Source organism: Arachis hypogaea, chromosome 11 (assembly GCF_003086295.3).
Source record: "Arachis hypogaea cultivar Tifrunner chromosome 11, arahy.Tifrunner.gnm2.J5K5, whole genome shotgun sequence".
NCBI classification, from domain to species: Eukaryota; Viridiplantae; Streptophyta; class Magnoliopsida; order Fabales; family Fabaceae; genus Arachis; species Arachis hypogaea.
In genome coordinates, this window is record NC_092046.1 from 27672949 (window position 1) to 27745037 (window position 72089).

The 72089-nt window shown below is 33.2% G+C and overlaps 3 protein-coding genes and 1 long non-coding RNA gene across 16 annotated transcripts; all 4 read right to left on the reverse strand.

The window, feature by feature from the left end:
- Window positions 1-27669: 27669 nt before the first annotated feature.
- On the reverse strand, window positions 27670-35315 carry LOC112720581 (protein tesmin/TSO1-like CXC 2). Of its 13 annotated transcripts, none has more exons than XM_072206643.1 (11): window positions 34705-35315; window positions 32685-33049; window positions 30529-30689; window positions 30243-30415; window positions 29827-30023; window positions 29196-29659; window positions 28899-29067; window positions 28712-28807; window positions 28558-28624; window positions 28344-28494; window positions 27670-28241 (listed from the first exon to the last, which is right to left on the reverse strand). In XM_072206643.1, the coding sequence occupies exons 2-11, from the start codon at window positions 32853-32855 to the stop codon at window positions 28025-28027; spliced, it is 1866 nt and encodes a 621-aa protein (XP_072062744.1). In that variant the 5' UTR covers window positions 32856-33049; window positions 34705-35315; the 3' UTR covers window positions 27670-28024. The 13 variants fall into 13 exon arrangements, with proteins under 13 accessions (XP_072062744.1, XP_025627353.1, XP_025627350.1 ...); XM_025771568.3 differs by adding an exon at window positions 31277-31345 and having other exon boundaries at window positions 28344-28624; XM_025771565.3 differs by adding an exon at window positions 31277-31345 and having other exon boundaries at window positions 29827-30415.
- Window positions 35316-38139: 2824 nt separating this feature from the next.
- LOC112720582 (uncharacterized) lies at window positions 38140-40454 on the reverse strand. Its single transcript, XR_003162262.3, has 3 exons — window positions 40286-40454; window positions 39847-40193; window positions 38140-38449 (listed from the first exon to the last, which is right to left on the reverse strand). It is a non-coding gene; the product is annotated as an uncharacterized lncRNA (long non-coding RNA).
- Window positions 40455-57373: 16919 nt separating this feature from the next.
- On the reverse strand, window positions 57374-61255 carry LOC112723833 (EPIDERMAL PATTERNING FACTOR-like protein 2). The gene is made up of 3 exons (XM_025775227.2): window positions 60807-61255; window positions 60674-60708; window positions 57374-57736 (listed from the first exon to the last, which is right to left on the reverse strand). The coding sequence occupies exons 1-3, from the start codon at window positions 60922-60924 to the stop codon at window positions 57482-57484; spliced, it is 408 nt and encodes a 135-aa protein (XP_025631012.1). The 5' UTR covers window positions 60925-61255; the 3' UTR covers window positions 57374-57481.
- Window positions 61256-65010: 3755 nt separating this feature from the next.
- On the reverse strand, window positions 65011-66129 carry LOC112721191 (uncharacterized). Its single transcript, XM_025772264.2, has 4 exons — window positions 65796-66129; window positions 65488-65692; window positions 65324-65385; window positions 65011-65162 (listed from the first exon to the last, which is right to left on the reverse strand). Exons 1-4 carry the CDS (start codon window positions 66127-66129, stop codon window positions 65011-65013), a joined length of 753 nt encoding a protein of 250 aa, XP_025628049.2.
- Between the last annotated feature and the right edge of the window lie 5960 nt (window positions 66130-72089).

Below are 72089 nucleotides of genomic sequence, written 5' to 3' on the forward strand. Positions count from 1 at the left end.
TAGAACGGAAGTGTTTGTCAGGCACGTGTTCATAGGGGAGAATGGTGATGAGCGTCACACATAATCATCACCTTCATCACGTTCTTGGGTGCGAATGGATATCTTAGAAGCGAAATAAGATGAATTGAATAGAAAACAGTAGTACTTTACATTAATCTTTGAGGAACAGCAGAGCTCCACACCTTAATCTCTGGAGTGTAGAAACTCTACCGTTAAAAATACATAAGTGAAAGGTCCAGGCATGGCCGAGATGGCCAGCCCCCTAAAACATGATCAAAGGATCATAAGGTAATCCAAAGATCCAGGATGGTCAAAAAGACGTCTAATACAATAGTGAAAGGTCCTATTTATAATAAACTAGTCACTAGGGTTTACATGAGTAAGTAATTGATGCATAAATCCACTTCCGGAGCCCACTTGGTGCGTGCTTGGGCTGGGCTTGAGTGTTGCACGTGTAGAGGTCCTTTTTGGAGTTGAACGCCAGCTTTTGTGCCAGTTTGGGCGTTCAACTCTGGTTTTGGCTCCTTTTCTGGCGCTGGACGCCAGATTTGGGCAGAAAGCTGGCATTGAACGCCAGTTTACGTCGTCTATTCTTGGCCAAAGTATGGACTATTATATATTGCTGGAAATCCCTGGATGTCTACTTTCCAAAGCAATTGGAAGCGCGCCATTTCGATTTCTGTAGCTCCAGAAAATCCACTTTGAGTGCAGAGAGGTCAGAATCCAACAGCATCAGCAGTCCTTTTTCAACCTCTGAATCTGATTTTTGCTCAAGTCCCTCAATTTCAGCCAGAAAATACCTGAAATCACAGAAAAACACACAAACTCATAGTAAAGTTCAGAAATGTGAATTTAACATAAAAACTAATGAAAACATCCCTAAAAGTAACTAGATCCTACTAAAAACATACTAAAAATAATGTCAAAAAGCGTATAAATTATCCGCTCATCAATAAATCACATCCCTTGAGTACCCCAATGATCATAAGATCTTTGGATGTGGAAAATGATCAATTCCGTCCTAAAGAAGAAAATGAAGATATCCTTGGTCCTGAAGTACCATATCTTAGTGTCATTGGAGCGCTAATGTATCTTGCAAATAATACAAGACCCGATATATCATTTGCTGTGAATTTACTAGCAAGATATAGTTCCTCTCCAACCAGAAGATATTGGAATGGAATCAAACAAATCTTTCGATATCTTCATGGAACGATTGCTATGAGATTGCTTTATCCCTATGGATCCAAGTTACAACTAGTTGGCTATATAAATGCTGGATACTTGTCTGATCCACACAAAGAGAGATCTCAAACAGGATACCTGTTCACATATGGTGGTACAGTTATATCATGGAGGTCCACGAAACAGACGATAGCAGCAACCTCCTCTAATCATGCTGAAATACTAGCAATACATGAAGCTAGTCGCGAGTGTTTTTGGCTCAGAAGTTTGATCCAATATATTCTATCATCATGTTGACTGATTGATCATAAGATAGCTCCAACTGTCCTGTTTGAAGATAATACAGCATGCATTGCTCAACTTAAGGGCGGATACATCAAAGGTAATAGAACAAAGCATATTTCTCCCAAATTCTTCTTCACTCATGATCTTCAAATTCAAGGGACAATAGATGTCCAACAAATCCGCTCAAGTGACAATCTGGCAGATTTATTCACAAAGTCACTCCCAAAATCCTCCTTTAAAAGATTGGTACATGAAATTAGGATGCGCCGATTTCGAGACATTAAATGATGTCAACAAGATGGGGAGACTGCACTCTTTTTTCCTTGGTCAGGTTTTTTTTCCTATTGGGTTTTTCTTGACAATGTTTTTAATGAGGCAGTCCCTATCACAAAGGATATTGTACTCTTTTTCCTTCACTAAGGTTTTTTCCCATTGGATTTTTCTTTAGCAAGGTTTTAACGAGGCAATAATTCTAAATGAGCATCTAAAGAGGAGTATTGTCATAAGATCAAAATAGTCAAAGTGGATGCCCATTAATATGGGCGGCTGATTTTGTTCTTGATACTAAATTACTCAACTTCTCAATGCAAACTAGAATTAATGAAGTTGAGAATGTAAAACTTTCTTCGCCTATAAATAGAGAAGTGACTGAGGAACAATACACACAGCAATAAAAAATATTCTCTTCTCTCTTTATACATTACTAATATTTTCTCTCTCGCTTTCTCTTTACTGCATATAAATTATTGAGTTAATTATATTAATATTAGAGTATTCTATTTACACCTCTTTATTTTATATTATATCTTCCTTATTTATTTATTCCACAACAGATTCATGTTTTTCTACTTTTCAAGATTGAGTCTCGTTCTTCATCTTTAATAGTTAGAAGTATTGAAAAATATTCTAATTCTGTTTTGGATTCTGTTATTATTTTAAAAATTTTAAAATTGGAATTAGTTTGAAACTCATCTCGTAATCTTCAATTGTTTAGAACCAATTTTTGAATACGTGACATTTAATTTAGTCAGGAATAACTTTTTAATATTATGTGATTTTAAATCAAAATCGTGCTTAACCTCTTCTCTTAATTAGTTGACCAAGGAATTGGTGATTAATTAAGTTAAAAAAATAAAATTGCCTAGGAATTGAAATTTAGTTATAAATGATTTGCTCTGAAAAGATTTTTAAATGAGTCAAAGTAGAAAAACACAAGAATTATTTTTTCTAAGAGTTAAACATTTTTAAAACCTTTAACATCTCACCCATTGATTACTTTCCTAAATCCACAATTAAATTACATGGGATATTTCTCAAGGCCAGAGAATGACTCATACTTTTCTGGATGGAGGAATCACCCTAATGTTAGTTGGGAGAATCAATGACCAGGATACTTTAATTTTTTTCATCAATAGAAAGTAAACCTAATGCGATCCCAAAAACCTCTTGAGCTTGTTATAAAGAGATTATCTCAATCCATTGTTGAGTTTGCTCTGGAAAGACTATCACAGTCTACTGCTGAGTTTGTTCAAAAAATCCAAAACTTCATGTAAGAGACAAGAACAAACTTTAAAAACTAAAAAATCTCCATATAAAATTTAGAGGTATAAGTGAAACAAATTGCCAAACAATTGACAGCGAAACCAACAAATTCTTTTCTAAGAGAAAAATGCCAAATCTTATAGAGAAATGCTAGGCAATTGATGTAAGGAATTCATACTCTAGTGAATCAGAGAGATGCATGAGAGTTGATTTGATTAACTCATTGATCCAAGAAGTTCTTAAGAAAATATCCCTTAAAATTTTTTCATAGGGAAGAGCTGAAAGATGAGTTGCCAATAGAGAAGACACCTTCAAATAACACCAATGAGAGAGAGAGGGACTGCTGCAAGTATTGAGAGAACATAAAACTGCTATTGGATGGACAATTAGTGATCTAAAGGGAATAAGCTCTATTATATGCATGCACAAAATTTCACTAGAGAAAGATTCTCAACATGTGGTGCAAGCACAAAGAAGACTTAATCCAACAATAAAAAAAGTTGTTCACAAAGAGATAATAAAGTTGTGGGAGACAATCCAATTAGTAAGTATCTTTTTCTTTTCCTTTCTATTAAAGCCCTTTCTTTTAATTAATTATGGAAAAAAAAAAGAGAAAAAGAGTTGGCGCCTAACTTCAAAAGTTGAAATTTGGCGCCTTTGAAGAGGCAAGGAAATTGGGGCCCAACGCCTGGTGCCCATGCATTAGTGGCGCCCAGGAGTCCAAGTCTGAGATTTATTCCCTTAAAGTGTCTCTAAATTCTTATTCAAGATTACATGCATGGTTATTTTTATTTGTATGATCAAACCCACCATTATTTTGTTTGTCATCCTTTTACTATTTTTCATCTTTCTTGTCTAAGCAAACACATGCATTCTCATACCACTTAAAATATTTAAACTTAGAAATTTGACAAATTTCTAAATTTAGTGTTAGTGGTTAAGAAAAAAATATGGATTTGGAATGCAACAAGTGTTCAGTTAAGAAATTAACTAAATTTAATTTGATGAAGACAAACATTATTTAATTGGGTAAATCACCCAATTAGTTTTGATTGAGTTTGGTTAAGCGTTGCAGGCCAAAGAGTCAGCAGCCCAATCAGAAGGAAACAAAAACAATATTTTTGGTGGATCTCTAACCAACAAAGCCCAATGAAACTAAGCAAAGAAATCAAATGGGCTGAATAGAAAGAAGCTAACCCAAGCCCGAGTTGCTCACCCAAGTTGATCCCTCCAAGATGGTACTTTCCAAAGCCAATGTTCACTTTTTGCAACGGTCAGAATTAGAGAATAGAGAGAGAGAGAGCTCCGTTCCTCATTCATTCACCATAGAAGAAAGAAAGAGAAAGCTTAATCCAAAAGGCAAAGGTCTAATCACCTAAATCAAACTATTTCAAGTTAAGTCAGAAGCTAAAGGTGATTTGTTTCCATTTGTATGTAATTTACTTTCTTCACTCCATCTCCAACTCTTTGCTACTCTAATTTGGGATAAATGGAGAAAGTGGTTTCTGATAATCACTGCTATGAATCAAAGGCCAAAATTATTTCTTGGGGACAAAGTTGTAGCTCAAGGGTTCAGATCTGGGATTACCATTGAACAACTTTTTCTCTACTTACCGGAGGCTTTCAGTCAAGCAAAAAGGCTCAGATTTAGAATTCCTAATTTAGGATTAATTGAAAATAGTGAAAGCGTAAGTTGGTGAAGCACACAGCTCGAGGAGTTGACTTAGAAGAGAGCAACTCAGCAACATAGAAAGAGATACAAAAGAAATTTTTTTCTTCTTTCTGAAAACAGTGAGAGAGAACCAGAGTTTTGAGTTCTTGTTCTGAGAAGCTAATCTGTGAAGAGTTCAACATGTTGGACAGTGTTTTCTAGAGAAAGAAGCATTCAGCCAATGTGAAGAACTTAATCAGTGTTAGCACAATCCAGTTCATCTTATAGCAACAGTGTCTGTTGAAGCATCAATCTCCTTCATGTTTTACAGATTGTAATTTCATTTTTAATGTATAACTTTCTGTAATTCCTTGAGTGGAAAAAGGCTAAAAGTGAGAAATCAAGAAAAATCTTAAGGGTGTCAAGAGACTGAGTGAAACACTTGAGAGAAAAGCCTAGAGTGATTTTAGATTTCTTTAGGTTGATTATTATGTCATGTGTCTTGTACCTGTAAGATATCCCTTTCTAAGTTGGGTTAGCACTTAGAGTGGAGAGTTAGGTATTATCATAACCAAGTCAAGTTAGGATAGAACTTGAGAGGGAAAGGATTGTGTCAATCTTGTGAAATTGGTGCATGTAATACTTTAATTATAGTGAAAATTCCACCACTATTGTGGTGGAGACTGGATGTAGGTTGCATTGCACAAGGTAACTGAACTAGGATACATGCTGGTATCATTCTTCTTCTCTTTCTTTATGTTCTGTTTTCTGATATTTATGAGACAAAACAAAATTGTCTCATAAAGTTTCCGCTGCACAGTTCAAACAGATTCTAAGTGAAAGCTTATAATTAAAGGCTTATTTCATTAATGTAAAAGAAGGTCATAGATTCAACCCCCACTTCTCTAAGCCTTCTACAACCTTCAATTGGTATCGAGAGCTAAGGTCTCAAGAATCAAGCTTCACCGCTTGGAGCAAAGGTCCAATGTCGAACAACTTGGGCACAACCACAGTTGCCTACACTCTAATTGAAGGCCAGTTAAACAATAGGCTTCCCTTCTTCAACGGGAAGAACTATGCCTACTGAAAAGAGAGGATGCGAATCTTCATCCAATCCATTAACTACAACATATGAAAGATTATTGTAAGCGGCCCTAAAATTCCAACAAAAACAAGTGCTGATGGAGTGCTGACTCCAAAAGAAGAAACTGAATGGAATGACAAAGACAAGAAGAAAGTGGAGCTGAATGCTAAAGCCGTCAACCTTCTTCACTATGCTATCATCTTTGAAGAGTATCGAACGGTGTCTAGATGCAAGATAGACAAAGAAATCTAGGAGAAACTCCAGGTTACACATGAAGGCACTAAACAGGTCAAGGAAACGAGGATTGATATGCTGCGAAAAAAGTACGAGATATTCAACATGAAGGATGGAGAAAGTATTGATGAAGTGTTTGAGAGATTCTCAATCATAATCAATAACCTTGATGCTATGGGTACAAACTACTCAGAACAAACTCTAGTAAAAAAAATCCTAGAAGCCTCACAAAGGAATGGGAAACGAAGGCCACTGTCCTAGCCGTAAGCAATAATCTAAGTCCCATAACATATGATGAGCTGAAAAGGAAACTCCTTGCCTATTAAACTACACACACAAACTAAGACTCAAAGAAAAAGGGAATAGCCCTTAAGTCAAGAGTTGAATCAAAAGAAAGTGAGTCCAGTCACAGTTTTTCAGATAATAAACTTGTGTTTTTTGTTAGGAGACTTAGATGACTAATGAAGAACAAAGGCAAGTTCAAGGGCTCAAGCTCAAAGGAATACAAGAAGGATTTGAGCAAAGTAATATGTCACCATTGCAAGGAGGCTGGACATCTCAAATACAACTGTCCGAAACTTAAGAAGGAGGACAAAGGAAATAAAGAAAAGAAGAGAGTGTTCATGGCATCTTGGGAAGATCTTGAAAATGATTCGGATGAGGAAGAGGACTCAGAATACGAAGCTCAAATCTGCTTCATGGCTGGTGAAGATCAACTTGATGAGGTAAATTACTATGACTTGCCCATAGATGATTTACATGTCATAATTGATGATCTCACACTAAATTCTGCAAAAGTGTTGGAAAAATACAATAAATGTAAATCTGAAAAAGAAATATTGAAAGCTGAAAATGATTTTGTGAAAGAGAATGTGAAGGAATCCGAATGTGCTTTGGACGTTATTGAGAAAAACAGATTTCTAAAATCTGAACTTGAGAAACTAAAAGGAAAGCATATTGTGGATCTTTCTTAAGAGCTTATTGCTGAAAATAAAAGATTAAATGAAATGATTAAAAGATTGAACAATGATTTAACAAAAATTGCTCAAAGTTCCAGTAACTTGGACAAATTACTTGCAAATCAAAGACCATTGTTTGAAAAATCTGGGTTAGGATATATGACAAAAGATTATGCATTTTTTGATAATCTTTCAACAAAATTTATAGCCTCTTCTTCAAAAATAAAATCCATCATAAACAAATCTGGTCTGGGACATGTTCCCTCCTATGAAGAGGAATTTGAAAAATATTATTTTGATGAAACTACATCATCTTCAAGGACTGAACCTACATCAAACAAGTTGGGTATGGGCTATATCTCAAAAAATGAAGTTGCTTTCAAAAACCCACATTTTTTCAAGAGAACTTTACAATTAAGAAGCCCATATGAGTTTAAAAATTCTGGTTCTGATGCATTTACAAAAAGGAAAAGCAACAAAAAAATTATTTTGTCAAGAGAAATGCTTATCCTTCAAAAATCAGAAAAACTCAACCTTTTAATCATTTCCAACATCGAAATAAAAATCAATTTCAGCAACATGTTTCAGGAAATCATTGCTTTAATTGTAAGAAAACTGGTCACTCTTACTTACAATGCTTCATTGAAAAAATAAAAGTAGGAAACCAAATTTATAATGTTATTTGTGACCTTAATGCACTTGGGCAACCAAGGTGGATTAACTTCAAAGAATCCATAATTAATTTGGATACCTAAGGTTGATTGAAATCATATGCAGATTTGCCTAGAATCCAAGAAAAAGAAAGATATGTGGTACTTAGATAGTGGGTGTTCTAGGCGCATGACTAGAAGGTCAACTTTCTTCATCAAACTAAACAAGTATGATGGAGGTTTTGTGACCTTTGGAGATGATGGAAAAGGTAAAATTGTTGCTGTTGGAAAAGTAGGTAATGATCACTCTACTTTCATTGATGATGTCTTTTTGGTAATGGTTGAAGGCATAATCTTTTGAGTATAAGTCAATTATGTGATTTGGATTATTTAATGACTTTCAAAAGATTATAATGTTGTGTTGTGAATGAAAAGACCAATGATGTATTGTTCATTGCTAAGCATTGTGATAATGTGTATGGACTTACTCTTGATGAATTAAAGGATCAAAATATTGCTTGTTTTCACTCTAAAGAATCTGAAAAGTGGCTATGGCACAAGAAATTGGGCCATGCTAGCATGTTTCAAATAAACAAGCTTGTCAAGAAAGGATTAGTGAGAGGTCTTCCTTTGATAAAATTTGACAAAGACATCACTTGTGATACTTGTCAAATGGGAAAACAAATAAAGAGTTCATTTAAATCAAAGGAAGACATCTCTACTAAAAAACCACTTGAATTGCTACATATTGATTTATTTGGTCCAACAAGAACTCAAAGCTTAGGTGGTAAACACTATGGTTTAGTAATTGTGGATGACTACTCTAGGTTTGGTTGGGTTTTATTTCTTGCACACAAAAATGAAGTCTTTTCGGATTTTGAAATTTTTAGCAAGAAAGTTCAAAATGAAAAGGATTTAAAAATCACCTCAATAAAAAGTGATCATGAAACTGAATTTGAAAACCAATTATTTGAATCCTTTTATGAGAAATTTGGAATATCACACAACTTCTCTTGTCCAAGGACACCACAACAAAATGGTGTTGTAGAAAGAAGAAACAGAAGTATTCAAGAGATGACAAGAGCCATGCTTTACAAGAGTAATGTTCCAAAATTCCTTTGGGCTGAAGCGGTTAACACAGCTTGCCACATTTTGAATAGAACTATCATAAGAAAATTTTTGAGCAAAACACCTTATGAACTTTGGAAATGTCACCCACCAAATTTAAATTACTTGCACGTCTTTGGTTGCAAATGTTTTGTTCTAAATAATAAGGATAATTTAGGAAAATTTGATCTAAAGGCATATAGTGTTTATTTGCAGGATACTCCACAAATAGTAAAGCATATAGAATTTATCATCAAGATGCTAGAATGGTTGAGGAGTCCATATATGTTATATTTTGTGACACTAACTTGGTTCAAAGTATTTTGGAAGATTGTGATGCAGGCATTCAGATTCAAAAGAATGATGAAAAAGGCCAAAATCATGAGAGTGAAAATTCTGAACAAAATGAATCTGAAACTACAACTGCAGGAAATTCTGCAGGAGACAATTCTATTTTGTCTCATGAATCTGGTGAACATCTTAAAACCACCAGTTCATTGAATCCCTCAATGACCGAATATGCTACTAAGTCCACAAGACCTCGTGAATGGAGATTCCTCAAGAACTATCCTCAGGAATTTGTCAATTGGGATATCTCACATGATGTCAAAACTCGTTCCTCCACTAGAAAAGCAAATGAAGAAACAAACATTGCTTTTCTCTTTCAAATGGAGCCTCAAAACATCAAGGAAGCTCTTGATGACCCATCTTGGGTAAAGGCAATAGAGGAAGAGCTTTATGAGTTTGAAAGGAACCAAATTTTGGACATTAGTTCCAAAGCCAAGTGACAAGAAAGTGACAGGCACCAAGTGGATATTCAAGAACAAGTTGGGTGAAGATGGAAGCATTGCTAGAAATTAAGCAAGATTGGTGGCACAAGGAAATGACCAAGAAGAGGGAATAGATTTTGATGAATCCTTTGTCCCTATTGCCTGAATAGAAGCCATAAAACTTCTTCTAGCTTATGCTACTTATTGTGGTTTCAAATTATAACAAATGGATGTGAAATGTGCATTCTTAAATGGTGTGACAGATAGAGAAGTGTATGTGGCACAGCCACCTGGTTTTGAAAATAAAGAATTTCCTAACCATGTTTTCAAACTTTCTAAAGCTCTATATGGATTAAGACAAGCTACTAGGACTTGGTATGAGAGACTTAGTTCTTTTCTTTTGAAAAATAGTTTTCAAAGAGGCACCACAGACACTACTCTATTTATTAAGAATTCTAATAATTCTTTCATTCTAGTCCAAATATATGTTGATGACATTATTTTTGGATCAGCAAATGAATTCCTTTGTACTGAATTTGGAAACCTCATGACAAGTGAATTTTACATAAGCATGATGGGTAAACTTAATTTTTTCGTTGGCCTTCAAATTAAGCAAATAGAAAACGGTATTTTTATTCATCAAGAGAAGTATGCCAAGGAACTAGTTAAGAAATTTGGTATGAAAAATGCCAAACCCATGGGAACACCCATGCATCCTAATTCAAAATTAGAAAAGGGTGAAACTAAGAAAGATGCAGATGAGACTAGGTATAGAGGAATGATTGGCTCTCTTATGTACTTAACTTCCTCTAGACCTGACATTGTGCAAAGTGTTGAAATATGTTCTAGATTCCAATATAAACCTAAAGCATCACATCTTTCTGCAGTTAAAAGAATTATTAGATATGTTCATGACACATCCAATTTTAGTTTATGGTATCCTAAAATTGATGAGTTTTCTACAGTTGATTATTGTGATGCAGACTTTGCTGGAGATAGAGTGGATAGAAGGAGTACATCGGGCATATGCTATTTTCTTGGGAAGTCCCTAAACGTTTGGTCAAATAAGAAGCAGTCTACAGTGGCTTTATTCACTACAATGGCTGAGTATATTGCTGCTTCTTCTTATTGTTCTCAGCTTATTTGGTTAAAACCTCAACTTTCTGATTATAAATTAAATGCTGAAAATATTCCTTTGTTATGTGATAATATGAGTGCCATCAATATTTTCAAAAACCCAGTTTTGCACTCTAGAACTAAACATATTGAGGTGAGATTTCACTCAATAAGAGAACATGTTCAAAAGGGGAATATTAGCATTCAATTTGTTAAATCAGAAGATCAATTAGCAGATATTTTTACCAAACCTCTAGCTGAAGACAGATTTTGCAAGCATAGGACTAATCTAGGGATTTTGAGTCATGATTCATTGTTTGCGCATTGCTGATGTGTTTGTTGAAGTTTTTATCTCACAGGTTAGGATGAGACAATTCTGGACAAATAAAGAACCATCTTTCTAAACTTCTTTTTATGGGCTCTAAGGCAAGTGCTGAATCATCTGGGCCAACCTTAAAATTCAGATTCTGTGTGGTTCAATATGATTCCTTAAACTAAACCACCTCTGGGCCCAAATGAGTGTTACATTGTCCACATGTCATTTTATTTTGTCTTCTAGTAAAAAGGTTTCATTTTTTAAATCAATAATTTATTTTTAAAATAAAATCAAATCATCTTTTGTGATGTTAAGTCTTTTCAAATGTCTAGTCAAAGTGATGCAGTTGCTTAGGTACAAGAAACCTCATTTTTCTTGGCAGTTACTAAACCTTTCTCATCATAAAGCCTTCCACTAACCCTTCATTTTCTTTCCCACTATCATTAGCGCTTCTCCTCATTCAAAACCAAGGTTCAACCTAATGAGAAAGAAAACCATTCTTCAAAAGCCTCCTCGTGAAAAGGTTCTCAAGATTTCAGCAAATTCGAAACCCTCTATACACTCCCAAGACCAAACCTTTACACCTTCAACTTCTCCTCTTACATCTCCTTCACGCACAGAACCCATGGCTCAAACAAAGAACCCTTCAAGGACGCCTCCTTCGTTCAATACAACCGCTCCAACCAGCGCACCTTCCAAGCCTAGCACCTCAAAAGGGAAGTGTCCCACCACTGAGGAACGTGATCCTGAATCTTCTAGACCTAAGCCTAGGTATTTTTCTACTCGTCCACAGAGAGGTAAACCTCGTATACCTCTTAAATATGTTAGGGAACCCTCCATTGATCCTTTTGCACACAAATCACACTTCATGACCTCTCAATCAAACTAAAACCTTCATCGTTTTAGATCTGCCATGAATAATGATTTCTATGAAGGGGTTATTGCTCATCACACATTGTGTCCCATGTTTCTTGTTGATTTACCAAATCTGGAAAAGAAAGTTTTTGAGTTTGTTGACAATCTTATTTTTTTGGACTGGAACCACATTTTTAAAATCCAAAAATCAGTTTACCCAGCTTTAGTCAAGGAATTTTATGCTAACATGACCTATCATGAAGGGAGTGTTCATTCCTATGTAAAAGACCGTGACATAATTCTGAATAATAAAACCATCAGTGATTCTCTGAAATACACTAATGTGGGTGCACGTGCCTATACATCTGGTAAGTGGGATGAAGGGGTAGGTCTCTCTTTCAATGACATTTTGGCCTATGTATGTGAACATATTTCTTTGATTGATAATATCACTCCAACTCACAAAGCCCTGGGTTACACTTGTGCTCAGTTGCACCGTATAGTGAACCATAACATCCTTCCTCAGAATGGCTCATATCAAAGGGTGTCTTACACTGATACTCTAGTTTTGTATCATCCTTCAGTTTTTTTTATGTTTGAACTTTCAATTGACACTTTGCTGTAGGTCTTGACATCTTCCAAGTTAGATATTTTCTGTTTTTCTCCCTTGATGACAAAATGGGGAGTAGTAAAAAAGAAAAAGCATGAAATTATTGCATGATAGTTAGTTGCTCTCTGATGTAGTAATGCTGCTCTGTTTTATTGCATAATAGCTGATCTATTTTGGATTTAATTAATTTTATCATGATATTGCTAAAATATTTTGTTCAAATTTTGCTAAGTTTTGTTTGGTATTGGAATGGATTTAAGTTGATGATGATGTACATTCTCTTAGTCAAGTTAATTTGTGTGTAGTACATCGTTGTGCTCTCTATAAGAATATGCAAATAGAAAAGAAGAAAAGAGCACCCATCAAAGGGGAGCAACTCCTGAAAAGGAAAGGGGGAGCAACACAAAAACAAGTAACATCACTCAAAGGGAAGTTCTTTAACTTTATTCAAATTCTATTCCATTGATCAATATTACAATTATGTTTGTCATCAAGGGGGAGATTGTTGAGTTAAGAAATTAACTAAGTTTAATTTGATGATGACAAACATTATTTAATTGGGTAAATCACCCAATTAGTTTTTATTGAGTTTGATTAAGTGTTGCAAGCCAAAGAATTAGCAGCCCAATTGGAAGGAAATAAAAATAAGATTTTTGGTGGATCTCTAACCAACTAAGCGCAATGAAACCAAGCAAAGAAATCAAACGGCTGAATAAAAAGAAGCCAACCCAAGCCCGAGTTGCTCACCCAAGTTGATCCCTCCAAGATGGTACTCTCCAAAGCCAACGTTCACTTGTTGCTACGGTCAGACTCAGAGAACAGAGAGAGAAAGCTCCATTCCTCATTCATTCACCATAGAAGAAAGAAAGAGAAAGCTTAATCCAAAAGGCAAAGGTCTAATCACCCAAATCAAACTATTTCAAGCTAAGTTAGAAGCTAAAGGTGATTTATTTCCATTTGCATGCAATTTACTTTCTTCTCTCCTTCTCTAACTCTCTGCTACTCCAATTTGGGATAAATGGAGAAAGCGATTTCTGATAATCACTGCTGTGAATCAAATGCCAAAATTGTTTCTTGGGGACAAAGTTGTAACTCAAGGGTTCAGATCTGGGATTACCATTGAACAACTTTTTCTCTGCTTACCTGAGGTTTTTGGCCAAGCAAAAAGTCTCAAATTCAAAATTCCTAATTTAGGGATTAATTGAAAATATTAAAAGGGTAAGTTGGTGAAGCACACAGCTCGAGGAGTTGACTTGGAAGAGAGCAACTCAGCAACATGGAAAGAGATACAAAATAAATTTTTTTTCTTCTTTCTGAAAACAAGGAGAGAGAACCAAAGTTTTGAGTTCTTGTTCTGAGAAGCTAATTTGTGAAGAGTTCAACATGTTGGACAGTGTTTTCTAGAGAAAGAAGCATTCTACCAATGTGAAGAACTTAATTAGTATTAGTACAATTCGGTTCATCTTATAGCAACAGAGGATGTTGAAGCATCAATCTCCTTCATGTTTTTACAAATTGTAATTTCATTTTTAATGTATATCTTTCTGTAATTTCTTGAGTGGAAAAAGGTTGAAAGTGAGAAATCAAGAAAAATCCTAAGAGTGTCAAGAAGCTGAGTGAAACACTTGAGAGAAAAGCCTAGAGTGATTTTAGATTTCTTTAGGTTGATTATTATGTCTTGTGTCATGTACTTGTGATGTACCCCTTTCTAAGTTAGGTTAGCACTTAGAGTGGAGAGTTAGGTATTATCATAACCAAGTCAAGTTGGGATAGAACTTGAGAGAGAAAAGATTGTATCAATCCTGTGAAATTGGCGTATGTAATACTTTAACTATAGTAGAAATTCCACCACTGTTGTGGTGGAGACTGGATGTAGGTTGCATTGCACAAGGTAACTGAACCAGGATACATGCTGGTGTCATTCTTCTTCTCTTTCTTTATGTTCTGTTTTCTGATATTTATGAGACAAAACGAAATTGTCTCATGAAGTTTCCGCTGTATAGTTCAAATAGATTCTAAATGAAAGCTTATAATTAAAGGCTTATTTCATTAATGTAAAAGAAGGTCATAGATTCAACCTCCCCTTTCTCTAAGCCTTCTACAACCTTCAACAAAAATACAACAAGAAGAAAGCTCAGGATAGTGATAGAGATTGAAAGTGGTAACCTTATTCTTTTTAGTGTTTAGTCATATATCTTACTCTTTCATTTTTTTTCTTTTGTATAATATTTTCTTTATGTTTTTTGTGAGTTTTATTTGTTTAAAATTCTGTCTTTTTTTTTCAGTAAATTACTTATGTAAAAAGAGAGTATCTAAATGAAAGGAATTGATTAAAAAAGAGATCAAAATGAAAATGGTGGTTCTTAGAAGTATAGTTATATTTCATGAACCAAAAGTATTTAAATGGATCTCGAGAAAAAGGAGATAGAATCTCCATAAACAAAGTTTTGAAAACATTATGAGAATCCAACGTTCAAATCTTTAAAGCAATTCAAAAAATAAAAAGGTATGTGAAGATCGAAAAATCCAAAAGTGATAAGACTTTGAGCACCATTGACTATAGCCCAGTTATGTGCCTGTAATTCTTGTGTTTCATGGGTAGTGTTCCGAGGGTTACCTGAAACTGAAGGTCGATCTCGGATGAGATCTGCTGTAGTGGCCGGAGCTGTCATGTCCGACTTGTTGGATCTGGTGGAGCTGGAGATGCTGCTGATCCTTCGTCATCGGAGGGTGGTGGTACCTGCAAGAGACTCCGATGCCTAAGTTAGTACGGGCTTTAAGCAGGTATTTTGTGTAGAATCAGAGTATGAGTTATACCTGGGTGCTCCAGTGTATTTATAGTGGTGTGGGCTGACCTTTCTAGGTAAGATAAGTTAGTTATCTTATCTTATCTTTAAGTGAAGTCATCTTATCTCTAAGGGAACCGCCTAGGCCTTAGCTGCCTTTAGATTGGGCTGTGTCCCTTCATTTGGGCCTACTTTGGGCTTCTTATATCGATTTGGCCGAACTCTTTTACAGAAGAGGTCGGGGGACCTGACCTGAAGAGGTCGGTCGCTTTTTCTTCAATCAGTCCGGGTCGGATAGCTCGACCCAGGGTATGAACAGTGCCGAGCTCGACTTTTCCCTTTAGGGTCATGTCCCTTAGACTTTTGATCCTTTTGAGGAAATCAAGCTCGAGCATTTCGCCTTGGGTCAATCTCCAGTATGACTCCTGGTAGGTTTATCCTTTAAAATGCCAAGCGTTTCCTTCCCTTATTTGTAGCGCGTGTTTTTGTTTCCTTGGAAATGTGCGAGGGTTTAATGCTTATTAACTCCTCTTGCCGTTCCCTCTACACCTTTTACCTTTCATTCTGAATTTCAAAAGACTTGCTTTCAGTTTCTTCTTCTTCTCCTCTCTCTTTACCCTTTGCTTTCGTCATTTCACTGAAGTGCTTCATCCCCTCTGCCTTCTTCAGCTCGAGAGTGTTCGATCATTGCCCCCTTTGTTTCCTCTTTCCTTACAGTTTGATACCTCTTCCTCCATATTTTTATTTCGATGATTTGTCTTGGTATTTGCATGTCTGTGAAAACTTTGGCCAAATCTGCTTTTTTTTAAAAAGGCTTGATCCTAAATGTTGCATTTTTTATTAATGCTGCGATTCTCTTTTCTTGCCCCTAACTCATTGCTTGCTGTAGCGCTTTGTTTTCGTATTTTCGCGTTTCCAAGCCCTCTATTTTCCTTGCCTCAAAGCGACTATTCGGTGTGGATTGCGTCGTTCTTCACTTGAGCCGTTATTATCTTCTCCACTACAGGTTAGTGTTTTCTTTCTTTTCTCTTTTTACTTTCGACAACTATGCATGCTTTCGATGTAAGCCTTTGACTTTGTGTTTGGATTTTGCTTTGAAAAACTTTGATTCTTTTGCGAAAAGATTGCGTCTTTTTGTGTCTTGTTCCACGACTTGTGATTTTTCCTTGTCGCTCGTTGTTGAGAAGAATGTGTGCCTTCTGGTAATCTTTCCTAGGGTTTTTGTTGTTGTTCTTGTTTCTTTTCACCGTTGTCTGGCTTCTTCTTGCTCTGGCTTAACAATCTTTTGATGATAAATTGTCAGTAGTAAAGGTTGTAACTTTGATGTTGTTGTTGGTGATGATGACTGGAGAAGGATTGTGTTTTCTTTGTTGTGAGATATTTAGGGCGTAGATCGTCTTCTTTCCTTGTTCTTACCTTGTTACTACCTCCAAAGGATGCCCCTAGATTTTAGTGTTCGATAGAGATTTGCGTTGGCCAGTATGATAGTAATGACCATGGGATCATCATGTCCCGGGATGATGCCTGCTGCATCTTCTTGGGTAAAGGTGATAGTGGGGAGGTCGGATGACCTCTCTCCTTCCCCAACATGATATACCTCTTTAAGGTGTCTTTTGCAAGATGATTTAGAGATCCCTCCCCCTGCGAATCCTCCATTTATCATATGAACATGTCTCTCTGGAGTGTGAAGTGGTCGTTCAGCCCGTCCGACCTCTTCGTCCCTTCTTCTTTTTCTTGGCTCATCTACTTTGTTGGCTAAGTATCGGTTTAGTCGCCCTTCTCTCGCCAATTTTTCTATGACATTCTTTAAGTCGAAGCATTCGTTAGTAGAATGTCCGTAAATTCGGTGGTATTCGCAGTACTCTGTCCGATTTCCCCTCCTTTCTTGCTTTTGATTGAGCGGGGTGGTGGGATCTTTTCAGTGTTGTATATTTCTTGGTAAACATCCACAAGGGAGACCCGAAGAGGGGTGTTACTGTGGTATTTTCTGGGTTTTTCACTGGGTTGATCTTTTTTCTTGGACTCTTTATCCTTGTCTCGAGAGGGGTAGGAGAATCCAGATTTTGAAGTTCCTCCTAATTGAGAATTCTCCTCCATGTTGATATACTTCTCTGCCCATTCTTGTACTTCGTTCAGGGATGTTGGATGCTTTTTTGATATGGAATGACTAAAAGGTCCTTCTCTCAGGCCATTGATGAGGTCCATAATAGCTGTTTCTGTGGGCAGACTTTGTATGTCCAGACACACTTTGTTGAATCTTTCCATGTAGTTGCGAAGACTTTCCCGATCTCCTTGCTTGATTCCTAGTAGGCTCAGGGCATGTTTGGCTTTGTCCTTCTGGATGGAGAATCTGGCGAGGAATTTTTTGCCTAGGTCGTCAAAACTGGTGATGGATCTAGGGGGTAAGCTGTCGAACCACTTTATTGCTGTCTTTGTTAAGGTGGTCGGGAAGGCCTTGCATCGAATGACGTCCGAGGCGTCGGTGAGGTACATTCCGCTTCTGAAGTTGCTGAGATGATGGCTTGGGTCCGATGTGCCGTCGTATAAGATCATGTCAGGAGCTTTGAAGTCCTTTGGGATTTTAGCTTTCATGATTTCTTTAGTGAATGGGTCTTGATCTCTGTGGGAGTTGTCATCACAATTGGACTGAACTGTTTTAGCTTTGAGGTCAGCCTCGAGCTTTAGGAGTTTGTCTTCCAACTCTCGGCATCGTCTAGTTTCTCTCCGGAGGTCCCTCTCGGCTTCGCGCTGGTGTTCAGCTTCTTTTTCGAGCTGTTTGAGACATTCCTGTTGAGCTTGTAGGGCATCCAGAATTTCTGTATTTGGTGAATGCTTATCTCCATTTGGTTGAGATGTGTCTTTTGGTGTGATCTCCGCGTTTTTATGCGGCATTCTGTTTTCCAAATCAGAGTCATGGTCGTTGTTAAGGTTGTCCACCATGATGATGGAATGACTTCCAGGGTCCCCGGTAACGGCACCAATATTCTGAGGGTTACCTGAAACTGAAGGTCGATCTCGGATGAGATCTGCTGTAGTGGCCGGAGCTGTCGTGTCCGACTTGTTGGATCTGGTGGAGCTGGAGATGCTGCTGATCCTTCGTCACCGGAGGGTGGTGGTACCTGCAAGAGACTCTGATGCCTAAGTTAGCATGGGCTTTAAGCAGGTATTTTGTGTAGAATCAGAGTATGAGTTATACCTGGGTGCTCCAGTGTATTTATAGTGGTGTGGGCTGACCTTTCTAGGTAAGATAAGTTAGTTATCTTATCTTATCTTTAAGTGAAGTCATCTTATCTCTGAGAGAAACTGCCTAGGCCTTAGCTGCCTTTAGATTGGGCTGTGTCCCTTCATTTGGGCATGCTTTGGGCTTCTTATGTCGATTTGGCCGAACTCTTTTACAGAAAAGGTCGGAGGACCTGACCTGAAGAGGTCGGTCGCTTTTTCTTCAATCAGTCCGGGTCGGATAGCTCAACCCAGGGTATGAACAGGTAGTTAGATCCGAGGGGTGTCTCATCACTCGATAACTTGGGCCAACTGGTTCGAGATTGTCGATTGAAAGTCCATATTAAAGAGTTTTCTTGAGACAAAGCATTTAGAGTCCAAAGAGGCTCTGGCATCTATGTTTGGATGGATAAAATTCTAGTTATGTGCTTATGGTGTTGGTTGTGTCAAGAATAAGCTTGGGTAACTAGATCCTAAGAGTGCTTTATCATCCGATAACTTAGGCCAACTGACCGAAATTATCGATTGAAAACCCACTAAGAGCTGTCTCAAAACAAAATACTTAAAGTCAAAGACTTCAAACATCTTTCTCTGATTAAGTTATTAAGTAACTGCTTCCAAGGTCATACAATTCTAAGAGGATTTTTATAATACAATTCTAAGAGGATTTTTATAATACAATCCAGAACTAAATTTTTGAATATTCTTGATTCTGAAGTATGCAAGATTCATAAAAATAAGAGAAGTTTGCATGTAATCATAGAGGTCATCATAAACTCCTCTTTTAGTAGTTTTCTTAGATTTAAATCAAAGTTCTTATGTTTTTTATGAAGTTTTTGTATCTGATCATATGTTTGGAGTTATTTTAGAAATATTATATATTCAGGATTATTTTTCAAAAGAAATAAGGAGAAGAAAAGCAACTAAGGAAGTCCCCAATTGAACAAAAAAAAAACGGCACCAGAACGCCCAGAATTTGATAAAACGGGTGTCCAATGGCCAAATCCATCAAGCTCAGTGCCCAAAATCCAAAGCCAGATGCCCAACTACCAAGCCTAGCACCCAACATCAAAACCTGGCGCCTTTGATCATAAACAAGGGTTGGCGCCCAACTTGGAAGGGTGTTGCAGCGCCATCCAAGTTCAAAACACTGGTGCCCAACGCTCAATTCCAAAGCCCGGCTCCAAGTAACTTTACACTTTCATTGGTCCAAAAGTGCATTCAAGTCAAGCACCAATCACCAAGCTTAGCGCTTAGTACAATGTTCACTCCTAAGAAGCTCTAAACTAAACCAAAAATTCAAGATTTAAATGATTAGTTAGCTTTAACTTCTTCTAAAAAGATAATATTTGATTTAGTTTTAGTTTATATTTGAATTATTGTTTTTAGCTATCTTATCTTTCAAAGATAAGATTAGATTTAGTTTTAGAATTTGAATTCTAGGATAGAAGTTAGGATATAAATAAGTGAATGAATAGTTCATAGAGATCATGGAGGATCCTCGGTCCCAACCATCATTATCCAACATCTCATCAGTTTTAGTTTATTTTCATCATGAGTCACTAAACCTTCTCTATTAAATGTTAGGAGCTCTATTTGATTTCATGAATTAGTAATGTAAGTGTTTTCTTTATTTTGATTCATGATTTTCTACTTTTTTTAATATTGAGTCTCGTTATTCATCTTTAATAGTTAGAAGTATTGGAAATATTCTAATTCTGTTTTAAATTCTGTTATTATTTTAGGAAATTTAATATCGAAATTAGCTTGAAACTCATCTCGTAATCTTCAATTGTCAAGAACTAGTTTTTGAATACGTGACATTTAATTCAGCTAGGAATAGTTTTTGAATATTATGTGACTTTAAATCGAAACCGTGCTTAACATCTTCTCTTAATTAGTTGACCAAGAAATTGGTAATTAATTAAGTTAAGAAAAATTAAATTGTCAAATAATTAGAATTTTAGTTATAAATAATTTGCTGTGAAATGATTTTTGTATGAGTCAAAGTAAGAAGACACAAGTATTATATTATTTAAGAGTTAAACATCTCTGAAACCTTTAACATCTCACCGACTGATTACTTTCCTAAATTCACAATCTTTTTTTTTTCATTCACAATCAACAATCTTCTTCACCGTTCTTTGCTTCTATTTCAAGATTCACAATCATCTTGCCAATGTTTGATCAATCTAATTAGAGATTCAATTAAACATTGCTTGATTCAATCCGTTAATCTTCATGAAAACGATGTCCACTCACTGTGGTATTACTTGAAGTGATTTTATGTACTTGCCAATATCCAAGTGTATCAATTTTGGCTCATCAAATTTTTAGTGCCATTGAGGGGATTAATTGAGATTAACAATATACATTCAGTTGGATCACTAAATTAGATTTTGTTTTATTTTATTTTATTTTATTTTATTTTTGTTATTCTGTTTAGTCTTCTTTTCTTCTTTATTCTTTTTCTTTATTCCACACGGTGCATTTTATTTCTTTTTATTTGTGTATACAAAGGAAGTGATGGAGATAGATACCATGGATACAATCTTAACACTCCATACAAATATGTTTCAACATATTTTCTTACTCACAAAACAAGTAGAACAAATGTACGTTATTACGTATGACTTATGTGGAAGAGCATACATGAATGAAGAGTGTGAGCTATTCTTTCAGTTGTCCATCGAGCAAGTAAATTACATGAGACATTTCTCAAGGTCAAAGAATGAACCATACTTCTCTAGATGGAGGAATCACCTAATGTTGGTTAGGGGAATCAAAGACAAGGATACTTCAATGTTTCACACCAACAGCAAGTAAACCTAATGCGATCCCAAAATTCTCTTGAGCTTACTATGGAGAGACTATCTCAATTCACTGTTGAGCTTGTTATGGAGAGATTATTACAGTCTACTGCTGAGTTTGTTCAACAAATCCAAAACTTCATTTAAAAGACAAGAACTAAATTCAAAAACCAGAAAATTTTCATATAAAATTTAGAGGTACAAGTGGAACAAATTGCCAAATAATTGAACGAAGCCAACAAATTCCATCTCAAGAAAAACAATGCCAAATTCTATAAAGGAATGTGAGGTACTTGATATAAGGGATCTATAACTTAGTGAATCAGAGAGATGTATGAGAGTTGATTTGATTAACTCATTAATTTAAGATATTCTTGAAAAAAAGGTTCTTAAAAATTCTCCACAGCACTTAAATTGAAGACAGAAAAAAGTTGAAAGATAAATTATCTAGGGATGTCAATGGGGCGGGGGAGGGGGAATGCCTCCCTGCTCCCCATCTCCGCCCCCAGAATTAATCCCCGTCCCCGTCCAGTTCCCCGCCATGGGGAAATAATTGTCCACATCTTCGTTTTTCGCGTTTTTCGCATTTTCTGCGGGGTCCCATTCTCCATCTCCCTATATTTAACATTCATATGGAAAATATAATAAAAAAATATAAAAAAACAAAAAAAAACAAACTACAAAATATTATTACAAACACACAAACATATCTTATCCATGATTATAAGTCCAGAAATATAACATAACAAATCATAGTCCATAAAATAAAATCTTGAACAATAGGGTTAGGGTTTTTTAATGAGTGAAATTACTAAAAGAACCCTATATTAAAAATAAAGTAAAGGTTATTAAATAAGTTTAAAAATTCGAAAATTTATCGGGAATGGGGCGGGGATCTCCGCTTGGGTCCCGCGCCTGTCTCGGAAGAATTTCACTCCCCATCCCCATTCCCACAGAAAAAATTTTCCACCATTGGAGCTCATTCAGAGCTGTCCCCGCGGGAATCCCCACCTCCTGAAAATTTTTGACACCTCTAAAATTATCATTAGAAAAGACATTTTCAGAGAGAGAGAGAGAGAGAGAGAGAGAGAGAGAGAGAGAGAGAGAGAGAGAGAGAGAGAGAGAGAGAGAGCTGTCCCCGCGGGAATCCCCACCTCCTGAAAATTTTTGACACCTCTAAAATTATCATTAGAAAAGACATTTTCAGAGAGAGAGAGAGAGAGAGAGAGAGAGAGAGAGAGAGAGAGAGAGAGAGAGAGAGAGAGAGAGAGAGAGAGAGAGAGAGAGAGAAGAGAGAGAGAGAGAGAGAGAGAGAGAGAGAGAGAGAGAGAGAGAGAGAGAGACTGCTTCAAGTATTAAGGAATTGAATTGAAGCATATTGTTTTGGTTACTCTTTGAGTATTGAATTGAAGCTTAGATAATGTGATATCTACCTCTCTTAATTCTCACGTTCCTCCTACAAACAGCACAACCCTCACCATTCACCAACCACATTCATTCACAGTAGTTCACAAGCCCAACTACAACTTGTCTTTGAAATATAGGAATGAAGAAGTCGGAACCCCATTGTGGAAAAGGCACTCTATATTGGTCCCATTCCCATATTTTGCCTTAGAATGTAGCTTTTCAAGCTGAAGCATAAGCTGTTTGGTCAATTTTTTAGGGAAGCTAAGTGACTGAGGAGAGATGTTGGTTTTGTACTTTTTTGTTTGGAAAGAACAATGCCAAATTATTTGTTAACCTAATCATAAACTGCTAGATATTCTTCCATTTGTTTCACCATCACCAACAACCACAAGCACCAACATTCAACGCCTAATAATAATAATAATAATAATAATATTGTGATAAAGATATTAAGTTTTTTTATAAAAAAAAATTGATTGGATAATATTACATTAAAGTTGTTCTTATTCTTAATAATCCTTAGAGTCTTACAACTTATTTGTATAAATTCTTAAATCATGAGAATTAAGGCAAAGCCCTGTATGTATTACGGGACAACTTAGTGTTGGTAATGGAAGAATGAGAACATTGATCTTGAATCTATGCAGCTCACAAGATCGTCTTCTTCTTGATGTGGTCAAATAGCAAAGCGCCTCCATTATTGTCACACACTCGCACTCGAATCTATTATATCTAATTATCTATTATTTATTATCTATCTTTAATTTTACAATAAAAATGTGCCACATATCACTCTCTTATTATAATTGGAATCAAATCTTTTTTTTTAAAATTAAAAAATTCTTCTCTCCCTCTTACAAATTTTACAACTAAAATGTACCACATGTCAGTCTCTTATTGTAATTAAAATTAATATTTTTCTCCAAAATTAAAAAATTTCTTCCCTCCTTCTTACTAATTTTACACTCAAAATGTGTCACATGTCACTCTCTCATTGCAATTGAAATCAAATCTTTCTTTCTAAAATTAAAGAGTTCTCCCCTCCTCCCTCTTTTTTTCTTTATTTCTCTCGTTCCTTCAACTACTTTATCTATTTTATATATCATTATCAATATCAATGACTAATTACTAATTTGACAATCAAAATGTGCAACATGACATTCTTTAATTGCATTAAAATTAAAATTGAAATTAAAATATACCTATATTATGTATCATATATTACTATCTAATTTAATAATCAAATGTGTCACGTGACACTCTCTTATTAAAATTGAGAAAAAATATTTTTTTTTTCAAAATTAATAAACTCCTTTTTTCTATTTCTCTCTATTATTTTTACTCTATATATAATTTATATTTTATATTAGTAATTTGATAAATCAAAATATGTCATTTGATATTTTTAAACAATTAAAATATTTTTTTTCTAAAATTAACAAATTCTTACTCTCACTCTCATTCTTCATCTTTATCTTTCTTTCTCTTTTCTCTCATTCTCTATTTTTTCTATCTTTCTCTTCTACAGAAAACCAAATTAACAAAATAATATAATTTAAATAAAAATATTATTATTATTGTTATTATATACATAGTTTTTTAGTTTTTTATTTAGTTTTAAATTTTTATCTCTTATCTTTCTAATCTATATTTTCAATTCTCTTCTTTCAAATATTTATTATATATAATTTGGAGAAAATACTAATGTTATAATTAAAAGTTAGAATCAAGATTTAATTGTTTTAGAAAAATTAATTTTGAGTTAATTTTATAACCATCAGTATAATTTTTTATGCTAATATCTAATTATAATTTTATATACATAGAGAAAAAAATTATTATTTTTAAATAACAAGTATAAAAATTAATTATTTCTATTTGTGCAACAGACTTAACAGTTAACACCTAATTAAATGTAAAATTATACACGTTAAATTGTTTTAAATTTTAGCTAACAAATGTTAAAATTAATTATTAATAAAAAATTAGACTTTTTCATATAAAAATAATAACTAAAATTTTATTATTTGATTTTTTATTTACAGATATCTTGATCTCTTTAGTCAGAGACTTTTGTCAACCTATGACTTTCTTATATAAAAGTAGTTTGATTTTATAAATCTTTTGTGCTGTGCAAAATTTATATTATCAAAATTAAGTAGACCGTAATTTTAAAAAAATTATATTCCCGTAATATTATTACGGGTAAAAATACTAGTTAAATAACTAATAATGTTGGTTGGACCAATCTTTCGACTATAATTCACACCTTATTTTATTTTTACTTCCAAAAATGCATAATTAAAAAAAAACACTTTCAACAATATAATGATTGTAACCAAATCTTGTTAGTTCCATGGGTTTAATTTATCCTAAAGAAATTTGAAGCATTTTTTGGAGGATACAAATTGTTTTAGATAAAATATCGATTACTATTATAAAAAAAAAACGTTGAGTTCATACCAAAAAAAAAAATCTATTCAGATTGGCATGTAATAAATAAAATTATGAAAAAAAAAATATTCATTTACAGATTGTTGTTGAATGAATCAGTCTTGTAATTTTAAAGCCAATTTTCTTTGTATCTAAGATTTCATGAAAGAACTCTTTTTAAAAGGAGAAAAAGGATATGGTTAGCAAAAAATAAGTTAGCTTATCATAAATTTCCAACGACATTCTCAATTGAATGTTAAAACAAGTCCAATGTTAACTTTTGAAAGAATATAACGTTTGTAAGATGCTGAATGTTGAAAAAAGAAATAAAAAAAGCCAAAAAAAATAAAACGTGAGTTTATTAAGTTAATAGTCAAAATCGTCTCTAAAAAATATCTCGATCTTTATTTTTGTTTCCGAAAGATAACCAATCTACTCACATTCGTCCTTTCTCATCTTTTTTGCTGAGTTAGCAAACGTTTGCTGACGTATGTCGTTAACTGTCAGCATGGCATATAATAAAAACAATGCAGTTTTGATACAATATTCTCCTAGCCTTGAAACGTCATCGTTTAGTGTCTAGAAAATAGATTCAAACGTTGCAAAGTCTAACCCCCCTCTAATATCAACTATCTCTTTCTGTTTCGCTCCAAAATGTATCGTCTCCTTCAAGATGTCTCCTAAACCTTTTACCCAAGTTCTGAAACACCCCATCAACACTCGTTAGTGTTGGTTGACAATTACAATAGAAGAGTTGTCGTTACTAAATGCAGAGTTTTTTTTTTTTTTTTGGGATCAATTTCTTGCAAGGTTCTCGACCACAAAGGGAGAGATGGCATCACTATAGATGCCAAACAAACAATACAACCATAACCAATGTATAAGAAGGATCATGCACAAAACAACACCTAAAGCAAAACACCTTTTATCAGACTCAAACCACCACAACTCCAAACAAAATACTACCCACTCCACCAAAGAAGAGATGCCTTGTCCCAATCTCTAAAGTCCCTTTGGCATGGCCATCAAGACAAAAAGAGAATGGAACCACACACAATCCAAAGAAATCTGTATTACTAGCAGCAGTTATTCTACTAGAAACGGTCACACCAATAAATTCTTTGACAATCTTCCGATTTTACAAAATTTTTCCAAAAACTGAAGTGCTTGAAATTAATCAATTTTGCAAAATGAATCTGTAAATTTTTTAAATTATGCAACAAATTCAAGAATTTATTTCTTTCAAAATTAAAGTTTCATTGTTTGTATTCTTTTCTTGATGCCCAATGTACTAAATTTGGATTATTTGATATCACCTGCAGGTCTTTAATTTTACCAATTGACTCTGCCAAAATAAATTGTATCACATTTTTCACTCCCTATATTTCAGCAGCTACCAAATTACCTGCATTACAGAACTCACAAAGAAAAGCCACCAAATAATTATTTGCATTTGTAAGATATCTTCCCGTTGCAACCAATTGCAACCAATTGCTTTTCATGGATAAAATCAACACAAAGCCACCAATGCAAATTGTTTTGGTTACTCCTTTGGGTGATATCTCTCTTCATACTTATTTTTTTCACTTGCACCCTCTCTTGGTTCCTCCCTTTGATATAGCCATCCCACTCTTTCCAATAATATTTTATTTCCTCCCAAATCTTATCCTAGAGCAGCATTGATAGTGGAAGAAGCCGTTGCGACGGTGAGAGATAAGGATGAATCTCTCTTTTGGACACTAGGAGAACATTATATCAAAACAGCATCGTTTTAATTGTGTGCCACGCTGGCAGTTAACGACACACGTCAGTGAATGTTTATCGACTCAACGAAGAAGATGACGAAAGGACGAACATGAACAAGTTGGTTATCTTTCAGGGACGAAAATGGAGATCGAAGTATCTTTCAGAAACAATTTTGACTATTAACTCTGAATTTATTGGATGAAACATTAAACTAAGAATTTGAATCCTTTAAATTTTGATTTTTCACTTGAGAAAATAAAATATGATCTCTCACCCTTGAATAATTTTTCTCTCATATTTTCTCTTGGTCTCACCTATAAAATAAATTATAAGAGATTACACTTTATTCTCAAAAATAAAATTTAAAATTTAAAAAATCCAAATCTTAAATTAAACATACACTTAAATATCAAGTCTAGCTTTAAAAAAAACGATTTCAAGTCCAAAATAACAAAGCGCTTTAGATTTAGAAAATTTCAGGACCAAAAAGAGAGGGAAAAAAAAGTGAATTTCTTCGAGATACAAAGATTATCTTTCAAGTGGTGAATTTATGTTTGATCAAGATTTGAAAAAAAATGAATTTCTTTATTTAATAATCTCACCTTAAAATATTTTATTGGCTCGATATATTTGACACTAACATTTCAATTTGATATTTATTAAGCATCTTTCATTCTTATTTTTTCACATGATATATTAAGAACAATAAAAATAAAGTACTTACCTTATAGATTAATCATCAAATCAAGGTATCTTGATGAATAACTTCGTAATCAATTACTATAACTTGGAAGAAAATATCATATTTAAAAAGTTCTAAACATTTTGAAAGTGTGTTGACACTCTAATAGTAATAATAGTAGAAATATATATAATATAAACACTTATTCAAAAACAATAAATATAAAACTATAATTTCTCTATCAGAAACCTGTAGAGATTATTTACTAGAATGATTATAAAGATTATAACCATTATATATATATAAACACTGATTCAGAAAAAATAAATAGAATTATAATTTCTCTAACAAAGACCTCTAGAGATTATTTACTAGAATGATTATAAAGATTATAACCATTACTCAAATAAATACTAAATAATTGAAGGAACTCAAATAAAATAAAACTAAAGCTAAAATATACTTAAACCTAAACCATAACATCTATATGCCTAAAGCTACAAACTATTAACCTAACTGAAACGGACAAAGACCTAACTAATAACTATTGACTATTAATTAAAAAAATGTAGCACTGCTAACGATGATGATTAGGAGAAGGAAAAGAAATTGTCAATTCACCCTTAGAAGTGGAAATCCTCTTCCCACTTGGAGAAGAAGTTTTGATGGTCATGGGAGACCTATCACTTCTGCCTCGGCCTCCAAGAACATCTGTCATTTCCTGGTCCGAAACAGCTTGAGAATGCTTAGGTGGCTGAGACCAACGAGTGTTTGGTTTCACCTCTGACAATGAACTGTCACAAAAAGAAAAAATAAAAAAATGAATCAAGTCGGTACTAATAAACAAAATCATCAATTTTATCATTTCAAAGCTAACAAAAAACAGCATTTCCAACCTAAACAGAGGGAATGGCGTAGAGATTGGAATAAAATCTGGATGATTATCGGAGTTCTGAACTTCAATTATCTGTGATGCTTTTTCAACAACTTTTCCACAGGCCTCTGTTTCTACTTCTAGCTGGGCTTCTACTCCCATAGAATTAGCGCCTGAAACAATAAAATAGTTAGATTCTGATGGGTATTTAATTTGCAAAAGAAGGGACAACTCACCCTCCTTTCTACCAAATGTGTTCTTACACCCTTCACATCTACAGCTTAAAGAGCATCCAACACCAGCCTTTGAAAAACAAAACACTACCATTAGTAACTAATATTATAACTAAAACTAAAGCATTCATGATATATATCAAGGATAGATGAATACCTGAAAGCATTCACAGTATTTCTTTATGCAGACTGATTGTTTGCAGTTGCATCCCCTCTTGTGTCGTGCTGGTGCTGGAGTTTTATTTGGATCATTCTGAAAGCGAAAAATACATAAATCAGTAAATTTTTAGAACCAGGTTAAATTCCAGCCAACATAGAACGAGAGTTGAAGTTTAATTTCTGACCCCAATTTCAGGTTCAGGAATGACTTTAGGAGCAAAAGCCAGAGGATTGCGAGACTCGATCTGCTTGTGAGCTTGAATGACTTTGTCTTTATGAACAAGTTTGTTGCAGCAATCCTTACATGAGCAGTTGCCTGTGCAGTAGTCACGAGCAGCAAAGCACTCACAATATCTTATCAACAAAAAGTCATAAGCAACAAAAAAAACTATAAGTTCGATTTCAAAGGCATGTCACATTATAACTAACTGCTAATTAATTTACTGTTATTATTATTTGATTTTAAATCACTCTCATCTTACAACTTCAAACACTTTGATTTCTTGCACTTGCAACGCTTGCAGTCTCCATGTCTTTTCTTTTTGGGACTATTCTGACTGACATCATTAACAGTGGAATCTAATGCATGAGAATTATCCTTAGCTGGCTGAGGCCCAATGTTTGATGAATCCACTTCTATTGCTAGTGGTTCCTGATGTTCATAGCTGGTATAGATTTGCACGGAAGTGCAACTGGGAAGATTAAGATGAATTCCGCAAGACGACTCATCATTACTTATGACTTCTTTGTCGGGTGCATTCAAATGTAAGCCAACTGCAGGCATAATGCATTGCTGTGAACTGCTTTTGCGTTTTGCAGAAACCAGTTGTTTTTCATATCCAAGAGAACCGGATTTTAAATTATCATCTGAGTTCTTCCTTTGCACACTGTCAGTCTCAAAGTCTAGACATCGCCTCCGTGTACCACAGTTCATTACAGAAACAACCTTCAAACAAAAGAAATAGAACTTCAAATAAATAATTTACTTTTGCCATGCATACTACAAAGTAATTGGCTAAAATCTAGAGAGGCTAGAATTATAATTTATAAATGCAATGTTCACAACTAAGTATAATATGCATAATTCGTCACAACAGTAACAAACTTATCTACCTCAACATTTGGTTTTTCTTTTGTTTTGCTAGTCATGGCAAGGCAATGTTTGTCCTGCATTTGGTCTATGATTGCTAAGGGCTCAGGACGATAATCTTCTATTTTAAGTTTGCTATCTCTCAGACCATTATATATGGAAGATTCCAGTACCAGAGACATAAAATGAGAATCTGGTTTCTGCATTATACCCTTAAAAGCTGCGTCATTTGGGGAATTGAAAACGAAGAAATCAGTATCTCCAGAGATTAAATTATCCCAATTACACTCTGATTCTTGGCCCTTCGGATCAAATTGACACAACCCCTGATTAAACACTTCAAGAGAGTTAGCCTCATGACCAGGATCAGAGCCAGGGTTACCACAATTATTATAATTTAAGGCCTGCAGTATCTCAGCTGAGAAGTCTGTGTGCTCACCAGGTAGAGCAATCGAATCATCAACTACAGATATTCCATCATGAAAATTTCCCTGAGATTCCCTCGAGTTATGATATGGATGAAATGAATCTGCAATAGCCTCTTCACTTGTCTGAAATTTATTACCATCTTCAGATGACAACCCAGGCCTTGATGCCCCAAAAGGGTTATGCCTATAGATGTGAATAATATGTGACAATCAGAAATGGTTCATTGAACAGTATACAGATATTAGCAAATAAAAAATTATCAAACAAGGAAAAAATTAAAATCATTTGAACATCACCTCCTGAGAACTTTTGATTCCTTGAAACAGGTGAGATTGGATGAAGTAAAAGCACGCGGAGGGGAAGGAAAGCTAAGCGAGCTAAATGTTTGACCAATCTGGGCAGACTTCACGGGCTTTATAGGCGACAAACTGTTGATAAAACTGAATACAGGGGAATCCTGCCAAGAGCAAAGAGAAGAAATATAATTACAAATAGATTAATTGAAAGGATTAATTCATGTAAAAACAGATAATCAAGACTATGAACAAATACAGCAAATGAGTGCATAGAATACCTAGCCCATATAAAATTAAAGGGGCTCTCTGCTAAGAGGATAATTATGAAATGCAATCGACAGAACGCGAAACGCAAAGCAAAAGAAACTATTTACAATCCCTGCAAAAGCTGCAGAGCCTTGTAAACCATTACAAAAAGTACAAATAACTTAATTGGTCAAATGTTGTGTTACTAATCAAGTTACACCCTCTTTGATACTCACTTCTGTTACTCATCCAATATTTTTCTTTTATTTCAAATTTAAAATATTGGCCCCTCCAAAAATTTATCCTTTCTTTTTACAAATTTAACATGTCTGGCCCCTCCAAAAATCATCCTCAAGTTCCGCCACAGCTGCAAATTGAACTGCATGTTGAGATATTCATAAAACAGATATTCCAAAAACAAGAAAAATCACACATACGTTTTCCATGAAAACTTAACGAAAGACATGCAGAAAAGGCAGAATGGGAGGAAGTAAAGTAAAACCTCGACACGAGAGAAGGGAGGGTTGATCTGGTTCCTCTCCGGCGTGTCCATAACTAGTGTTGTGCGTGGCTATATCACACACACAATGCAACAATTTGTATGAGTGTCCCTTATAAACGAGGCACAGTGTAGAATTTATCTTTCTTTTCTGTTGAGAGAATGAAGGGGGAGGCTAAAAGAAAGGTTTTGAAGAAGCGAGAAGGCGGGAAGAGACTATTATAATATTTATTATGTATCTATCTGGTGGGGACTACCTCATTATTCCACTTCGTTTTTTTCTCTCTCACTCTCTTATTCGGTTATCCCATTAGAAAAAATGGATTAAGCCCATAACAAAATTGATAAAACAATAAATTAATATTTTAATTATTCTTAAATTAAGATAGGAAAATTAATAAAATTATAAATTCATTTTATATCTTTATTCATTTTTATTTTAAAACATTTTTTATATTTAATAGTACGGTTCACTTCTAATTCTTTTGGAATTATTTAATTCTTTTGTTATTTTTTATATACCATATATTTATATTGGATTAAATTTTTAAAATAAGAAAATAAAAATTTAACTACATTTATGTCAAGTAATAGCATTCACAAATTATAAAAATTATAAGTTTGATTAGTTAATTATTTTATTACTTTACTAATTTCTTTATTTTTGATATTTTATTTTTATATCTGAATTTCTTTCTTAGGATTTTTTTTTCGCATTTACTAACCACGGAGTAAGTATTGTTTTTCAGGGAAAGTACTACCTAAGTACCTAAGTTATACAGTTATACTATTATAATTAAATTAGTATATATTTACATTTTTACCAATTTGCATTCTGATTTGTGTCTGCATTTAATCATATTAAGCTATCATTAAATGAAATACTATTATATCTACAGTTACTTGTATTGCAATCTTCTTATTTTAATTATGTAATTAATTAATTAATTGCTTCCAAGATTGAATGTGCTCTACTGTGAATATATGTTATATAAGATGTGATTAAAAGTGGCAACTAATAAGTGATGAATGGGCTTTGAATAAATCAAAAATCTATGATGTAGCATCTGGATACTGAATTGCATACATGTTCTTCTATGCAAGGCTTACAGCGGGAAAAAACAAAGTTGTTAAATTGATAAGCACCAAAACATAGTTCAGCCAAGTGAAAGGGAGGATATAAGGAATAGATAAAAGATAACTAGCCATATGAAGGCATGAAGCATCTTAACAAATTTCAGTAGGCATGATTCCAATTTTCAATGTCTCCATGACTTCCCAGTATTTCCACCAATAGATATTAAAGTACCACAAACCAATGGGGGGCTGTTGTGCGTCATATTTTAATATCCATTTGCGGAAATATATGACAAAGGGTAATGATCTGTAGAAATAAATCTGATACACTTACCATGAGCATCCATGTTGCATTCTCAACTTCACGGGGATTTGATTTTACATAGCGGTGGTTGAATATGCATCCTGTGCAGATGTGCAACAAGGAAAGGAATGTTCGCAGCAACAGAGCACTCTGATCCAGCATAAGGACAATTGTATGGTCTGAAATTGCATTCTGTCTCATGCTTCAGCTTGCTGTAGTATGGAAATATTTCTGGACATCCGAGGGAGTAGTACTTGCAAGGCAACTAAAGTGATTCAGCCACCTTTTCCAGCGCCAGACACCTAATATCTCCAAGCTCTTGTCTACAAGTGACAAGTGGGACACCGATTGTGCACCCTTGTTTAATGTATGCCCATTATGGCACTGCAAGAAATCTATTGGAACTTTCATTTTCCACATCTTCACAAATACAGACATTTTGCAGTATGTGTCAACTAATAATATACTTCAATACAGATTGTCTATAAGAAATCCTAGACAATCAATATTCCTCAGAATCCAGTCTGAATCCTCTCACCCTCTCATTTTTTTCATCTCCTAACAAGAACCACCTACATATGCTATGCATTCCTACATTCCAACTACAACATAGGCAGTTAGTTACTTACATGCGCCATGCATGATTACATCAGTTTGCTAGGGTAGTTTTTCAGTCAGTAATTTATACCTGCATAACTTTGGGGAAAGGCTTATTTTTCTAGTCTCTTTGGGTTCCAGCTTATTCGCCTTTAAAGGTTTCAGTCAGTAATTTCTCTCTGCTGGTTTTTCTCTCTCCTTTCTCCTAAGAAAGTTTCTTTAACAAGAAAAGGAGATAAACCAAATAAATCCTCCTGACGTTTTGAGTTTTTATTTGTAGTTCAGAGTTAGCTGTTACTTTAGTTCATATTATACATAAAAGACCTCAGCTAGGGGACGGGGGGAATAAATGAAATCGGCATTTTTGCCGAGGCCAATCTTCAACTTTTTTGTTCCCATTTATTATGACTTCTAAGGTAACCATATAACTTACTGTTCCAATCTTCTTACTCAGCCTAGTAGATAAGAAGAAGCAAATCCTTTACTACTTTTCAATAATTGATACAGAGAGCTTTCAACCATAGCATCCCTTGGGTCACACTGACTTCATATTGTCTTCTACTTCAGATAAAATATATGTTCCCATGGTCTATAACCCTAATAGGTGGTTTTGTGCAAATCCTTCTTCAAACTTTTAATTATACCCAAGGCCTTTTTAATACCAGAGCTTCTATAGGCTAAATTCCCAAAAATATGTAAACTCAAATTCTACCATATTTTCTAAAATAGATGCTACTGCAACATTGTCTTGAATGCATTTATTCCTAATCCTATCTTGTTGCCATTTTACCGCCCAAGCTTACATCTGATACAACAACAAAATATAGTTGTGTAAAAAGTATTTTCTTGAGTTTAACTAACAAAGAACATCCACAGTACTCCTCGGATTCATTCACCAAGGTCTTACTACATATTCATCAACCATAAATCTTTACTCCATACCAACTTCTAAAGGAAACATTGTTGTAAAATCAGTTCTAACTAAACTTACTTTCAGAAACTATAATATCAAAAAGAAAAAAAAAACTTCGTATACCAAAGACTACTGATAAATTTAAATTACTAAACAAGAATGAAACACTGAACTACAGTAAATAATTCACTTTGCTAAAATTTTATTTGTAATAAACAAATGTTAGATTAAAGTTTTGACACCATGGTAAACTCCTTGAACTGGCATCTCACTGCAATCATTATTTGAGCTCAATTCCACTAAATCAAACATGCCCCTCTATACACAACACTTTCTCAATGTAACTATAACCCTAAATTCCCAAAACCAATTCCAAGACCCATTCCCCCAACTCAAAGAAAATTCAATTAATACTCAAAAACACATGTCATCAAAATTCACTCAATCCAACTTCAAATCCATCACCAAAAGGAATTAGCAATCACCTCAAAATAATTTTTAAAAAATGAATAAAATGAAAATTAGGGACAGAACCCTAACCTGATGAATTGGGGGATACATTGAATTGGTGCAAACGGGACATTCAAGCAACTCATGGACGCTGGTTGCAGGAGGAATAACCACCGTTGCGCCCATAACATTGTTGTTGTTGTTGTTGGCGCCTCCATTCCAAGGCTTCGAAGAAGAAAACTCAGAGTGATGATGAGGATGAAGGTTATGGTGTTGGATCTCATCTTCATCCGTGCCATCAGAGGATGACACGCTCAATGCTGTCAATAAAACAAAATTTGGATACAAAGAAAGAAAGAATACACAGTTAAGAAAATCGAGAAAATTTCATTATTTTTCATCGATTTAAATACACAGCCAAAAACTTGGACATCTCTCTTTTTCTTTTCTTCTTCTTCTTCCTTCTCCAATTGTGTTGGTGATTATTCTCTTTGTCTTTCTGGTTTCAGTGGGAAAAGTTTTATATCAAGAGAAACTAGAAGAAGAATGGAAACAGAACACGAGAAGGAAGATGAGGATGGTGGTCATGGATTAGAGATGGCAAAACTGTTCGAGACACGGAGAATTCTGGAGGGACTATTATGAACAAAAGATATGATCATATGAGTGTGGGAATTTTTGCTAATTTTTGAAATTTATTTAATTGTTTTTAATGGTTTATCTTTTATATATGTTTTTTAATTATTTGACATATATATATATATATATATATATATATATATATATAATTCTCATTTGTTTAACTCTTTTTCAATTTATAAATTCTTAACGGCTAGCGTAGTCTATACTTTATCCAACCTTTCTGTATTTACCCTCTTGTCATTCTCCTGTCTCACCGTATTGTCAATCTTCATCGCTTCATTGCCCTCACCGCGTCGTTCTCTATATTTGTGGCATTCATTTTCACAACTTTGTCGTCGTATCCATTCTCCTCTCTCTGTTGTTGCGTCCCCCATCTCGTCTACTGCTCTGTGCTCTAGCTCGTCGTGGCATTTTCCACTGCGTCATTTTGAAAGAAGTCACCGTCTTGTCTTTTAGATTTTTTGTATAAAATCTTGCTATTTTTGTATAGGATGAATACTTTCAACTCTATTCCTATGAAAATTAATAATTAGTCAGAACTATCAGAGAGATGGAGAATGGGTCTCCGCGGAAAATGGGACCCTGTGGGGAATGGAGATAGGAAGGAATATTCTCCTATGGCAGAAAATGGAGACGGGAATGAGGAGTAAATCTGGGGATGGGAATGGGGAGTAGGGAGACATCCTCCGCCCCGCTCTACCCCGTTGACATCCCTATCATGGATTCGATGAGAGAAGAGAAGAGGAGAAGATTAAACCACTTTTTCTGTGGAAAGAAGAACGAACGGCTTCTTTTCTTTCTGTCTTTTTCTTTTTTCTCTTTCTTTCTCTAACATTCTCTTACGAGGTTCAGGTTGTCTTTCTCGTGTCTGAAGGATGTGAGAGAGAAACAAATTCTGACCCTTGGATTTATAGCAAGATTCATAGATATGACGGTAGCAAATCTTCTTACTCTTTCTCTATGTTTTATACTTTTATACTTTTATAGTTTTATTGATTTCTTTGTAAATTTGCTTAGTTCACATCTCAAAATCTGAGAATGATAATTAATATAATTAATCTCTACATACAAGTGCTTTAAATAAATAAGTCCAAACAAGTTGGTTTGACCTAATTCAATTCAGGCGCTACTTTCTCCAACAAACTTTTCACCAAATGCGCCAATATATAACTTCCATTTTCATGCGGATTTCATTTTCTTTTTCAAATTTTCTCAGGTTTTTTGCGTCTCTACGTTCTGTTTCGTTTCTTCGTTCTTTGCGTTCTCTTTGTTCAAGTTCAATGCTCTTCATTCAAGTTTTGAAATCAAGCTGTAAAATCAGGTTTGAATAGTTATTTTGTTGTCGAAGATAATGAATGATTCAAGCTCATACTGTCAAGTGAATCAGAGCGAAGTGGATTATTGTTTTGAATTGAATGAAGCGGTTGAGGTGTGGTTTGATTCTAGTTTAATATTGTTCGTTAGTAGTTTATGATTTTGTATGTGAATAATGATGTTTTTCTTTGTGAAAAATTGTTATTCATGGTTGATGGTTTGAAATAAAACGTGAGAAAATATAGAGAAGGGGAAATCTTTTTTTAGGTTTAACTCTACCATATAGAAGAAATAGAAAATGATCATTTAAAATGCGTTTGAATTTAAAACGAGTCAGTACTCCTGGTCTACGAATCTATTCTAATTATCAACAAATTCTGAGAATTTTAGGGGGACTGGGGAAAGCTTGAACCCAATTCCTACAGTGATGAATATAGGCGCAATCGAGATTCCTGGGGAGTTATACATTTGTGTATTGATAAGATGTTGGCAGGGTTTTCAAGGAATACAAATAACCTCCAGTTTTTTCCAGATTTGGCGAGCATCTGGAATAACTAGTGAATTACAACTTTATTGCACCACAATTGGTGGGCAAGCTCTTCTATTCTGGTTCATGGTTTCTCTTGGCTCTATGGTTCATCTGGGAGAGAGATCGAGCTTCAAGAAATAGTGAATGTGCAAGGTACTAGTTCTGAATCTGATTCTATTATTTTGATGAATCTGTTTTCTCCCCTCATTTCGGTGTATTTCGATTATAAATTTGTGTATTTTGGAACTCTTTCGATATATTTTGGAAACCTTTCTTTGTATTTGTACGTTCAGACTTTCAATTGAACTTGGATGAATTGTATTATTTCTTTGAATCGAATCAAGTGGTGAGGTGTGGCTTGAATCTAGTTAATGTAGTTTGTTAGTAGTTTATGATTCTGAAGTTGAATCATTTTGTTTTTGTTTGTGAAACTTGTTGTGCATGGTTGATGTTTGTATTTGATTGTAACGTACCAGTTCTGAATTTGAATTTATTATTTTGATGAATCTGTATCCTCCCCTGTTTCGGTGTATTTTAGTTTCTAATATGGTTTACTTTGCACCGACTTCGGTTTATTTTCAGTTTCTGTACAATGTTGATGAGTGGTTTGTTCCAAAGATTGGGATGAATTTTAACACGCTTAAAGAAGCTAGAAAATTCTACAAAGATTATTCTAAACTTGCAGGTTTTTCTACGAAAATTTGGAGCACAAATAAGAAGGAAAATGAAATTAAGAACCAATTAATTACATGTATCAAAGAGGGAAAATGGAAATTGAACATATCTCCAATTGAGAAGACAAATCCCTTAGCTGGATTTAATTGTCCTGTGTAACGCCCTACCACTCAAAGCTTTACGCTTAAGTTCGTAAATCAGAGGTGGTGAAGTATTACAACCTCTAAAAGTAAAATGCGTACATAGGCATATATGAAAAGAAGCTTTAACTAGGAGCCTTAAAGAAAAGTTAAGCAAACAGAACTCGAAAATTGTGTCACACTCGAAACGGTTAAACGTAGAAGGAAACAGATAACAACGTATAATAAAGGAAATGTACATATATACATAGAGTTCCAAAAAGATACAAGTAGCAAGCTCTTAACATGACCTGCGAAGCAAAGGCCGACCAAAGTATAATTATATATACATATAACCCAAAATATTTCCAAAAGACAAAATAAAATCACGTCTCTCTAAGTCAATCTCTAGGAGGGACAAAATACAAGTTATGTACAAAATGGAGAATACTACTTATATACATATACAAGACTCTAAATACAAAACATCCAAAACGTATATCTTTGCGTCCCAAGAGTCTCCAGCATGCTCAATGTGGTATCTCATGTCTTGCATCTGAAAACAATATTGTATGGAATATGAACCAGAGGTTCTCAATATGGTATAAGTGCCCACATAGCTAATAAATAATGTCCCAGAAAGTCAGAGGCATTTCAAAACTCCAACAACCCATATTTATATCTTAAAGTTTTTACTAAACCAAAAATAGGGTGACTAAATCTAAGGAATCTAATCTAACTCTCCGTTTTCTTTCTCCACAATCCTCCCAACCTCCCAGTGGAGCAACCCTCAGCGCCTCCTCCTTCCGCCAGAGGGATCTCTCAGAAACAATCACAGACAAACAGATAAGGAAAAAACAGGTATAGATAGCAAATATGGCAAGTAGATCAAATAGTTGTTAATTGCAATTAAGCAAATAGGCATGCCAAAACAAAAAAAAATCAAACCCAAACAGAACATACAAATGCATATGATAAATGCCTATCCTATGGCTGATAAGTCTCATCTGTCGGTCATCCAGCCAAATCCGACATGTGCGGTAGTGAACCCTAGACAGTCTCTGCGCTCACGCATCCCCAAGAGTGTGTATATATATATATATATATCATCAATCAATTATCATCTCATTGGGGGAATCCGGAGAGTTAAAGTGCCCGGTCACATCTTACGACGGAGGGTCAACAGAGTATCGAGTCTCAACTTGGAGCAAATGGTGGCAAGCCACTGCATCTTCCCAAGGAAACTTGTGTCTCAGATAATTTTAAATACACAAGCCTGATGGATCTTTCATATCATCAATATCAATCATCAATAACATCATCACAGTTCATCAACATCATCATCACCCTTATCCATAACTCATGCAATCACAATTCATCATGTTCATACATCATTAGTTCCATTATTCACTTCACAACCCTTTCTCAATGTCAATCTAACTTCTTTAATAGGTTCACTCTCTTTCCTAAGCCTAACTCTAGCTATCGGACCTTAAACCCATAGTGAACTGAACTTTAAAGACCTCAGAGCTTTTAATCTGGCAATGTTAGGTAAGCAAGGTTGAACACTACAAACAAAGTCTAACTCACTAATTTACAAAGTCTATAAGAGCAATTATTTCAAGTATTCTGACTTTATCAAGGCAGAAACTGGAATCAACCCCTCTTGGGACTGGTGAAGTTTGTTAGAAGGACGGAAGGTTCTGAAAAAAGGAGTACGATAGAAGGTAAAAAATGGTCATTCGGTGAGAATTTGGAGGATACTTGGATCAAAGATCATATGGCCCTATCTACCCAAATGGTTTCAAGTGGTGACTCAGAATTAACAGGGGTTAATCAACTCATAACAGATACCAAATAATAGAATCAACAGCTCATAACAGAACAATTTAATGCAGAAATTGCTCAGGCCATTCTACAGATAGATATAGAAGAAGGAAGTGATAGACTCACCTCGAACCATGGAAGAAGTGGAAATCACTTAGTGGCTTTAGGATATGACTTAGCTCACCAGTTCTATCACCCTCCCCTTGATTTGATACCTACACAGTGCTGGCGAAAGAGGCTTTGGAGATCAGTTTGGGACTTGAAAGTACAACCCAAACTCAGAATTTTCTTGTGAAAAGTAATGCATAAAAGATTACTAGTGGGTCAAAGAATTCATGAACGAATATCTACGATTTTTCCAATCTGCCAAAGATGTAACCAAGTTGATAAATGTATCCAACATTGCTTGATTAGTTGCATGCAATCCCGAGGTGTATGGCTGAACTCTGGAATTGAAGCCCCTGAGTTTTGAACTGAGCAGGAAACATGAGAATGGTGGTTCGAATTAACCGAAAAGTTAAAGAGCAAAAAGAATGGCAGGATGCAAATGAGAGCAGCTGCGTACCTGAAAATTTGGAAGCCCAAAATAAGTTCATCTTCGAGGGTAATAACTTCGATGGCCAACGCGTTGTTGAATTAGTAAGAAAGAATACTTCAGAATTTCAAAATTGTTGGACAGTTTGAAGAACAGAGTAATGATGCTAATGCTAGGAAGAAGACACCCAAACATTACTTTTTTCTCTTTCCATGAGTTGTTTTATGTCTTTTTGCTTGTGCAAATCCCCTATTTTGTCATTGTTTGAGGTCCAGCGTGGATCCAAAAACTATTTTTATTAAATGAAAATCTACCTTTGATAAAAAAAACCAACTAATATTATTATCATTGCTATATTATTTGGACCAGTTCTAATATCTTAAATATCTAAAAAATAGATTATTAACATATAAATAATATTTTTTAAATTTTATCTAAAATTTTTAATATAAATTATTTAACATTGTCACGACAAAAAAAGTAAGAAATAAAATCAATGTTTCTTCTAAAGATGATTATCATCAAAATTATAAATATATGATAAGTACTTATAGTATATTAAAATACTACCATAATAAAAAATAATTCAAACATTAAATTAACAAACTAATAGAATATATCAGAACTAATAGAGAATATATATATATAATCAACCAAGATGATTCCGTATATTATTTGAAACAGCTCTAATATCGAAAATCTAAAAAAATAGATTATTAACATGTAAATAATATTTTTTGAATTGATCTAAATCTTTTAATATAAATTATTTAATATTGTTACGGCCAAAAAAAATTAAGAAATAAATTCAATATTTCTTCTGAGGATGATTATCATAAAAAATTATAAGTACTTAGAGTATATTAAAATAGTACCATAAAAAAAACAATTCAAACATTAATTAACAAACTAATAGAATATATATGTACAACCAACCAATGTTATTATCATTCTAGTTTATTATTGGGACTAACTCTAATACTTGAATATCTAAATAACATATTATTAGCAAATAAGGTTTAAATATTCTGTTGGTCCTTATAATTTTATTAAATTTTTAATTAGGTCCTTATACTTTTTTTCCTTTTAATTGGGTCCTTACACTACTTTTAATTTTGTAATTACGTCCTTTTCATGTTAAAATTAACATAATATTTTTACCAAAATACATGCGGTCAAAGATTTAATTAAGTTTTTAATTATAAATACCTTCAATTTGCGAAGAAATATTTGTTAACTCTAATACTTTTTACACTAGGAAGAATTTAATTACAAAATTAAAGTAATGCAGAGACCCAATTGAAAGAAAAAAAAGTATAGGAACCTAATTAAAAATTTAGCAAAACTATAAGAACCAACAGAGTAATTAAACCAACAAATAAATAATATTTTTTAGATTAATCTAAATTTTTTAATATAAATTATTTAATATTCTCAGAGCCAAAAAATTAAGAAATAAAATTAATTTTTTTCTAAATAATATCATAATAAAAAAATTATTCAAACATTAAATTAATAGTATAAATTTGTTAAGTGAATAAGTATCCATCATGATACATTATACTATAAATATATGTAACATATTAAGTACCCACTAATATTATCACCATTCTATTATTTATTTGGACTAATTTCACTACTATTATGAGTATCTAAATATTTAAAAAATAATATATTATCATTTATTTGGACTAATTTCATTGCTATTATGAGTATCTAAATGTTTAAAAAGTAATATATTATTGGCATAAAATGAATATATTTTAAATTTCTTTAAAAATAAGTAATTTTTTATATAAATCATAGCTACTAAGAATACATTTGAATAAAAATATAATAGTAATAATTAAAACATAGATCTAAACGAAATACTTAGTACTCATAATTTACAACATTGTACGAGCAGGGGTGGAAAATGGGCTAGCCCACCTGGCGCCGCCAAAAATTCATCATTTGGCGGGTTGACCCACCGCCAATTTTTTTTTTATTAATTTTTATTATATTAAACCATTAAATATTAAACAATATATATAATTTCATAACTAGGAGTGGCAAATGGACCAAAATCTACAAGGTCGGTCCGCATAATAATTCGCCAAAAAAGATGAGTCAGGTTAAAAATTTGAAACCACCATAATTAAAAAGTCCACCGCACCGCTTAATCTGCTGGTTTTGGCGGGGCGGGGCAAGCATGTCTCTTTTTTTATATAATTGAAGATGTTCTAAGTTATAATTTGGATTATATTTTAAGTTTGATTGATTAGAGACTTAAAGATATTTAATTATATGTTTTGGACAATGTCTGTTTTATTTTTTACAATGTTATTTTTATTATTTTATTTTAAAAAATTTGGTTGATGATTATGTTTATTACATATGTAGAATTATAGAGACTGTTTGTAAATTTAGAAATTATAATTTTTTATACTTTTAGAAATTATAAATTTATTGAAATGACTGTGAAATTATATATATTGTTTAATATTTAATAGGTTATTAATTAAAAAATAAATTAAAAAAAAAAAGAATTGGAAGGCTTAGCCCGCTAACCCGCTGTTAGGTGGGACGAGAAGGAATTCGAAACTGCTTCACTAGGAGGGGCGGGGGCGGGGCAGCCTACCAAATGGCGAGCTTTTGGCGGGCCAGGGTGAGCTAACCTGTTTGCCACCCCTAATCACAACCATTTCAATAAATTTATAATTTCTAAAGACATAAAAAAAATATTTCACAAACATTAAAGTCTTTATAATTCTAAAAAACATAATCATCAACCAAGTTTTTTGAACACAAAATAATAAAATCAACATTGTAAAAAATAAAACAAACATTGTCCAAAACATATAATTAAACATCTTCAAGTTTCTAATTAATCAAACATAGAACATAATCCAAATTATAACTTAAAACATCTCCAATTATCATCTTCAATTACCAAAAAAAAAAACGACGGGCCTGCCGAAGAAGCCTGCCCCATACTATCTATAGCGATTTCAAATATCCAGCTCAGTCCGTCTTTTTTGGCGAGTTATGCAAGCCGGACCGGCGGGTTTCGGCTCATTTACCACCCCTATGTAGGAATAACCTATCGTATTTCTCTGCCTTATACATGTAGCAACCCATTTACCAACGACAAATTCTAAAATGGAGATCAGTACCAAGACGAATTAGTCTTTGACAAATACCGTGAAAAACAAAAAAAAAGCATCGTATTTATGTATTTTACAATTAAATTAGATAGAGTAGCTGAAGCAAAATATTGATGGTCAGAAATTTTGGATATGTGTCCATCTCTATTTGTAATATCTTTAAATGAGTTACTGTATTAGCTGGAACATTGAACATAGCAACTTGATTTTTTCGTCTACTCGATAACTCTCACGCACGTCTTTTGGTGAATTGTTGTTGTCTCTCTGTTCTTTGCTCATATTTAATTTTCGTCTCCTAATATATTCTTGCCAAGTCATTGAGGATGACAGAGAGGGATGCTCAGGATGCGAACCATCTCCGAAAATCAATGAAATGACTCAACAAGAACGAAGATCTAGAACTAGAAGCCTCTTCCATGTTCTCTCTCGAAGTCTCGAGTAAAAAATCATGACTACTTTCGTTGTTCCCAGCATCTTAACTTCAATTATGCAAACTGAATCTCTCATCACAACTTCTTTTATCTCATGGTGAACTAATGGGTTCATTGACTCTCCTATCAAGCTTCTTTTCATAATCTCCATCATGCTACCATCACTTTTTAGTTCCAATTTTATTCACCAAGGGTATGGATATGTTGATTGTCTTTCAAGTGTTTAATATTATCATATTCATTCCCATAATTGACAACATCCTTGTATGATCTTCGATCCCACTTCCTTCTTTCAATTCTTTCACCATCCCCTGATTTCAAGATCCCTCTCTCTCCAATATTACCATTTTTGTCATGGTCTCCATGTCCTTCCTTGTCTTCGACGCTTCCATATTTAGCCTCAGCAAGACTTAGTTTGCACCCCCACGCTCTCCAACCGTCAAGCTTTTGAATTGCATTCAGGGCTTCTGTTCTTGAAGCAAATCGAACAAATGCAAACATGAGTGGTTTGCTACTCCTCGTCTTCTTTGACAAAAAACATCAACCACTTCTCCAACTTCACTAAAATTCTTAGTAAATATATGTTGGATTTTTTGGACTCCCTTCTTATGTGGAGAAAAAGCATAAATATTAGTATCCAAACCCATGAATAGTTGAAGTGGCTGATGTGAGTTAGGGTTAAGTGAGAGAGGTCTCATTTGCAAGGAGAACACCAAACACTAGAGAAAAGAGAAGAGAGAAAGTTATTTTCGCACATATACAAAGTTGTCTCTGTAAATTGGTTGCTTTAGTTTCGTTAACCGTTGGATCGAGCTCAAATTTGAACAGTGTGTTCCACATACCTAGTTCTTTATTTTCACCGTTCAGATCTTTGATTCCATATCTGTAGCTAGAGATATTGGCCACGCACAGCAGCTCTATTTTTGTGATATTTTCATCTTCTTGTTCTTGTTTTGTAAGCTTTGAAGCTTGAGTTGTTTGGCTTGTTGTATGCACATTTTGTACAGTAATTTATGACTCTCTTGTATCCTATTTTTTATCATAGTGAAGTTATTTCCTGGTCTTGGTGACTCGTGGTTTTTACTTCTCTCATTGATGAGGTTTTTCACGTTAAAAATCTTGGTGTGTTAGCTTGTCTCTAATTTCTTGTTTATGTGATTTTTCCGCTGGTATTAATACTCGTTATGAATAGATATTATTGCTCCTCTAGTTCTTGCAAGTAAGGAATTGTGTGTTTTATTTCTATCAATTGGCATCAGAGCTCAGTTTTTGGTATTTGGTTATAACTTGCTTGAAAGATGGAGACAAATAATTCTACTAGGATGATAAGTTTGAATGGCACTAATTACCATCTATGGAAGGGCAAAATGAAGGATTTTTTGTTTGTTAAAAATCTACATTTACCCGTATTTTCTACACAAAAATCAGAATCTAAAACAGATGAAGAATGGGAGTTTGAATACCAATAAGTTTATGGTTTTATTATGCAATGGATGGATGATAATGTTTACAATCACATTGCTAATGAGATTCATTCTAGGGCTTTGTGGAATCAAATCGAATCCTTGAATGCTTCCAAGTCTGGCAATAATAAATTGTACTTGTTGAATATGTTGATGAATTTGAAATACAATGAGAAGTCACGACTATTAGATCACTTGAATGAATTTCAAGGAGTTTTGGATCAGTTGTCAAGCATGGGAAACAAGTTTGAAGATGAGGTTCAAGGATTGTGGTTGCTAAATATTCTACCAGAATCTTGTGAGACATTTCATATCTCTCATACTAATTCTGCTCCGAATGGTAAAGTGAGCATGCAACTTGTTAAAGGTGGCATTTTAAATGAAGAGATGAGAAGGAAGACGCAAAATTCTTCGTCACACTCTGAAATGTTAGTCACTGAAACCAAGGGAAAAAATCAGAATAGAGGTCAAAAGGGTAGAGGTAAAAGCAAGAGCAAATCCAAGTCAAGATATAAGAATGTTAAGTGTCATTACTGTCACAAAATGGGTCACGTTCAAAAATATTACTTTCTTTGGAAAAAGGAGAACAAAGAAAAGTAAGAAAAGAAGGATGATGGTGGTAATGATCATGTATATTCTATTTCAGATGATCTTCTTACTGTTGATATTGTTGATTATGAGTACAAGGTCAATCTTGTTTCTGATGATGAGTTCAGCTGGGTAATTGATAGTGGCGCCTCAATACATGTTACACTGAAGAAGGAGTTCTTCACTTCTTATACTCCAGGTAATTTTGGAGTGCTTAAGATGGGTAATGATGGCTTAGCCAAGGTTATTGGTGTAGGAGATGTTTGTCTTGAGACTAATATGGGAATGAAGCTGCTATTCAAAGATGTTAGACACGCTCCAGATGTTCGCTTGAATTTGGTTTCAATTAAAAGGCTTGATAATGAAGGCTTTGTAAACACTTTTAGCTTTGGACAATGGAAGCTTACTAAAGGCAACTTAGTGGTGGCTCGAGAAAAAGGTACTTCAAGTTTATATGCGATGCATGCCATGATTGCAAAAGGTAGTGTGAATGCGATTGAAAGTAAAGAAGTTTGTAACTTGTGGCATAGACGACTTGGTCATATTAGTGAAAAAGGACTTAATTATTTAGCTTGAAAGGATGCTCTTTCCGGTTTGAAGAATGTAGAGTTGGAGAAATGTTCTCATTGCATGACTAGTAAACAAAGAAAATTATCCTTTAAGAAGCATCAACCTTCAAGAAAAACAGACTTCTTGGAATTGGTGCACTCCGATATTTGTGGTCTTTTGAAGATACGGTCTTTTAGTGGAGCTATTTACTTTATTACTTTTATTGATGGTCATTCAAGTAAGCTTTGGACTAATGTTTTGAAAACAAAGAACCAAGCTTTAGAAAAGTTCAAACAATTCCAAGCTTTTGTTGAGAGGCAAACAGGTAAAAAGTTTAAATATATTCGCATTGATAATGGTGGTGAGTATTGTGGACCATTTGATGAGTATTGCAAGCAGCAAGGCATTAGGCATAAAAAGATGCCTCTTAAAATACCTCAGTTGAATGGTTTGGCAGAAAGGATGAATAGAACATTAATTGAAAGAGTTAGGTGTATGCTTACTGAAGCTAAGCTACCTAAAGTCTTTTGGGGTGAAGCGCTACTTACAGCGGCTCATGTGATCAATCTGAGTCCTACAATTACTTTGGACAATGATGTTCTAGATCATGTTTGGTCAGGCAAAGACGTCTCGTATGGTCACTTGAGAGTCTTTGGATGCAAAGCATTTATTCATGTTCCAAATGATGAGAGGTCCAAGTTGGATGTGAAGACAAGGCAGTGCATTTTTATTGGGTATGGTCAAGATGAGTTTGGTTACAGGCTTTATGATTTAGTTGAAAAGAAGCTTGTAAGAAGCCGTGATGTAGAGTTTATTTAAGACTAGACCATTGGAGATATTGATAAGACAGAGAAGAGTCAATCATAAGAGAGTAGTGACTTGACTGATGTAGATCCAGTTCAGCCGCCTACTTCGTCAGAACTAGCAGAGAATCAAGATCAGGAGCATATGAAACAAAATGAGCCTTTGGTTCCTAATGACCAGGAGATGGGAGATCCGATTGATGCTCCAGTTGATGATGATGCTGATAATTAACCTGAGCTACCTGAACATCCACCAGGTTTCTATCCTAGGAGGTCTACTAGAGAGCGACGACCTTCAATGAGGTATCCTTTTAATGAGTATGTAACATTTACTGATGGATATGTTACCTTGACTGATGGGGGAGAACCTGAATGCTATGCGGAAGCTATAGAAGGCGACGACAATAAGAAATGGTTTGATGCAATGCAAGATGAAATGAAATCCTTGTATGATAATCAAATATTTGAGTTTGTGAAGTTGCCAAAAGGAAAGAAAGCTTTGCAGAACAGGTGGGTTTTTAGGTTGAAGCATGAAGAAAATCCTCAGTATCCAAGGTAAAAGGCTAGATTGGTGGTCAAGAGCTATAGGCAGAAAAAGGGAGTTGGCTATAATGAAATATTTTCACCGGTTGTGAGAAGATTTTCTATTAGGGCTGTTTTTAGTTTGGCTACAAGTCTTGATTTAGAGATAGAGCAAATGGATGTAAAAACTGCTTTCCTTCATGGTGATCTTAAGGATGAAATTTACATGGAACAACCTGAAGATTTCATGGTAAAAGGCAAAGAGGATCATGTTTGCGAACTGAAGAAGAGCTTGTATGGCTTGAAGCAAGCTCCAAGATAATGGTATAAGAAGTTCGAGTCTGTTATGACAGAACAAGGCTACAAGAAGACTATTTCTAATCATTGTGTATTTGTTAAACAGTTTGTTAGTAATGATTTTATTATCCTTTTGATATATGTTGATGATATGCTTATTGTTGGTCAGAATGCTTCTAGGATTGATATGTTGAAGAAGCAACTTACAATGTCATTTACAATGAAGGACCTTGGGCCGGCAAAGGAGATTCTTGGCATAAGAATCGAGCGTGATAAAAAGGAGAAGAAACTTTGGTTGTCACAGGAAAAATACATAGAGACAATGTTGCACAAATTTTAAATGGAGAAAGCAAAGACCGTTACTACTCCTCTTGCTACACACTTCAAATTGAGTTGTAAGCAAAGTCCATCAAGTGATAAAAAAAGAAAGACATGAAAAAAGTTCCATATGCATCAGCCGTGGGTAGTTTAATGTATGCTATGGTGTGTACAAGACCGGATATAGCTCATGATGTTGGTTGTGTTAGCCGTTTTGTTTCAAACCCATGAAGAGAGCATTGGAATGTTGTAAAATGGATAATGAGATATCTTCGTGGTACTTCTAACATGAAGTTGTGTTATGGAAGTGATAAGCCTATTCTAGTTGGTTACACTGACTCAGACATGGCAGGAGATATTGACTCTAGAAGGTCCATTTCAGACTTCTTGATCAACTTTGCAGGTGGAGCTGTATCTTGACAATCTAGATTGCAAAAGTGTGTTGCTTTGTCTACTACCGAGGCTGATTTTATTGCAAAGTGTGTTATTTTGTGATAGTCAAAGTGGTATACATCTTGGTAAAAATTATACTTTTCATTCTCGATCCAAACATATTGATGTGAGGTATCATTGGATACATGATGTTTTGGATGCTGAGTTGTTGGAACTTGAAAAAGTTCATACTGATGAGAATGGTTCTGATATGATGACCAAGGCATTACCAAGATGGAAGTTTGAAGTTTGTTGCCTAATCGCTGGATTGGCGGTTACCTCCACATAGGGGTGGAAACAGGTCAGGCTTTACTCTTAACAGGCATGGCCTGTCAAGTAGTTAATTGGCCTGAGCCTGGCTTGCAGCCTACTATAGGCTTTTTTTAAAGTACTAAGTCTAGCCTGTTATTCAGTCTGCCCTGACATGAAGCCTGTTAAAAGGCCTGATAGTTTTCTTTTTACAAAAATAAAAATATTATTTTTAAAAAATTATTTTTTAATAAAAATATTTATAAGTAATATGTCATATTTAATATTTATAATAAATTTTAAAATTTAAAGTATTTAAAATATACAAAAGTATTTATAATAAAATATAATAAATTTAAAATATCTCATAATTTTATTAATAATAAAAAATTATTTATATATTTAACAGGCTCAAATAGGCCTGAGAGGCCAATAAGGATAATTAGTGAGTTTGGGCCTGGCCTATTAATATATTAAGGCTTATAGAAGAGTCTGAGCATGTGTCTATTTTATAAAAGGTCAGGCCAGGCCAGGCTAAACACAGGCCAGGCTGCAGGCCCCTGACAGGCCGTCTGGCCTTTTTCTACCCCTATCTCCACATAGTCGTGAGGGGGAGATTTGTTGGATTTTTCGGGCTCCCTTCCTATGTGGAGAAAAAGACCAAATATTAGTATCCAATCCCATGAATAGTTGAAGTAGCTGAGGTGAGTTAGGGTTGAGTGAGAGAGGTCTCATTTGCAAGAAGAACACCAAACACTAGAGAAAAGAATAGAGAAAAAGTCATTTTCGCACATATACAAAGCTGTCTGTAAATTGGTCGTTGCAGATTCGTTAACCGTTGGATCGAGCTCATATTTGGACAGTGTGTTTCACATATCTGGTTCTTTATTTTCATTGTTCGGACCTTTGATTCGATGTCTGTAGTTGGAGATATTGGCCACGCACAACAGCTCTGTTTTGTGGTATTTTCATCTTCTTGTTCTTGTTTTGTAAGTTTTGAAGTTTGGGTTGTTTGGCTTGTTGTATGCACATTTTGTGCAGTAATTTGTGACTCTCTTGTACCCTATTTTTCATCATAGTGAAGCTATTTCCTGGTTTTGATAATGACTCGTGATTTTTACTTCTCTTATTGAAGAGGTTTTCCACATTAAAAATCTTAGCTTGTCTTTAATTTCTGGTTTATGTGATTTTTCTGCTGCCATTAGATATTATTATACTGGTGTTAATATTTATTGTGAGTGAATATTATTGTTTCTCTAATTCTTACAAATAGAAAATTATGTGATTTATTCCTATCAATATATTCACATCCGCTAAATTGAAATTATTAACCCGGTGAAATTAAAACGTGATTGAGAATTTAGAATTATGTTAAGTTATGATGGGTTGAAAATTTTGGATAATTCTTTAGTTACTGCATTATATTGTTACTGAAATCCATCTTTTATATAATTCATAAATGCACGGAAAAAAGAAATAAAAAAAGGGAGGATAAATTGTTAAAATATTTGTATTAATATGTAAAATGCATGTTTTTGTGTTAATCAGGGGCGCCAGATACACATACACTAGATTTGTTTTCATGTCATCACATGGCATCTATCTATAACTTCATTTTTCGTGCTAACTTGATCAATTACAGGTAGATTCTTCTCATTAACCATGAGTCATTGCATGTTTATCTTTTCATACTTGTTCATCATGGCTCATGTTATTACTTTTACATTTTCATGGATATTGTATTATCATTAAGCAGCAGTCACACAACCTTGTGGGTAGTATACTATTAAGCTTCAGTCTAATGAATTTTGGCTAGTATATTATTAACCTTTTGGCGAGAAGCCTAGAATATAATGATATAATGAAGTCATACGCTGTTCAATCAGTTTTTTCTTTTGTTTTATATTCTATGGCATTAACATTATATTATCATATTAAAAATATCAAGATTGGATTAATATATTATTGAGTAATATCTCAAATAGGTCTCTAAAGAATTTACCGTCGGACAGATTTGTTCCCAACAAAATTTAACTAAAATTTTGTCCCTGATGTTTTTAGTTATACACCAGATACGTCCCCATGGCAGTTTGACCCGGTCAGGACGTCCTATGTGGAGGTTAACAGACTGACGTGTCAGGTTAACTGCCACGTGTCACCTTCAGGACAATTTGGTCCCATCCAAGCTGGACAAAACGACGTCGTATTGGATCATGAGGCGAACGACGTCGTTTCGTGGAGGACAAATTCGTCTCTACCATGGAAGACAGAGTTGCAAAACGACAACGTTTTAAATGGGGGACCTATCTAACCTGTTCGAAGGGACCTATCTGCCTGATGATTATGTTTCTGTAGGGACCTATTTGTCTGATAACCTAATGTTTGGGACCTATCTGACCTATAATAATTGGTGACATTACCCTCAAATATATTCATTGTCTTTTTTTGGGTTCATTGAAAACACAAGCTGATGTATTTGGATCTGGTAGCTTGCAAAATTCTAATCCTCCCTCTCATGACATTTAAAATGAAGATTCTCCTTCACATGTCACAAAAAATGTCTCAGACAAGCCAAAAGTATGCTAATTTTGAATGACTTAATGCGTATGTTGAACGATGGCTTGGATCGGAGGAGAGAGTGAAGCAATCGGAAGATCTGTGTTGTTGAAGAAGAATGAGGATAGCCAACTTGTGAAGAAGCATACTATTTTTGCTTTGTTTAGGAGTATAATAATTAGGGACATTGGTAGTTGTAGTTGTGTTTTGTATGTATATGGTAATTGTTTAGGAAAATTTTAAACTGTGTTGATTATCAAATTGTTAGATTGAAATGTCTCATTATATTTAGATGGATATGCATGAAATCAATTGTGGTGAAATAGTATAAAAGAAACACATTGCTTTTGGTTTGAACAATCTAGATGCCACTGAGCTGCCATGGTCTCAGCACTAACACTATTCTGAGCCTTGTGCCGGATTACTGTTTGCCTTGGACGTCTAAAAGGTTGCTGAACCTGAAATAAACAAAATTATTATGAGGATGTTTCATACAGATTTCAACATACGCATTAAGTCATTCAAAATTAGCATACTTTTGGCTTGCCTGAAACATTTTTTTGTGACATGTGAAGGAGAATCTTCACTTTGAGTGTCATGAGAGGGAGGATTAGAATTTTGTAAGCTACCAGGTCCAAATACATCAGTTTGTGTTTTCAATGAAACCAAAAAAAGACAATGAATATATTTGAGGGTAATGTCACCAATTATAGGTCAGATAGGTCTCCAAACATTAGGTTATCAGACAAATAGGTCCCTACAGAAGCATAATCATCAGGTAGATAGGTCCCTTCGAACAGGTCACATAGGTCCCCCATTTAAAACGTTTTCGTTTCGCAACTCTGTCTTCCATGGTGGGAACGAATTTGTCCTCCACGAAACGATGTCGTTTGCTTTATGATCCAATACGACGTCGTTTTGTCCAGCTTGGATGGGGACCAAATTGTCCTGAAGGTGACACATGGCAGTTAACCTGACACATCAGCCTGTTAACCCCCACGTAAGACGTCTTGATCGGGTCAAACTGTCATGAGGACGTATCTGATGTATAACTAAAAACGTCTGAAACAAAATTTTAGTTAAATTTTATTGAGGACAAATCTGTTCGACGATAAATTTTTTGGAGACCTATTTGAAGTATTACTCTATATTATTTTTATGCTCGTTATTATGCTAGCATATAAAGGAGATTTTTTTATGGGACACTAAATTTCATATCTCGAATATCGGAAAAATTTAGGGTCACTCAACTATTATGATCGCATTAGTTGAAAGGTGAAAGCTAGAGATACATTCGTTTCATCTTTCATTTATTGAATATACCAACACTAGAAGATGTTACAATAATTCTTGGTCTCTTCACAAATAGTCTATTGGTTATATGATCATCAGACACCACTACAACGAGCTTGAAAGTGATCACATGAATGTATGAGGCATTATTTTGGGTGTGCACTTGGAGCGAGGAATCATAAAGGGAGCGACATTAAGTTGGCATGCTTTTGCAACTTAAAACGTCACATATGGTTGAATGTTTGAGTTGCTAGAGAAAGATGTTAAAGTGTCACATCAAGTTTGTTTCAAGGATTACTGAAACGTTGATTTGAATTTGAATGTGACATCCAAGTCGGTCCTTTTGTATAGCAGCGCTGATTTGTGAGGAGGTGGGGATGGTACCTACAAGAAACTCTAATGCATAAGTTAGCAAGAATTTTCGACAAATTTTTAATAGATTAGAACGTAAATATACTTAAGAGGTGTCAGTGTATTTATAATAGAGTTGATAACCACCTTTTTTAGTAGTTCCACCTTTATTCGTAGATAACTATTCTCTTTATTTTTGTAGTTTGTTAGGATCTATCTTTCAGAAAAGATAGAGATAGTTGGAGAAATTTATAGAACCCTAAATCCTAAACAATTATTTACTTAAATAAATATAAACAATCTCTTTTTATTAGTAAAGTTCATCCTCTTAAGTGGATTTTTCATCTTTATTAAGCCTGATTTTTGTGTTTTGAATTAAAGTATGAACAAAATTGCTATTTAAAACAACTTTGGGTGTGTTTGTAAAACACGTTGGAGAGGATAAAAGTGTGTTTCAGTACTTTGAGCGCTGTTCTTTGATGTTTTGTAACTTTTTTTCTCTGAACGCCAACGTGATTCTGCATCCCAAAAGCTCGTTCACTAGAAGCAAAAAATTATAGTTTCTGCGTTTACTCAACGCACGTTTAGGTTATTGCTAATTATTATTGGTTTTTTCATAATTTTTTCTAAATAAATACCGAGAATATTAAAACAATTATTCTATTTTTTGTGCACTGTTTACTATTTTAATTTTATGTAATATGTATTATTGTTCCTATTAAAAATGATAAAATAAAAAAAATTAATTATAAATAATAATAATAATAATATAATTTGTAAAAAATTAAAACCTAAAATAATAATAAAAATAAGATTATTAAGAGTACTTAAAATATGTTATTTTATATATTATTTTTAATTTAATAAATAAATATTAATTTTTACTATAAAAAATACTTAAAAATTGTCAATTTTTATATGTTATTTTTAATTTCATAAATAAATATTAATTTTTATTATAATAATAAAAAAATTATAATATACTAAAATTATAAAAAAATACTATAAAAAATACTAAAAATATATAAAAAAATTAAATATACTTAAAAAAAATAATATTATAATATAATATTATGGGCAATTTACGTTTTTAAATTGTTTGAATCCCAATTTTATTGTACATACATTGTTTCAAAAACGGATACGTAAATACATTGTTTCACTAATTTTTTTTATATTCATCCCTTCTAAAACTTATGAATGATAAAATAATTTATTTTTAGTAAAAAATAGTGAATTTTTCACTAAAAATAGCAAATCAAATAAAAAAATGCGCTAATTTTTACTAAAAAAATTATTTTATCATTCATGAATTTTAGAAGGGATGAAGATAAAAAAAATTAGTCTTAGTTTATATATTTTAGTACTTTGTCAATACTCACTCTTTGATTTGCTATTTAGTCTCATTTTAATAAGAAATACAAATAAAAAATTATTATATGCATATTTATATTTTTTATTTTATTCATCAAAATTATGATGTTATCACTATTATTTATCCAATCAATCAACTATAAAATACAAATAATTTTTATTTTTTGACATAAAACAATAAAGTTACACAAATAAAAAAAAATTCGTTTAGCTAGAACCTCAAATGCAAATCAGCAGCAAAGAACACAACCCATGTTTCAAACTCTCCTAGTATCTCTTGTATGGTTGATATAAATAAAAGAGAATGAAATGATTGTTAAAGAGAAAAATATATAATTTAGTGAACTTTTGGCTAAAAATAAATTATTTTATTATTTATAAATTGTAAAAGAGATGAGAATAAAAAAATAGTCTTGATTTATATAATTTAATACTTTGAGTATTGTATTTTTTTAATACTATCCTCCCCCATCCATTTGTGAATAAAACTTTACCTCTCTACATTTGGCCCCTCCATGGTTTATATAAGAAGCCCATTGACACATACTAAACGTAAACCGCTATAGGCACCAGCAGTTTACGCACGCACACCAACCTACATAAACCGCTGCTGCCAGCAGCGGTTTATGACCAACCAAAAATACACATAATCTGCGGCTGGTACTAGCGGTTTCTGTGCAATTGTAAACCGCTACTGGCAGGCAGTAGCGGTTTATATAAAATAGTGAAACAATGTATTTACGTATCCGTTTTTGAAACAATGTATTTACGTAAAATTGGGGTTCAAACAATTTAAAAATGTAAATTGCCCTAATATTATATTTTTTTAGTAATTAATTAATTATTTATCTAAGAGTGATTTTAACTAATATTATCCAAACAATATTTATTTTATCAAAATCAATTTTAGTAAAAATTGTCAAACATAAATCATGTTGGCACAAACTCACTTCTATCCAAAATCACTTCCATTCAAACTCCAGTTTGTCCAACGTGAATCCAAACACACACTTTATTTTGTGGTAAGTTTGGATTGACTGTGTATATTGAAGAAAATTTTTTTTGTGTGTTTTATACTAATAAAAAATCAAACTTTTTTTTTGGTTCACTCAACTGATTTTTTGCCATGAATTGGACTGTATTAATTTGGTGATTAGTTATTGGTTAAACTTGAATTAATCGATTAGTTTGGATTTTCAAAACCACTTCAATCGAATCAGGCTTACACCATTTTCAGAACATTTTTAAAGGAAATACAATTTGTCTCAGCAATTTCATTTTAATTTGTTTTTAAAAATAATACAAAGAACGAATTTGTTTTTCAAAAATGAAAAAAAATTACAAACCCCAAAGCTTTCTTAATTTGGAATTCGCCCACTATATCTTGAAAAAACATGAGAAACCTCATTTTTAGCCGCTCCTTCTCAATTCTAGTTTTCAGCAACAATGACAGAATCGGTTATATTTGCATTGACTTTTATCTTGGAGGTTCGTTTGTGTTCTTTGTGTTGTCGTTTTTAGCAGCAGACACTATTATTAGATGAAAGTTATAGTTATTGGTCTTTCATTGGCCCTTAGGTTATTGTTAAGTCAAATTAAAGATGAAGTTTCCAATTACCGGATTACATTACATGGAATGCTTGCATAACTTCTCAGAAAATTTATTCTGTAACTCATTTTTAAATTTAAAGTTTTTATTTTTTTATTATTTTTAAAATGAGTCATTTGATACAAAGTAAATGATTAATTTGGTGTATATGTAATAATGATATAGTGAATAACATGAAGACAAATAACATTGTGACACGTGGTATAATCCGACACGTGGCAAAATAATATTGTGACACGTGACATAATATCCATGTCAGTATGCTATGTGTTGTTGACCGATTACGTCATCATACCGTTACACGTGCACGTGTTACCAAAGGTCCACGTCATCGAGCCACGTCAATGCATCGTTAACGGAAAACGGATCAGGACTAATATAGTATAATTTTTTCAATCTCAAAAATATAATTAGTACAATTAAAATCTCAGAGACGATTTTAGTACATAGCGTGAATTTCAGGACCACTTTAAAAATTTAGTCGTAGTAAGGGATAGCGACGTGCTACTTCATTTCTGAAATCATGGATTCTAACCTAAAGTAGCAGATCTCTTGCTTATTTATTTATTATTTTAAAAGAAGAACCAGAATGTAGATCTCGTACATGAGCATTCTTCACTACTACACATTTTAATTTGTATATTATTGAGCATTTTCTTTCATTAAATTTTTTACAGCAAAGTAAATCTCCACTTTAAATGTTTTGATACAGTATGATCACGTTATCCTCTTTCTATCCTTCTTATTTGAACTTCCATGGCCTTCATGGTTGCAGTTTTATCGAAGAGGGGTGGTAGTGAAAAATGGTACGAAATTATTGGGAAAAAAAAAACAAATTGATTAACGCACGATGGACCTTAAAAAAAATTAATTGTAGAAATAGAATTGAAATTTATTTTAAAAATTAAATTTTAAAAATATTTTAAAAAATTTAAAAATATTAAAAACAAAAAATATATTTTACAAAAAATCTAAATATCAAATTATATTTATTTTTAAAGATTTTTTTAAAATAAATTACTTTGCTAAAAAAATCTTTTACAACCTCATCCAAACAAAACCGAAAGCTTGTTCCTCGACCTAAACATAAATAAACAAAAGCCTTAGCTTGTTCCTCACAGGCAGGAACTTGGAAAGTAAGAACAATTTAAAATTGAATTTACATATACAGAATTGACATGGTATCCTTTTTCATTTACATAAAAGAAACTAGAAATTACTTTGGAGCTATATTGCAATTTTATTTCATGGGTTGAAAATTAGGTTCCCACATTTGCACTTCCAACTCATAGGCTTGTAGTTAGATTTATCATCTCCTCTTGCATATGCAATTTTAAAAAGCTTTGGAGGATTTATGTTCCCTTTCTGAATTTGGAGGTTAGTATTAGTAGGCACCTGAATTGCCTTACAGTGTCCACATGAACTGCACCTTCTTTCACATTTTGGTGGCTTTGACCCTATTTGTGCCCTCAGTATCTTATTATCCTCCTCTATTACTCCCTGCATAAATCATCATAATTATTATTGAACTTTTGACACTAATAAATTTTTCTACTTTATATGCTAATATGAAAAAGGCAAGGGAAAAAAGAGAAATTTTTATTTATTTATAGAGTAATGATTAGGTATATATATATATATATACTGTACTTATTTCATTGATTAGTGAAGTACATTCACCTAAGACCTATTTTAACTAATGTATAACTTATTTTTATGCAATCTATTATTATATCTACTTATATATAAAAAGAAGCACAATGTTTTTCACAGACAATTGTTAACCTTTACGTCTATATGAAGAGTAAAGTATCAATACGGTCCCTGTCCATTTCCCAAAATGACAAGACGATCCTTAACCAAAAACACGTTCTATTACGGTCCCTAATCCTGTATTCCGTCTGCCAATCCAGTCCTTCTGTCAGTTTTCCGACAAAAATTTGACGGAAATTACTAACGTGTCAGATTAAAAAATAGACAGGGACTTAGTTGTCTCTAAATTTAAATTGGTTAGGGGTTTATTTGTCCGTATTATTCTTTAAATAATATTTTTTTAATTATTTTTTTCATTATATTAATATTCTTTTTTTAATAAATAAGTGCAAACTAATTAATAAATTATTCAAATTTAAAAATATCATTTATTATAAAACCAAATAAATAATTTTTAAATATATAAATAAAAAACATTAAAATTCAGTTAATACATTAATAATAATAACCCTATGATATACTATTAGTATTATGATCTAGCTAATTTTTACAATAAAGTGAAAACCAATGAACACATTATTTAATATATAGTAAACTTTTTTTGACTAATAACAAATTTAATTTTTTATCTCTTTAAACTAAATTAATAATTCTATTTGATATCTTTACACTAAAATACACTATGAGTAGGCTACTAATACTAAATGAAATAAAACATAATAGAATTATTAATTTAGTTTAAAGAGATAAAAATTAAATTTGTTACTAGTAAAAAAAAGTTTACTATATATCAAATAATGTGTTCATTATTTATAATACTAATAGTATATCATAGGATTATTATCACCAATGGATCCACTCCTATAGGTGTGGGGGGCAAGCGCCCCCACTACAGTTTGAAATTTTATTGAGTAGTATATAATAATAATAATATTTATTCAACTTTCGACACTTGATAATCAATTTGAGAACTTCATATTAGATTTCCATTATAATAATCAATTTTTAAATTTAAATAAGATTGGTGTTCTTTTTTAGAAATCGGCTCAAAAGAATATTATCTATCCATTTGTGTTTTTTCTTTTGAAATTAGCTTTAGTTTTTTTTCATAATAACTACACTAATTGAATGAATTTTTTCAACTATGAATATCATCAAGAACTAATTGTATGAAAGTTGAGTTTTAAATGATTGTTTAACGACATATATAAAAAAAGACATTTTGTTTGTGACTAAAAAAAGGGACATTTTGATTATATTGTCAAGGTTTCAAAATATGAAATATAAAAAATTAAATTTTAAATTATGTGTTATTATTTAAATTACTATTTTCGTATTTTAATTTGTAATTAGATATCTTGAAACCTAATCATATTTTATAATAATAAAATATAATTATAACAACAATTATGCTACATAAATATAAAATAATCACTTGTACAGAATAAATCTTAAAATACAAATTTTGAAATATAAAATACACATTAAAAATAAGTTAATATATGTATTTATACTCAAATTTATAGTAGATAATTTGATAGCTAATTTTTTATGTAAATGTAATATTTTTATTATAAAAATTATTATCATGTTATATATATTTCGCCCCCACTATCAAATTTTTTTGGATCCATCACTAGTTATTATTATTAATGTATTAACTGAATTTTAATGTTTATTATTTATATATTTAAAAATTATTTATTTGCTTTCATAATAAATGATATTTTTAAATTTGAATAATTTATTAATTTGTTTGTACTTTTTTTTATTAAAAAAAGAATATTAATATAATGAATAAAAATATAATTAAAAATATTGTTTAAAGAATAATAAAGACAAATAAACCCCTAACCAATTTAAATTTAGAGACAACTAGGTCCCTGTCCATTTTTTAACCTGACACGTCAGTAATTTCCATCGAGTTTTTACCGAAAAACTGACAGAAGGACCGAGTTGGCAGACGGAGTACAGGGTTAGAGACCGTAATGAAACGTGTTTTTGGTTAAGAATCGTCTTGTCATTTTGGAAAATGGACAGGGACCAGGTTGGTATTTTACTCTCTATATAAACTCTAAAAGGTTGGAGATTAGTATTTTCAATTCCAATCATGAGTATACAAAAATTAATTATTTAAAAAATTAATTATTTAATTAATTATTTATATAAAATATATATTAAAATATAAAATATATATTTAAAATAAATTAAATAATATATATAATTATATACAAATATATCATAATTAATTTAACAACAAAATTTGTATGGCACACAAATATTCTTGTTTCAGTTATATATATATAAGAAATTTTTGTTATTTTCAAAATTTAAATTAAAATTATTTATCGAAAAAAAATAGTATTTGTTGTTTTGGCTAATCTTGTATTAGTTATTGTTATAGATATTCAAATAAATAAAATATATGTTAGGTATATATTAAAATTAACTACTAATATAAAATATACTTTGAAATATAAAATATATATATTAAAAATAAATTAAACAATATATATATATATATTGAATAATTTTGATGATTAATTTTAGTGTATAAATAATATTTTTTAAAATAAAATGTTAGATTAACATAGAATGTGCCTGGCCTCTTCATCTACCTGTTAGTATAAATTCCTTCAATGCAATATGAACATGGTCTAACAATAGAAGAAAATAGAAGAAATAATAATAATACATACAATTCACATCCAAAGTATATTCTACCTGGTGAAAACCACTTTGTTTGTGAGTCTTTCTTCCTGTTAGAACATGGAGATTATATCAATGTCAGTTCATTATTGTTTCTTCATAAGTATAAATATGCAGCGCAGCTTTGGAAAATGCTCAACATTTTTACCTTCAGTAACTAACCCATGATGGATCCAGCTTGAAATAATGAAGAAGAAAAGTGAAATGCTAAAAATAATAAAGCCAAGCCTTCTTAGACCACAAATTGCATGATGGTCAAGCCCCATTTCTAAGGAGTAGTGAAAGTTTGAAACTTTAACTCAAGTGATAAACAACATATGAAAATTGATTCCAATAATTATAGGGAGAGAAAAAGGAAAATGGACAAAAGAAGGAGGAGGAAGAGAGTAGACTAGAGAGAGAGAGAGAAGACAAAGAGGATGCAGCAGTAACAGAAAGGAATCGAAGAAGAATAGGATGCAGCAAACATGAGTAACTGAATGGAATCACATCAATAATTAATAAGGATCGGAGCAATGCAGCAATGTGTTGTTAACATTTGTTTGTGCGTTTGATGAAGTGATGGAACATAGAATGACAAATGAGAGAAGAAAAGAAGGAGCCCCACAAAAGGGAAACAGTTTTGCTACGTACACAACGTAGCCGCGATGGTCAACTTTGAGCCAATCACCACACAATTACTGCATCTTTTACACAAAATAAAATAATAGCACGCAGGAAACAATAATTTATAAAGGGAGATTTTTTTTGGTTCTTTTTAAAATTTTCTAGTCCAATATATCAAAAATTAATTTGTGAATTTTATTTAAGAGTCTATCTCTAATTAATGAGTTGTTATATATATAAGATAAAATTTAAATAATCGACATTTATTGGAGGGAACGATCTAAATATTTGACCAAAATTTATGCTAGTAATATTTTTATATAAAAATGACATTAAAAACTGTTTAAATGATTCAGTCAAATAGATTTAATTAAACATGTCAAATTATTTGACAATTCATAATATCATAATAAAAATAATTTAAATTATTTTAAATTAAATTTTATTATTTACAAACATTTTTATTTATCCAGATGTGCACGGACCGTGGGGTAACAAAAGCTCACTCTACAGGAGGTTGTGTTACATGACCTTCCGTGCAATTTTATAGCGATCTCTTTTTCTAAAAAAAAATATCGGTAATTAATAATTTTTATTTATTTTATATTTAAGTTAATATTAATTATTTACTTTTTACTAAAATTATTAAATTTTAGGTTTTTTAAGTTATATTTATATTCTGTCTATTTAAAAAAAAAAACAGAAAATTACCTCTATCATCTGTATAACGTTGCCTGCTTTTCCTCCAAATCAATGTGGAGGAATAGTGAAGGTGTCCATTAATTAAAAATTAAAAGAGTATTATTTTAGACATGCTCACATAAAAATTAGTAGAATCCATAAATAATAAATATATTTTGAATAAAATTAATAAAACTCACTTTAATTGTAAACTTGCCTAAAGTAATATAATAAACTTAAATGTTTATTGAAGAATATCTTTTTATTATGTTTTATTGTTAGATCTTGCATCTTGGTACTCCATTCACAACCAATAAAAAATTATTATTTTAATTTTTGAATAAAAAATTAAATAAATAGTGATTTATCATATATATCTCATCAAAATTAAAATTATTTTCTAATTTAATGCAAGTATATCCGTATGTGGTCCTCAATAATTTCTTCTCCTTTGGTCTAAGAGCCCTCTATATACATATTTAAACAAGAAACCAATAATATGTAATAATTGATGGAAAGAAGGTGTACCAGAACTCTGAGACGAGAACTGCAAGTAGATGACATAAAATGATGAAAGGCAAAAAAGAACAGAAACAGCAAAACGACACGAATTTCACATGATGTGAAATACAAGTTCCCACTAAAGGACATGTAATGTAATAACAGCTGGGATATTATGTAATTTTTATTTAAAAAACAAAGGACAAAATATATCAACAGAAGTCTTTATTTTGTTATCTATCTATTATCTTAATATTAGTATAAGTCATATCTACTAATTCAATCTTCGACGGTTCGAATTACGATTTGAATATGGAGTAATTTATTAGCCAAATAATAAAATTTTAAATAAAATTTAATATAAAAATAAATTAGTCTTTAATATATCAGACTAAGAGATATTATAAAAAAAAATTTAATATTTTAAAAACCAATCAAAATTAAAATAATTTTACAGAATGAATAAAAATAAGGCTTTTCTATTTTAATAAAATAATAAGAGATTAAAATTACTTGAATTCTCTAAATGGAATTTGAAAACATGAATTCCTTAAATTATATAATATATAAATCGTCTTAGAATTATGTGTGTTATATAATGCATGGAACATATTATTTTAGGACGATTTATGCTTGAATTGCATTGCACAAATACACATAAATCATCCTAGACAGTTGACAGATTCGGAATAGATCCATCAGAGCTATCTTCCACATCAACCATTCTCGCAAACAACTCCATAGTCCCCAAATCTGGAAATCTAGATTGACTGGATGGAAAATATAACACAAATGTCGTTATCGCCTAACATCTCATACTTTCCAAATTTAACATAAGCTTGTCTGAGTGAGATAGGAATCCAAAACAATAATTGCTTCACACGCTTTTTGTCGCATTGTCCTAATTTCTGTAATATACTATTTCGTAAATCTTCTCAATTCGTTGAAGGATTTACGAACACTCCAACCTGTTGTTTACTAGTGAACGTTATACCCTCACTTGTATTTTCATCAATTTTTTTTTTTGGTGATGAACTAGCAAAAACACACTTTCAGCCATCTTCCAAAACCCTCAATTCAACTATGGCTTGATATACATCATGCTCCTTTATTTATAGCCTCTTTAAGCACATAAATTGATCCACGGTCATGTGCTTTCAGCCTAATGTGACTTAGGATAATAATATATAAATCGTGCTAGTATATTGAGGGTTGGCTAATTGCATGTAAATGGTGCTAGGGTTATGAGTTTTCGAGCAAAAAACATTACTCATGTTAGGATAGGACAATTTATGTACATGTTCTAAAGTTTAACCGTCTGGGACGATTTATGTGTATTTGTGCAATACAATTCAAGCATAAATCATTTTAGGATAATATGTTTTATACATTATATAACACGAATAACCTTCAGACAATTTATATATTATATAGTTTAGGAAATTTACGTATTTAAATTCTGTTTAGAAGATTCAAGTAATTTAATTTCAATCTCCTATTATTTTATTTAAATTAAAAAACCTAAAAAAAAGTAAAATTTAGGAGAGAGAATAAACTGAAATTTAAGATACTTTAATTTGAGAACAAATTTAGAATGTTAATTTAAAATATACAGGGAAGGCATAATAATAATAATAGACATTAAACTAGTTATGCTAAGTAATTTAAATTGATTTAGTGATTAATTTATTAATTTATTTAAATAAATATCAAAAAATTTGAATTTTATCTTTAATATGTAATAATTTATTGGTTAGTAATTAATCAACTCTAGAATTTCGATTTGTGACGAATTAATTTTCAATTTATTGAATTAAAGAACACTGTAAAAAAAAATTGAAATCAAAATTGTAGTTTAATAAAAAAAAAAAGTGAGAATCTGTACTGTGTATTACTGTATTGTACCATTTTTCTTTTTTCTTTTTTGGATTTTCTTACTTTGTTGTGAGAATGTGAGTCGTATACAATCCTAGCGGTCCACGTCAAAGTCACTTTATCAGGAATCAGGATAGAAAAATTACCATTAAAAAAAAAAAAAAAAAAAACTAAAAGATCTGGGCCTCTGGGCAATGCAAGTTGATAATTAACAACGATGAAGTTTGCAGAATTGGCTTGTTTATTAGTTATTACCAAACAAGCTTGAAATAACTTCAAAAAGTCCTGACATGAAGGTATAGGCGTATAGGTATTAAAGCCATCAAAAGAGAAACAACTTAGGTTAGTCCGTTTAACTAAGTGTCAGAGGTTCGAATTTCGCGACGGATTGGGAGATACTGTGAGCAACTAAAAAAACAAACCATCAAAAGAAGTGCCACATGTTCAAGGTTTAGAAAACCGGACCGGTCATCAAACCGCTCTAATCACTGGTTCACTGATTTACTGGTCTAACCGGTTCAACTGATGGTTCAACCGGAAAAACCGTTTTAGAGTAGAATAATAAATAAATTATAAATACACATCTTAAAATATAATTATAGTCTGATATAAATCTTAAAATATCTTCGAAATTTAAAACACTACATAAAATATCACCAACCAAATACACATCCTAACATCATGGTTTATCAATAATCAAAATCCGCAAGAACTTGTTGCAAATCTGCTTCGGTGGGATGATCTTCACCTTCATTCCCACCCTGATCAGCAGAAGAAAGAGATGCAGCATAAAGACCACTACTACCACCGCCACTTGGATATAAATCAGCATCAATTTCACCTAATAAAATAGAAATGTTATCATTATATTATAAACTAACAACATTCTAATAAATCATTAGAAACTAAATATACTATACTCACACAATAAGTCATCCACATTACTAGGAAGATCAGGCTCTTTCTCTACAACCTCTTCAGTCACCCAGAAGTCAACTTAACTGATACTTTCATAATCAATTGGATCATGCTGTGTCTTTTGCTTTCTTTTTTCTTTTTCCTTCCTAAAAGGTTAAATACAATATATGGAGATTTAATAATTTACAAATTTATTATGATAAAGATTACAAATGAAACAATATAGTATTTCATGAAACATATATTACCTGGATTTAAGACGCAAATTATAGGTAACATAAACAATGTCATTCAGTCTATCATGCTCCAATCTATTTCTTCTTTTTGTATGAATCTGGTCAAAAAGGCTCCAATTTCTCTCACACCCAGAAGAAGCAGATGCTTGGCTAAGAATGCGAACAGCTATCTTTTGTAGACATGGAGCAGAGCCTCCGAATAACCTCCACCATTCATCTACCAATTATAAAACCATAACATATTATAAGATATTAATTAAGAACATAGGAGCTCAAAACAAGTTACTATTGATTAAACAAATATTCAACCATATTCTTACCAGGCTTAAGTTCAGATGTAGCTGGAATAACTTCTTGTCTATCAAAACTTTCCTTCCGATCTCTATATAAATGTATTTCTTTCATTGCCTGAACTGAATCCAAATTGTTACACTTGCAATACAAGGTAACAAGATCAAGCAAACCTCGCATAACATCAGGTGCTTCTTTATAATTTTCATTAAAAAAGAATTTAGGATTCAGGAAGTAAGCTGCCGCATGAAGATCTTTCTTCAAATGCTTGTCCCATCTTGAGTTGATAATATCTGTGTACGGCTGATATGCAGTATTGGATTGCCTAAACATCTCCTTAATTGCATCTTCTGCCCTTAACATTCCTTCATAAACATAACCCAAAGATGGGGGGTCATCAGCATCAACAACCCTCAGCAAGTAAATCAGAGGGCTCACAAGTTTACATACACAGCCACTTACTTTTCAGATTATTAATTTCTTATGCTAATTGCTAACCAACAAACAGTCAAATAGAAATTGAGCAGAGGAACGAAGTTCATAGAAAATGCACAGTTCACAAAGAGCAAGTTCACAGGAATTGAAATCAAAAATTGAAATCAGAAAATGCACAGAGCAAGTTCACCGAACACAAATTGAGCAGGAAATGCACAGTTCAGTTCACAAAATAGAGCAGAGCACCAAACACAAATTGACCAACAAATAGAAATTGTGCAACAAAGAGGAATTAAGCCGAGGTCTAAGTTCAGTTCACATTGAGGACAAAGAGAAAGAGAACATGAGCAGAGGTCTAAGTTCAGTTCAGTTTACAGAGGACGAGGCGAAGGACAAAGAAAAATGAGCAGAGGACGAGTCACTCACCTGGGGTCGATGGAGGGCTACCGGTGTTGACTGTTGAGGACCGCCGATGAGAGGCTACTGCGTGCTGGTGTTGAGACTTGAGAAGATGAAGACGATCGAAATTGAGGGCTACTGGGCAGGAACCAGGCGACGATAGAGATTGGAGGGTTGCTGGAGCTGAGGATGGCGACACCACGGGGGCGAGGGATGGTGATAGGGCTTCAGGCAGCGCCGCTAGGGTTCTTCTTCTCCATTGGAGATGATTTAGATGATGATTGATGAATGAATGGGGTCGGGGCTCGGGGGAAGAAAGGGGGGTGGGGTGCTCCACGGGCGGGTCGGGTCGGGTTTGTTTTTTTGTTTTTTGTTTTTAAAAACGTAAAACGGCGTCGTTTAGTGTAAGCTGCGTAACCGGCCGGTCACCGGTTCGATCCAACCGGCCGATTTTTGACCGGTTCACCGGTTCTTGAGCGGTTTTTCTCTCCGCGATTTTCAGATAAGGACCGGACCACTTGCAGTGCCGGTTCGCGGTTAAACCGGTCAAACCGGCCGGTCCGGTCCGGTTTTCAGAACATTGCACATGTTCGGTGTCAAATTTTATGATTTTATCACGCAAACCACATTAAAAAGGGTTAATTTCGTATACCAATTTGTGCTAGGCTTGTGTCTGTGGTCTAATTGTTTGATTTTCTTCATAAATTAAAGTGGGGACATGCGTGAGGTATTTAAGAATCAATTTAGAAGGGAAAACATGGGATTTCTAATTTCAATATATTTAATTACACACCTAACCACAAGCATCAACCCGCTATAAATAATTAAGGTGATTGCTTCCATACCTCAAAATTTGTGATAGAACTCATATTTCGTTTATATAGATTAATACAAATATACAATATAGATATATAGCATCATTAATTTCAATCAATTAATAATTAAATAATTTTAAAAAATTAAAATTTAATATATTTTAGGATGTCACGTGGAAGCTTTCCTAAATCCATTTGACCGGAGCCGTTTGAACTACCAAAGAATAAAAGGTAAACCAATGTGATCATGACATTGTAGGTGCTTGCGATGGGGCGGATGCGACTTCCCTCAGTTGGTTTGGGTGGTATAGCCCGTTGCAGAAGTCCCCCTTTTTTTTATCAATTTCTTTAGTCTTTAGGGAGCCAAAGCTTGGCTTGACTAATAAAATAAGGCTCGTCCCTTCTCGCGTAAACCGCTGTATTAAAGGAGGTGAGTAAGTAAGCCAGTTAGAAAGCATGATAAAATAGCCCCTTAAATATCCCTTTCTTTTATCGAGCTAGCCTTTTAGTATGATTACCAGGAGTGAAAGAAAGCTACGAAAACTCTGAAGTTAAGGAGAAGAGTGAACCCTTTTTACTACCCGTAAAAATACGAGTACCTGTTTTTTAAAAATATATTAAATATTATTTGTGTACAAATACAAATACGTATATATCTTAATCATATATGATTAATTACAGTTAGAGAAAATGATAAATAGGTCCCTGAGTTTTTGTCCCGCGGACATTTTCGTCCCTAAACATTAGAAAATACTTTTAAGTCCTTGACCTTCACAAAACTTGGACGGATAAATTCCTGATGGAGACATTTGGACGGATCAGTCCCTAACGGAGGCATTTGGACGGAGGGACTGATCCGTCCAAGTTTTGTGAAGGTCAGGGACTTAAAAGTATTTTTCAATGGTTAGGGACGAAAACGTCCACGGGACAAAAGGTCAGGGACCTATTTGTCCTTTTCTCTTATAGTTAAGTATTTTTGTTTATTAAAATTAATAAAAAATTAAAAAAATCTTCTCTTTACCTTCAATTTTTTCTTCTCAAAACACGAGTAAAGGTCTCTTCTTCTAATTCAGAGTACTTCACCCTCAACTCTCATATTTGAACCTCTTCCATCACCGCCGTTCACCACTGCTGTTCACCACCGCTCACTGATGAGGGAAAAACGATTCCACACAAACTCACCGGCAAGTGTACCGGGTCGCATCAAGTAGTAATAACTCACAAGAGTGAGGTCGATCCCACATGGATTGATGGATTGAGCAACTTTAGTTAGGTGATGAATTTAGTTAAGCGAGTAGTTGATGAGTTGAGTGAATCTTGATTAACAGAAGTAAAATTGCATGGAAATAAAAGGGAGAAGGTAAATTGACAAAATCTTAAAGTGCAGAAGAAGTAAATTGCAGAAACTTAAAGTGCAAGAAAATAAGAGAGCTGAAACTTAAATTGCAAGAAAAGTAAATAACTGAAACTTAAAGTGCAAGGTATTGAAATTTGCTGAATCTAAATTGACAAGAAACTTAAATTGCATTAAGAATAAAGGGATTTGGGTATTGGGATTCAAATTGAACTAGAAAATAGAAATGCAGTGGAGTAAAGAAGTATGAGATGAAGAGAAATTGCAGAAGAACTAAAATAGAAATGAAAGATTGCAGAAGAATCAAAACAGCAAGGAAGCTTAATTCAATTATGAAATCCTACAAGAGAAATTTGACAATTGCAGGAGAGTAACAAGAACAGCAAGCAAATTTAGATCTCAATTACTCTCTTGACCAAAAAGTAAAGAAGAAATTGCAGAAGAAATAAAATGAAAACAGAAAAGAAGATTGAGATCCAATTTCCAATTCTTAGAACTATAGAAAGGAAAAGTAAAAGATGATTCTCAGATGAAGAATTTCAGTGGAGTTCTTCAATCTGAGTTCAAAACCCAAAACAGAAAATAGAGTTGCAGAAGAAAGAACAAACAGAAAGAAAACTTAGATCTAATCCCAATTCCCCAAATTCTAAATTGAAAATTACAAGAGAAAAAGAAAAGTAAAAGAAGAGTGTGTAGTTAAAAGTCCTTCTTCAAATCAAACTTGCTCCTATTTATACACTTTCTATTTCCATCATTTAACACTTGAAGTGGGCTTTTTGGTTTGGCCTTGAATGAGAGTGGGTCAGGGGTGTTTGGTGAAGCTCCCAGTGGAGCGCTCAGTGCACAAAGTGAACGCTACGTTCACTCCTTTGGTGCGCCAATTGGTGCGCATTTTGGCTCCCTTAGTGCTCCCCTAATGAGCGCTTCGCTCACTATTTGAGCGCTCTCCCTTGGTGTGCGAGTTTCCTTGCCTAGCGCTCTCCTATTGAGCGCTTCGTTGCTTGTTCAAGCGCTGCTTAGTGCGTATGGACAGCACAAGCCTTGCCTCCCATCTCAAAACCCACGAAAAAGGTGAAAAAGTGAGCGTGGCGCTAACTTTGAAAGTGAACGCTAGCCTTGTTTGGCTATTGAGCGTGGCGCTTCCTTTTTGAACGTAACGCTTTACTGTTTGCTTCCCCTTTCTCTTCATTTCTTCACCTACAAGCAACCAAACAAGTAATCAAAGTCTTACCAAAATTACAAGGTCTTTGCATCATTCATAAAATCAATTAATTCTAGCATAAACCTTATGATTTTGTGTAAAATAAATAATATTTGATTTATTCAAAATAAGCATGAAAAATCCACTCCAATCACTTACTTATTGTGCAAGAAAGTGCATAAAACCTAATGAAACAAGTGAAAAATGCTTGTAAAACTAGCATAAGATGACTTGTCATCACACACCGATACCGCCACATCCCTTCTATCTTTCACTCCTTCGTCTATCTCTATCTCCATCACCATCTATCTGGTCCTTGACCTCTGTGACCCCGATTACAGGGTCCCTGTTTCCACCCCCAACAGTAGTGTCGCTGTCGTCTCTCATGTCCTGAGCCTCCGTGACCCCTGTGTTCGCCGCCTCGGATCCACCAGCATAGTCGCGTCTCCACCACCGTCTCTCACGTCCACACGTGACCCCTGTTCCCACCGCCCACATCCGGCTCCTCCAACAGCACTGTCGCGTTGCGCCCGCCATTACTGCCAACAGCAATTTATTCCTCCCTCCTGGACACAGAGCCAACGGTGACATTAAGTTAGGTTTTCATCCTTCAAATGATTCTCTGTTCACCCTCTGTTCGAACAATGAATTTCATTTTGTTTTTGTTATCTGGGTTTGTTCCGCTGCTTGCATGTTCAAACCATGAATTTCATTTTGTTGATTCTTTCTGGTAATTACCAAATCAATTATTAGGTTTGCCATTGCATTTAATTTATAGATCAAATTTGCTACCATGAATACAATTTTTTGAGCTATATATCTATATAGAATGATATTTTAGATTAATTGTTGTTTTTCAATTTTATATTTAGTTTCACGCCTCCTGTAACTTTGGCATGCCAGTGGATTATATCAGGTCATTTAAATAGTTGTTAGTATTTTTTTGTCTAAACTTTTAGAAATTTGGTAACTGACTTGTTGGGATATAAAATGGGTTGAGAAGCCACCAGAACTATTCTTGTTGAAGCTTGAATAGAGGTATTAGATATCAAAATCACCAAGAACAGCGTATATGAGAATAACCTGTGAAAGTAAACTTTCAAATATAATTTATTATTCAGAATACATTTATTTTAGCTTATTTTTTTACACATTTGTTGTAAACTTTGTAAGTATCTTAATTAATTATTTTGGCCACTTCAATTTTAAGTGAAAATTTGATTAAGAAGGATGCAATATTGAAAAAATACGGTTCAAGAAAGAGAGCTGGCCTTATGTTTTATTTTTTATTAGTTGGTAATGTATTGTTTTATTGAGGCGTTGACTATAGTACATATATGTAGTTGATTGATCTTAAGATAATAGATATAGCCACATTTTATTTATGCTCTGAATCATGGTTGAATGAAGCTGAGTTAATCCTACTTCATTTTTGTTTCGAAATTTGACATATCATGAAGCTAGGTTAAGCTTTTTTTTATTTTTGTTTGGAGTTTCTGAATTTGACATATCATAGCTGTCTTAGTTTTAACTTTTTTATTTGTCTAATATATGGAATTATAAGAAATTATAGTCATGGAATTTACGCCTATTTCATCTGATCTATGCCTTGGATTTTGTTTTTTGTGTTTGCTTTTCTAATATAGCATAATTAGCATTAAAGAAAGAATTGATGTTATTCACTTTTGAAACTGATTAGTAAACTTTCAAAGTACATGAGAGTAACCTGTGAAAGTCTCTCTGTTTCAAATTATGATTTATTATTCAGAATACATTTATTTTAGCTTATTTGTTTTACACATTTGTTATTTTTTTATAGGGTTTTTGAATATGGGGGGGTTCTTGAATCTGATGGATTATAATTGCTTAATTTATGATTTATTTTATTTTGTTAACTTATTTTTTGTAAAGTTTGTTAGTATCTTAATTAAATATTTTTATAATTTATTTTTTGAATAGAACTTCATCATAAGCATGAACATCGATGATAATAAATTTTTAGAGGAGTCTATCGAATGTAATGAGCTGTGTTTTGGGTATGATTATAGTTCTGATAAGGAGAAGGAAGATATTATCAACAATGAGGGTAAAATTAGTGAATTCATGGAGGTGTCGAATT

Bases quoted from the DNA above. Each gene is read 5' to 3' on its own strand.
- LOC112720581 (XM_025771562.3), bottom strand. From the start codon at position 32,855: ATGAGACAGAATGCAATTTCAGACCATACAATTGTCCTTATGCTGGAT. The intron at 30,416-30,528 runs GTGATGTTCAAA...TCACATCTATAG, and splicing joins GAATCAAAAGTTCTCAGGAG to GCATAACCCTTTTGGGGCAT. The intron at 28,242-28,343 runs GTTGGAAATGCT...TTTTTGTGACAG, and splicing joins ACGCCATTCCCTCTGTTTAG to TTCATTGTCAGAGGTGAAAC.
- LOC112723833 (XM_025775227.2), bottom strand. From the start codon at position 60,924: ATGGGGCTTGACCATCATGCAATTTGTGGTCTAAGAAGGCTTGGCTTT. The intron at 60,709-60,806 runs GTAAAAATGTTG...ATGTTCTAACAG, and splicing joins TCATGGGTTAGTTACTGAAG to GAAGAAAGACTCACAAACAA. The intron at 57,737-60,673 runs GTAGAATATACT...TGATTTATGCAG, and splicing joins AACAAAGTGGTTTTCACCAG to GGAGTAATAGAGGAGGATAA.
- LOC112721191 (XM_025772264.2), bottom strand. From the start codon at position 66,129: ATGTTAAGGGCAGAAGATGCAATTAAGGAGATGTTTAGGCAATCCAAT. The intron at 65,693-65,795 runs GTAAGAATATGG...TATAATTGGTAG, and splicing joins TACATCTGAACTTAAGCCTG to ATGAATGGTGGAGGTTATTC. The intron at 65,163-65,323 runs GTTAAGTTGACT...CTATTTTATTAG, and splicing joins AATTGATTATGAAAGTATCA to GTGAAATTGATGCTGATTTA.